The sequence below is a fragment of the Garra rufa genome, chromosome 16 (assembly GCF_049309525.1).
Source record: "Garra rufa chromosome 16, GarRuf1.0, whole genome shotgun sequence".
Taxonomy (NCBI): domain Eukaryota; kingdom Metazoa; phylum Chordata; class Actinopteri; order Cypriniformes; family Cyprinidae; genus Garra; species Garra rufa.
The window spans coordinates 26,538,691-26,610,779 of NC_133376.1; the positions used below are offsets into that span (position 1 = coordinate 26,538,691).

Here is a 72,089-nt window from a genome sequence, read left to right on the forward strand (position 1 = left end):
TCCCTTCTCCATCAATTGCTCAGTTTGGCTGGGCGACCAGCTCTTGGAAGAGTCCTGGTTGTACCAAACTTCTTCTATTTGAGAATTATGGAAGCCACTGTGCTCTTGGGAACCTTCAATGCAGCAGAAATTTTGTAGCCTTTCCCAGGTCTGTGCCTCGATACAATCCTGTCACTGAACTCTGAAGGCAGTTCCTTTAACCTCATGGCTTGGTTTTTGCTCTGATATGTCAGCTGTAAGGCCTTTAGAGGTGCGTGCCTTTTCAAATCATGTCCAATCAATTTCATATGGACTCCAATCAAGGTGTAGAAACATATCAGCAATGACCAAGAGAAATGGGAGGCACTTGAGCTAAATTTCAAGTGTTTTTGCAATACTTATGTTAATGTCATATATAAGGTTTTTCTTTTTATTAAATTTAGAGACATTTCTAAAATTCTGTTTTCACTTTGTCATTATAAGGTACATAAAAAATTATTAAACAACTTTAGTATCAGGCTGCAACATAAGAAAATTGAAAAAGGCGAAGGGGGTCTGAATACTTTCAGAATGCACTGTACATATTCTAAAGAGCAAGTCAATAGGAAAACAAAGCCAAAACCTGGACATTTCAGGCAGTTTAGAAATCCCCAGCCAGGACATGTCTGGGGGGAAAAGTGTTTATTGTCACCATAGTAGGTGTGAAAATGCATGCCCAACAGTTATAGCAAAATATGATGAAATTTTAATTCACAAAATTATGACTCATAACAAGCAAACAAAAACCCTGCTAGAGAAAGCACATAATGGTTAATGATGTACTTTACAGCCCCTGTGACAACCAGCCCTGGTCCTCCCTATAGTGTATATTTTAGGTGCTGTAACTGGTCATCATTTCAGGTTTTTTCACCATTTCATTCACTTTTTGTGGTTCAAAAACATTTTTTGTAGTCTCACAGTATGTTTTGTCTATGTCAGTATGCAGTACCCTGCCGTTTAAAAGTCTTGGATCAGATTTTTAATGTTTTTTTTTTAAAATAGTTTCTTATGGTCATCAAGGCTGCATTTATTTAAAAAACATATATAATATATAATATAGTAAAATATGATTACAATGTAAAATAATGTTTTTGTTTTTTAATACTTTGATGAATAAAAAGTAAAAAAGAACAGCATTAATTTAAAGTAGATAACCTTTTGTAACAATATACAATATCGTTCAAAAGTCTGTGGTCATTACATTTTGTATTCTTTTTATTATTATTAATACTTTTATTCAGCCAGGATGTGTAAAACTGATAGAACGTGATAGCAGAGACTTATATTGTTCTATTTTGAATAAATGCTGTTTATTTTAACTTTTTATTCATCAAAGAATCCTGAAAAAAGTATCACAGGTTCCAAAAAAATTTGTTGCCAACATAGATCTTACAATGATTTCTTAAATCTAATTTATTCCTGTGATGCAAAGCGGAGTAGCCATTATTTAAAATAAATTAAAACAGAAATGATTCTTTTTATACTGTAATAACATTTCACAATATTACTGTCTTTTCTGTATCTTTTATCAAATAGATTTAGCCTTGATGAGCATACAAGACTTCTTTAAAAAGTTTTACTGATCCCAAACTTTTGAATGGCAGTCTACAAAATCAATGGCACGAATGAGAAAATGTTGTTCAAAATAAAGATGAAGTATAGAATGTCATGGTGCAGGAAACACATGTTGCTATTTGACATGTCATGTCGACTCCCTATTATTACTCATGCAGCGTTAGAAACAAGACTAAACAGGACAGCTTGTAGTGATCAGTGTTTCACTGCTGAATGTCATAGGATCTATGACTAATCGTAAGCTTCTAAACCGAAATAACCCTTGTATAGTTTAAAAAAAGGTATTCAAATTAAAGCTGAATTTCTAGACAGCTGTGGTTCACTAGCGTCAAACCGGGTCTTTACATCAACACAGCTGCACAAAATCAGCTCAAGGAACATTCTATTTTTAAAGCAAGACGACAAGTAGCTGGGGGCCAATGACATGCTTGAAGAGAGCGAGTGTTTATTGCATCACAGCGTCTCTCAAGTGAGGAGTGGCGGGGCGGCTGAGGGATGGCGGTCATTAGAAATGTGCCTCCAGTCGGGGGCTGCGCTAAGATTACTCACACACCAGGATACTGCCGCACACACACACACACACACACACACACACACACACACACACACACACACACACACACACACAAATACTAAACAATGCTTTTGTTCTGTTACTGAACTAAGACTAGTGACATCCACTCCGATTTACGTCCTTTGTTCATCACTTTATATTTACATCAATTTTTTAAAGCAGCAGCAGTCTCGCAGCAGGAATTTATAGAAGCTAAAAGCAATACTCAGCTATTAAACTTCTCACCCTACATCCCTCAACTGCCTGAACTGATAAAATTCTTCCACTGACAAATAAAACAATAACCATAATTTTATATTTCCCAGGTCATAACCATAGAGTCAAGGTTTGGCTGATCATTATGGCCCCATTAGCCCCTGCTGGTAGATGCTATAACTACATCATCTGGCAGAAAAACAGATATTTCTCCATTGATAGCCATTCAAAAAGATCTGGATATTCTTTCTGACTAGATATATTTTTCCTAGCAACAATGAAATATATGGACATAATTAGATTGAAATACTAGCTAGCGATGTGTGAGATTTCTTATTATTTTAATTTACATTTCTTTCCCAGGGTTTGGGACTGTGTAGTGTATATGTAAGGAATAATTGACGTAGAATTCTTAGAAAATAATGCACACCCGAGGTGGTGATGCGGTCACGACGCGAAGCGGAGCATTATTTTCGTAGAATTCTACGGACCGAAGTCAATTATTCCGCTTATACTACAGTTACCACACCTCAAGACATCGATCAGATGATATATTTCAAGACATTCGTCCGGTTTTTATCTTTAAAACGCTATTGTGAGTAGGATTCATTTCTTACGCAGCTCATCTAACAGCTTCGTTGCTAGTTCCAAAACGTCATTTTAGACCTAGTAACAACGCTTGAGTCGTTGATAGCAAACTGATGCAGTTAATAATGAAGTTTAGACAGACTAACAGACAGACAGAAAGAGAGAGGGAGAGAGATACTAAGTGCATGAACTTAATATGTGTCTCTCAAAGGTGACTGGCAGCATCGTCTCTACTAACAGTTAAACTTTAAGTTCATTTTCTTCAAGACCACGCCGTTGTTACCTCGCTTGTGAGAACTGCATGTAGTTTTTAAGTTGTTAATCGTCAGAGCAGTGCTAACAACATTAGCGCGAGTGCTAACTGTATGTGTGTGTGTGTGTGTGAGAGAGTGAGAGAAACAGCGAGAGAAATAGAGTTAGTGCTCTCTGTACATAATAAAACGTAATATTGTGGGAAAAACATGGACATAATCTGTCGTTTTTATCCTGTTGTTTACTGTATTTATTAGTTTGGCCAGTGTCATTGTGGTTTTTGGTTATTTTGCTGTTTTGGGCTGTAAGGACCTTTGAAATAACTGAAATCGTGTGGCGAAGTGATATAGACATGTACTGCGGTCAAAAGCTGCCTGGAACTACGTTCGCCGTGCGTTTCCCTGAAAATAATGCACACCTCTAGAACGTTTGTCAGCCAATCAGATTCAAGCATTCAACGGCCCTGTAGTATAAATATAAATATTAATATTTATTGTATTCAAATTTTAAATTTCTAAAAGATGTGTCACAACTCGTCATCAATCGGCCATATTGCCGGCATGGAACTTAAACAATGCCACTGAACCAAATGTAACAAGCTTAATTTGCTGATTATTGCTGCTGAAAATGGTGAATTATTGTCATGTTTTGAGCTGTACTAATCGGTCGGACTGGGAAAAACATTTGGAGTACTACAGACTGCCAAAACTTATAACAAATCAAGGAGAAGAGTGCAAAAAACTGTCTGAGGAACAAAAAGGCGTTTGTGGTTGGCCAATTAAACCAGGATTTCCAGGGCAAGAATCTTTACAACATTCGTGTTTGTTCTTATCATTTCCGGTCAGGTAGGTGAAATATTAAGCAGCTTCCACACATTTTTTCCTATGATTTAGACAGCATAAATTAGGAGAACAAAGTATTCAGTAGTACATTAACTGTGCAATTCATGTTGTTGTTTACATCCGAGTATTACTAATATGTCTGCACATCCGGGTAACTGGCTAAATCTTGACGTAAGTGCAAACCCTCTATTCAAATCTTAATATATAGTTTCATCATAGCATTTTTTTAAATATAGGCTATCATTAAGTACCAACTAAGATTCAATAATTACAATACAGTATTCATAATTTACATTTGATTATTCTTTGCAACAATTAAGGTTACTAGGATTGGCAGTTTTCATATATTGAAATGACCGTGGCGTCCTACTATGTGTCGGGCAATTCTTTTACAAAACAGCATTTTTTCATATTTATATTGAGTGATTAGCATCAAAGCAGTAAATGTATTATGTGATAAACTATTTTACACGAAAGTCGCGTTCAAACATCTCCGCTGTCACATTCAAACAGGTGTCCCGTTGACCCTTAAAAGATGGCGAAGATGTTTATGTACCTGGAGCAGGACGCGGCATTTACCTTTCATTATCCATATGTTATGAACCAACATAAGCAAAGAAGCCTGATTTTAAATCATGTAGCCTATTTCGGCAGAGTCCTACTACACCAGCCTAAACTTCTAGAAAGAGGTAGGAATGTCTTTGAAGGTATTGTAGATAACCTGGCTAATACACAATGATATAGTTATATCGACTACAGGGCACCACTGGAGGGCAGTAGTGACACACCTCAGCGAAATACATTTAACAAGCAATTTGCTCTCTCTTCTTGTACATCGTGTACTGCTTTAAAGCAGAAAGCCTGCCTGTAAAACACAGACTACCTGCTCCACGTACACGAACCGGCGAGTTAAATCCTGGGAACTAAAACAAACAGCTTGGAGGTAAATTACAATGCACTTTTGATGTGCTAACAAAAGGAATTAATTCACATGCGTACCTGTGCAGTCTGCAGTCATCCTGCCTCCTTGCAGAGCTCCAGATTTACTGAATTTTCGCCCTCAGTCTCATGCAGTCACTGTTGCTGCAGGCTCACTCTCAATCTTACTGCGTCTCGGTCTCGGCAATGAAATACAAGCAGCTCTGAGCTTTCACAAATGAAAATAGGCACTGTTAGGTTGTTTTAAATCTGAAATCGTTAGACACGTCTTAGTATGGATCTGGGTCGGTTTATGTGCATATGAATCACTGCTGTGTTTTTTTTTTTTTTCTACCTTAGCCTTAACAGGTTAATATATACATGAAGTATACAACATATGTTATCTGTCATAGTTGACATGTATATAAACACACCAGCGTGTGTCTAGAAATAGAAATGAAAACACAAAGGTGCGTATGGATATGGCATATCATAAGGCGCAGTGACATTGTAAATTTTCAATGACATTAATGTTTTTATACCACTCATGCTTCTAGTCCTGTGTCATACTAAAAATGAAATGAATTATAATGTTGCTTAGAACCTTTTCCATGTCATTTATGATGTTTTTATAGTGCACTTTGTCCTTTTTCACCTTATAGATAAGAGAAACTTAGACATTCTTCCAGGCTTTGCCATACAGGTTTTGAACAACATGAGGGTGAATAAGTAGGTTTTTTATTTGTAGGATATTAAGTCGTATGAGCATACACAGTAATACATGTAATAAGAAATATGTAGCTGAAATTGTTAATATTACATACATTAAAATATTCTTACAATTACTGATATTTTCCCTACTATGCAATGGCTCTATTAACATTTGAGGTGACTTTCTGTAGTATCGCATCAAGATAAGTGCTGCTGTCTCATATGATTCCAGGTATTGTGATAAAAGAAACAGGATCCAATATAATAAGCTTTCTGTGGGGTATTTTGAGTTTGTGCTTTGATCATTTTCCTGAGGCTTCTAGTGAATTAGATCTCGGTATTGCAGACGAAAGAAGTGTTTTGAGAAAAGATACGGCTGATGAAGATCACATTTAGACAACTGACCATGGATGTGAAAGAGATAAACATCAAGGTGAGTTTTACTTGCTTCCTCCATGGAATGCTTTGTGGCTTTGCGTGGTTGTTTGTCACAAATGTGGCATCTTTTGTTTCAAGATGAAAGCCCTGTGTTTTGCTCTTTTGTTTGTTTGTTCTCAGAATAGATGCATTTTGTATGCTTTCAGTGTAATGTCTTTTAAGGTCTTCCTTATGATAATTTAAAATAATATACTGTGTCTGTCTTATTAGATTTCATAAAGCTCAGTCATGTGTCTGGTCTTATTGGAGCTCAACTGGAAAAGCATAGCAGTGCTAATAATGTCAAGGTCATTGAGTTTGTCTACCAATGAAAACAAACTGAAAAACCCGAAGGCATACACATATTAGGTCTCTTAGCACATGAATTGGTAGCAGACAATAATACTTTTACCAGTTTAATTCAGAAAGATGTTGCTAGAAAAACACAAAGGAGCATTAGATTACATAAATGCAATTTATAGAGCAGGCATTTGCTTGGATGAAAGAATTGATTGAACAGTCCTAGACCTGCAATTATGGTGCTAGCAATGTCACTACTTAAATACAGCCGTGTGATATGTGTACAGTGCAGTTCTACACCACATTAAATTCACATAACAGCTTTTAAAAGGCTAATTTTCAAAGTTCTAGAGGGACTTGCTTAAGCGTAAATACATTACAAACAATAGTTCATAAGATAAACATGCAAATGTATTTATGTTAACATGGTTCCTTATAATGCCTCTCATCCACTATAAACAAGACAAAAAAGGGCCCTGATAAAGGGTCATGTCATGCAGAACTTCACACACAAACACGCAAAATCAAATTAAATCAATATGAGTTATAATGTCTCTACCTACATGTTCCCATTGTTTCGAAAGGTCTGCATTGAATGTGTAGACTACAGTAACTGACCATTTCCATGCAACTATATCAGTATAAGCATAGGGCAAGGACAGATAAAGACACCGTTCATTGAAAATCACAAGTCGTACAGAAGCAGCCATGTTTGTAAGAATATATATACATGTAGACGTATATATTCACACATATGGGTAGTAGACATGAAATACTTCTTGCGTTGTGACATGAGAGCACGGTTTTAAAAAGTTAATTATATAATAACAGTTTTTATAACCATATTAATTGAGAGACTAATATTCCATGTGGTTTCAAAATTAATATGCTAATAAAAATGACATGCATAATAATTACAAGCAATGTTGAAAATCAGTCTGAGAAGGAGTGTTGAAGGCAAAAAGGTGAAATTGTGAAAAACAGCACCTAATGCATTTATATATAGTTTAACTTAAAATCCTTGTTATATTGTTATTAGCAGAAAGAATGGGCAAATTATATGAACTAAACCCTAGTTTAAAAATACAATTATTACCAAGTTGTCCACACTAGGTGTTTACACTTGAGGCCTGTTCACACACCAAGAACAATAACTGTATTAGCATCCACACCAGCAGACGATATCGTCTTTTTATTCTAAGTGCACATTTGTTAATTTTATGAAGCTACGAGACTACTTTTTGTGTGAAAAGAAAAAAAAAAAAGACAACTTTATTCAATTTCTTCTCTCCTGGGACAGTCCTCCACCATTACAGAGAGTGGTACTCTCTGTAATTCCGTAGCTTCATAAGAAATTACGGTTAACCACTAATGCCAGGTGGACTATTTTAACAATGTCCTTTTAACATTTCTGGACTTGAATGTGAAAGGACCCTTGCTGTCTATGCAGGGTCAGAAAGCTCTCAGATTTCATCAACTTAATTTGTGTTCCGAAGATGAACAAAGGTCTTATGGGTTTGAAACGACATGAGGGTGAGTAATTAATGACAGAATTTTTATTTTTGAGTCAACTAATCCTTTAATATGGAGAATGATTTTTTAGAACTTTATTGCTACTTTTATAGTTATTATCCTTAGTTTGACCAGGTCTTTACATATGGATTTCTACTGATGAGTAAAGCAGCTTCTTATGAATCTCATGTCAAGTTCCTTTAACTGTTTAAAATTTCCTGTTGGAATTTTTGGATTTTTTATAATACTGTCAGAGAGTGCAATATTTTGTAATGTATCACCTGAATGTATTTTACATTTCATGTACATGTCAAGTTAAAATGTTTTATATAATAATTAAAACTTTTATGGATTATGATACTGACATTCCCCCATACTAACATGGTTAGTAAAAATTAAAAATTTGGTAAACAAACAAACATTGATTATGTTATCCATCAACTACCCATATATAATATAAAAAATAATTATGACAGATGAGCTAATGTTTTGCCTTACTTTAACAGATTTCTTTTTTACACAAAGAATAAAAAAAGTTTTGAGCGTGTTATGTGACATTTCGCACAAATATAGCTGGACTACGCGTACCCCTGAGCAGCATAGCACCGTTGGTTCCCTCCAGCATCTTCAAATTCGTCCCAGCATTCTTGCTATCCACCAGTTGCAGGGCATGACAATCTGACAGATGACCCGTCCTCCCTGGTAATAGTAGGGATACGGCCAAAAGCCGCCCAGGGGCTCGTGGTATCGCCGACAGTAACGGTACCCCCGGCGACAGTACTGGCAGCAGTAGCCCTGCTCATCTAGGCTGTTGTCCAGCTCCAGCCCGATTTCTCTCTGCGAAGAGAGTGAGTCAACAGGGTCAGAAGCACAGCCAAACAATACCTGCAATCTCACCACAGGGCGCATGACTGATGGCTTGATTTTAAGCAATAAAATGGTGCAGCGCTCTGAAGGGGGAATGAAGAGTGATTATAGGGTGTAGACACGCGATGACAAAAAACCCTGTCATGCTCAGATATGTCACAAGGATCAGAGTGGCATTTAAAGTAGATGGTTTTGATATGCCAAGCCAGAGTATCAGATATGATATAATGCCCTTGACCTTTCCATTACGCTGCCGGTGGCATCGCTTGGCTTTAGCATCTCCGATTCAAGTCCCTTAACCCCGCTGCCTGTCCGCTCTCAGTCACAGCGAGTTTGACACTGCCAGCCACCGAGATAATTACACTATTTCTTTCATCCCAGCCCTCCTACTCCCGTAAAAGCACAGCACCGGCGCCTCGGTCCGAGCAGCGACCCCGGCCTCATTTCGGCTCAGAAATGAGAACCCTCCCCCGTGCACTTTCATGCCCTCCTTTGACTTTGGCATGAAGCGAATGGCACGTTCATACAGCAATTAGCCGGGTAATGATCGCCCAACAAGGATCGGTTTATTTGCTCTCGCAGGCAGGGTGTGAATTGGTGTAAGGGCTAAATGAAAGCGGAGTGAAAGGTAAATTGGGTAGAATTAATGGCCCTTGGCCCTCTCCATTGTGATCGTGTGCGCGTGCCCTCTCCAGATTACCCAGGGCTGAGTGCCATGCCTTTGATCAGCCGCTACAACGAGATGGGTTCCGAGAAGTGCCACTTAACTTTCTATCTCCCGTAACTGTTGGAGCAGATAGCACCCTCGACTCGCGCTGTTTCATTTGACTGCGTTTCGATCTCCCCAAGCTTACGACGCAGACAATATGACGTTAAAAACACTGTCATGGACCTAGTCACCTCGGCTGATCTGCATTAGATTGGCAGATGAAGCCGTATCTCTCCAGGTTGTCTGGCAACGTTTCAGACTTCCTGTTGGGAAATGACGCAAATGGACGTGAGGGGAGAAAATCGCTTTAAGTGTGTTGCCCGGATGGAAATGGCATCTAAAAACGGTCATTTGCTGTGTTTGCATTGTATAAACAGGTATATTATTATCATTATTGATCTTTTTGGGCTTGAGATGAAGCGCGGTGAATTATAATGTGCCTGAGCGTGTGAAGATGCATAATAACGTGCATTTCTCCTCTGGAGTCCCATCTCTCATTATGTTCTCCATAAACGGAGCATGTATGAGTTTTCATGAGCTCACTATGCAATGATGAATGGAGTGAAAATTGCATTCTCCTAATGATTAGACTAGTGCAACAGAAAGCAGGGTGATGCTTGTACTCTTTGATTTATTACTCTCACAAATGCACAAAGACAATTACTGATTCATAATGTTTGTCAGGTTTAGGGTCAAGAGTGTTGAGACAACAATTCATTTTGGAAACGGCACAAAGCCTGTCAGTGTAGCACTGTTTGCTTTATCAGACATTCACAGAAAAGCCCCCTGCCAGCATGAAAGGTGGATGTTAGTTGGGAAAATAAGAGATTTTTTTGTTGTCGAGTGAAATGATGTGTGATTAGGATAAAACAAACAGACTATGAATGGTATTGTTCCGCGGAGGTATATTAATCAAACTGATTATCCTGCTGCAATGAGAAAGTGAGTGTTAATAACTTCATGTTCGAGACTTTATGTGTCAGCGAGAGGAAGTGAAGTACTCTGGGACATGATGTCAGTCATGCATAAACTAGTAAGAGTAATTAAGAACAGGTGCCTATAGCTGACTGTAACATTTTGTATTAGCCTTACAAAGCCTGTCATGTTCTCTGTTATGTTTAGTGTTGCAGCCCGTAAAGCGTGATGTAGTAGCATTTAATGTAAGGAAGTACGAAAACTCCTCATTTATTATGGCGTGGCACATCATACAGTTGATTCTCAACTTGACACCCTGTGGATTTACTTCATAAACCACGATTACTGAGGGGATAAATTATCTTAAACTTCACACTATCTTAATGCTAATCAAGACACTAGAGAGACCGTGTTTCCCAAAAGAGTTTGATTGATTATAAAATACATTGAGTAAAATTCTTCATGCACCAAATTATTTTTTTTCAGAACTGTCAAAGTTAACTCATTACCGTCTCAAACGTGATTAAATACGTTTAACACGCTATTTGTTTATTTATTTAAAAGCATTTTATTTAGTTTGACATTTATACATGCTTCATTTTGTTCTGTTCTGAAAACTGATTGGGACATCTGGAGCAGATTGGAACTGATCAGAGTGCACACAAACACAAAAAAGTCTCTTGTGGAGGACCTGTCTGTATCAGTAAATGATGGAGAAAGTCCTCTTTTACAGGTTACTTACTTACGAATCCAATCCACACGTGCTGTTTACAACAAAGTAAGCTATTTGTATTCATTGTATGGTGGAATTTAATTATCGTCGAAGCTGAACATTCATCGAAACGTTAATGCGAACAACTGCGGAGGACTGCAGCGTTATGCTTGTACGATTACACTCAAGAATGAAGAAAGTTGTTTTATTGAATTATTTCCGATTTATTTGTATTTCCTGTGTGTACTGTTGTTGTCTGGGGTCAGTAAGTTTTTTTATTTATTTATTTTTACTCTATTCAGCAATGTAGCATGTTGCAATACATTGATCAGAAATAATGGTTCCCATGAAAATATCAAGCAGCACAACAGTTTTCAACACTGATAATAATTTAGAATATTGTTCTAAATAATAATTTTATAGAATAATTTTAGAATATTGTAATAATAATAATATTTTTTTTTTTTTGCAGATTGGAGTAATAATGGCTTTGCCACCACAGGAATAATTTCGTTTTTAAAGTTTAATTTTGAGTTAGTAATAAATATCAAAATATGACTGTATTTTTATGTTTTTATCAAGTATGAGATTTGCCATCTTCAAACTTTTGAACATTAGTGTAGTTATAGGATAATATGTGGGGTGCAGTGGTGTTCTGAAATGAGGAGGACAGTCCTCATATTGTTTTCATTAAATGTAAATTCAGGTCCCAGTCACATTTTCTTGGTTAAATAAACATTACTTACACTACTAGTTTAGTGCTTTTAAGCATCTTACATTTATTCCAAAACAATAACTCGAGGCAGTAACAATTTAAAATGTATATTTTATTTAAACGATTATATATTTTATTTATGAACTGATGTTGAGCTGTTTTTTATAATAATGTTATTTTGGGATCATCAGCCATCAGAGCTCTGTAAACACTGGTCACAGACGCAGAGTTTATTCCAAACTTTTTCCATTATGGATAATGAAGGCTACATGCTTCTGTGAACCTTCAATGCAGCAGATTTTTTTCTGAACTCTACCCAAGATCTGTGCCTTGACGCAATTCTGTCTCTGAGCTCTGCAGGCAGTTCTTTTGACCTCAGGGCATGGATTTTGCTCTGATGTGCATTTTGAGTTGTTAGACCTTTTATTGAGAGGTGTGTGCCTTTCCAAATCATATTCATTTAAATGAATTTGATCCAGGTTAACTCCACTTGAAATGTAGTAACATCTACAAGCAATATGAATGCTCCTGAGCTAAATTTAAACTGTTCCTGATAAGGGTATGAATACTTATGAAATGTACTTATTTCAGTTTTGTTTTTAGTACATTTGCTTGTCATAAGTCTGTCATTATGGTGTATGGAGTGTAGACTGATGTGGGGGAAAAGTTATTTAAAGCAGTTTAACATAAGGCTGCAACAAAAAACATGAAAAAATTGAATACTTTCGCAAAACAAAAAATAAATTTCAATTTTAAAATTTGTCTTTCCAACAACGCCATTAAGTTGTTCATTCTGACTGATTCGCGAATGCAGAACACGTGTGAACACGAGGTGGGATTTATCGCATCACAGCCGAACGTAACAAGACGTATCCATCATATGAGAGCATTGCCTCATCTCACATGACTTTCCCCCATTCATTCTTAATTACCCCTCAACAGAGAGAGATGTGGACTCCTTTTCTAATTTTACCTGCAGGTGTTGCTGTTGGACAGTTTTATTTTAGAAAATTGAAAAAGGTTAGTGTGACATTTTAGCTCACAATTTTGACTTTTTTCTCCTCGCAATTGCGAGTTTACATCCCACAATTGTGACTTTTTTTCTCAGAACATGAGATATAAATGTTCAATTGCGAGTTATAAAGTCAGAATTGCTAGATATAAAGTCAGAATTGCGAGATATAAACTCGCAATTCTGGTCTTTTTACTTGCAATTGCGACTTTGTATCCCACAATTCGTACGTTTTTTTTTTCTTGCAATTGCGAGTTTGTATCTCACAGTTCTGACTTTTTTTTCCTCAGAATTGTGAGACATAAACTCACATTTTCGAGTTATAAAGTCCAGTTCTGAGGTGAAAAAAAGATTGGCGTACACAGAATTGCGAGTTTATATCACACAGTTCTGACTGCATTTCTCAGAATTGCGAGTTTATATCATGCAATTGCGACTTTATTCTCAGGATTGTGAGTTTATATCACGTAATTCTGACTTTATTTCTCATAACTGCGAGTTTATATCTTGCAAGTATGGGGAAAAAGTCTTGTATCACGCAATTCTGAGAAAAAGAAAGTCAGAATTGTGAGATAACAAATTGCAATAACCTTTTTTAATTTTTTATTCAGTGGCAGAAATGGGCTTCCATAGAGCACTTATTTTGTGGCATCCACAAAAATGGCTGTATCGAATCATTACACATGAGCCTGTTATTTAATTTTATTTCCTCATAAAAGATCTGTACTGTACATGTTACCACATTAATTTACCAAGATAGTTAAAACAAAGCATTTTAGTATCCTTCATTGGGTCCTTGACTGGACAGAGCATCTTAAGTTCAGCCGGACGTGGGCAGGCAGGTTCAATCAGCAATCTGCAATCCAGAATGCTTTTCTGCTAGGACGCGGGGTCACGATGCCTACCATCAACAACTGCGGCAGGCACACGAGCCTGAGATTCAACCGGACCCAATCATCAGAGGCTTATCCTCCCAATGTAGGTCAAGGACCATGATGCAATTTCTCAGCGCAGCCAGATGATAGTTATTCAGTTTGAAAGATATCCAGAGCTGTGCTGGCACACAACGCATCAGCGTGGCAGGACTGGGGAAAGGTCAGCCTCGTATATCTCAGGCCTTCTGTCACAGGAACTTTGATGATTATTTATAAAAAGTGCACAACAGGAAGAGACCTGTAGCAAAATATGAATTCCCTCCTCCAGCTGCAGACGTCTGCCGGTGGGAGAGCTAAAGAAGGGTTTGCGTCTAGGATCCTCTGAAAGGTCTGGGATATCTGGCTTCCCAGCAGCATCTACATGACTCCAGACTCCAATTACCGGGAGCCACATCCCCTCTGACGTTCACAAAAGCCTTTGTTATCGCTCTGCCCACAAACACAGCCCGCCTGTGCTTAGCCTTGGAATTGGCTGGATTGGTGTGTATTAACCAGCTGATAGAAGGAGAGGATTTCAAAAGGGAAAGGTGGTTTCATCTGGGTCTGCTTTAATTATACGGTACGTCGCGGCCCGTGTTGCTGGATGAGGTGGGCAGGCAAGACGTTCCTGGGCCTCTGCAGATAAATGTGCCTTTTTTCCCCCACCCCAAAGTTCTTTCTTTTCTCCGTCTTCTCATCCCTGTGCTTGGAGGCTAGAAGTCGCACGCTAGTTGGGGAGGTGTATATCGTAGGTGTGCGAAGCATTAGTGCGTGCGACTTCAGGATAATTAATCACTGAACATATGCTTCACTTCATGAACGCAATAAAGGACACTCTTTGGCCGCCTGATTCTGCATGCCTTGATAATTAAAGCATGATTAATACATTTATCTATTCATTAATGAGTGACCTTGGGAGGCTGTCTTTGTACATAACTAACTACATAAGAGAGGCAAGGAAAAATCGTGCAAGGCAAACTTGCTTCCTTTGAAGGCTAAATATCCCTCTCCATTAGCTGTAAGACATTAAGGGAGTCTTAAGTGAACTGGCCTGATTTAAGCAGATATATAGAGCAATTTCAATACCCTGTGGTCCACATGGTCTGTTTTAAGTTCGGAAAGGGAACTTCGATTAATGAACGATTTATACCAAGAAAGAGAGCATGACTATGCGGCTCAACCGCAGTCTGAACTCGTCTTTCGGCTCATACTTACATAGTCGTTTACTGGTAACTGGTCCATGACGTCGCGGGCCTGACGTGGACCTCTCGCCTCCAGCTCTGGGGACTCCTCCACATCCTCTACATCATGGAACTCAGCATCTGCATCAGAGGGAAAGACAGCAACGTCAAAAACTTGCTACTAAAAAACTGATATCATGAAAGGCCTCTTTGATCTTCTTTAAGATCATAAAGCCCTCTAGTAAAATAATGCCCTCATTTGGAAAAACAGAAGTTGGTTTGTGGCAAAGATGTTGTTTAAACATGGTGCATTGTAAAAGTTAGTTAAAAAGTATAGTTAAACAGTGATAGCTTAGGACATTTCTAAAGCTTTAACCAGTGTTTTTTTTGCCTATTGAAGGCAAGTACAAGCAAACAGTGGAGAGCAAAATAAATTACAGACTTGACTCTTAGGCTATTTTGAAACCTTATTACTAGGGTTGAATTGGATTTTGAGGCGGTGAAGCCCTGTTTGTAACCTCTGAGAGGAGATGGGTGGATCCAGTGGACGGGCAGGTCTTGGCAAATCTCCCAGATCTTGGAATTCAACAGGAATGTTTTGTTGGAGATTGGCTCTTCAGCAGGGATCCATATCTGAGAGTCCACCATCTGCATATCCACTTCACCAGTCTCACTCACCTGCGAAAAGAACGTACATTTTAATGCCCACACAAAAGTTTACTGGGTCATAGATGTGGATAGATGATCTGACACCAATACTATGAAGGCTAGTTTTGGCAATCACAGCTATCTAAATTATTAGTATATTATATAATAGTAAACATTATATTTTAGTATATTAAAACACAGAAATAAGTTCCAGTAGCTTCAGTACCTGGATCAGCAGATGAAGCAATCACCCAAAAATGAAAATTCTGTCATTAATTACTCACCCTCATGTCGTTCCAAACCTGTAAGACCTACGGTCATCTTCGAAACACGAATTAAGATATTATTGATGAAATCCGAGAGCTTTCTGACCCTCCATAAACAGCAACACAGCTACCATGTTTAAGACCCAGAAAGGTAGTAAGGACATTGTTAAAATAGTCTATGTGACATCAGTGGTTCAACCTTAATTTTATGAAGCTACAATAATACTTTTTGTGCACAAAGAAAAAAAAACCTACTTTATTCAACAATTTCTTCTCTTCCGTGTCAGTCTTTGATTCACAACAAAACCATGATGCTGCTTGTAAACAAGGTGTAGCTCATCCGGGTTCTACAGGGAAGAAATTGTTGGATAAAGTTTACTTAAAGATTTTTGTTTTCTTACAAAAATAGAATACATAACCACTGATGTCACATGGACTATTTTAACAATGTCGTTACTACCTTTCTGGGCCTTGAACGTGGTAGTTGCGTTGCTGTCTATGCAGGGTCAGAAAGCTCTTGGATTTCATCAAAAATATCTTAATTTGTGTTCTGAAGACGAACAAAGGTCTTACGGCTTTTGAACGACACAAGGGTGAATAATTAATGACAGAATTTTCCTTCTGGGTGAACCCTTTAATTTTGTGTTAAATCTTCTCACAACTCTATACACTGCATTGCACCAGCGGTCAGATTTGGAAATGATCTTGCATGCTGATACTTTTATTACACATTTTTTAATGATATTTAAGGATAAAAGTTGAACAGCTGTTTTTGTTTAACAACAATTATACAACCAGCTTTAACTTTTAAATAATCTGAATCGTTAAACAATCATCACACAAACCCATTATAATAAATAACCACATTTATGCTTTAACATGAATGATGTTTCTTTGTCAGTCTCTGTTTAACTAAACCTCATGAGTGAGTGTCAGCAGTTTGAGGGGTTTGTACAGTTCCATATTTTTCAAGTCTATTTTATGCATTGATTTTTTTTCCCTTTTCTAATAATAAAACTACTAGTATAACAAAACACTTAGGATCAATGTTTGTATGTGGGGATCAAGAGGAAAGTATTAAAAGTATTGCTTTCAACCCATTTGACTTGATTGAAACTGACCCGATTCTTTCCGTACCCTCCAAACACATTTCTGTTTGTCAGTTTATTGCGCATACAGGCATGCAAAGTCTCCTTCTCACAGCTCAGGCAAGATAAAGCTGGAGTCTCTGCTTTATGCTATTGCCTTGGATCATTTCACTCTCTCTCCACAGGGAACAGAGGACTAACTGCTGACCATGGCTAAAATATTTAATTTGACCTCTCTTAAAGACCATAGCTGTACCTTCTTGTGAAACACACTTATTTCTTCCCTAGCGGTGGAAAAAAAAAAAAGCCCTTTTCTGCAGGCACTGGTGGTGTTGCATTTTAATTTGTACAGCAGTAAGAGTACAAAAATATATCTGACTTTAAGATGACTTTAAAGTCTGTCTGCTGTGTTGGTCTAAGGAAAGACTGACGTGTTATTCAATCCTCCGGGCGCATTAAAGTAGGCTGTGGTGCATCCACCCTGTCACCCATTATACAACTAATTATACAACTGATATTAGTGTACTTAATTTGTTAGTTCTGCAGTTCATGAGCTGTTAAGTAAATTATTATTGCTTAATGATAGCTATTGTATGTCAGTTTGATCTAATTGAGATCTAGAAAGCATCTTTGGGTAATGTAATCACATGAGGTATATTTGTTGTGCTTGTAGTTATGTGTAAATAGAAGTACAAACAAACTCTGCTACGTTCCCTTGTTAATTAGCGCAGAGACCAGAGAAACGGCTCACATGACAAATATTTTTACAAGGTGATTTTTTCCCAGTCTAAAGCTTAATTGCACATTAGTTAAGCTTGATGTAGAATCCTGAGGCTATTGTCTGAGCTGCTATCATTTATATTAGATTCCCCTCTTTCTCTTCCATTTGCTCTCCCTCTCAGCCTTCTTTTTTTCATCCCGCTGCTCTTGTTTTATTAGAAGTCATTTTTGGTTGCCATTTCTTGTTTGTTGGGAAGTGACACGGCGCTGACCTGTAGCGGTTCCAGTTCCGCCTGATTAAAAGCTTCACTCTTTGCGCCTTTGAGACAGATTCTTTGCTCCGGCCCCCTTTCCCTCAAATCACGCTAAACTAATGATGACTAGGAGGACAGCCTGCATGACTCAAGCGGTGGAGGATGCTGTTCGGGTCTAAAATTAAAACGAGGGCCAGCGGTGCAAGTAGACCGCTTTAATTGGCCATCTTGACTGCTCAAGCAAAGCGTGCCTTTCATACGAGTAAACAAAGGTTAGGGCACCGGTCCTGCAACATTTCATCACATTTTTGAGAAATTAGCCAAATAGGTTTAAGGGTGGGTTCTCTTGAGACATCTAAAGGTTGCGGAAGAGCCACTGAAGAGAAAAGAGCAAAGCTGAATTATGTCTTGACCAAAGGGTCAAGGTTTGGCTGGTTAGCATGGCCTAGTTACTATGACCCCTGCTGGTCAATGCTGAAATCACACCATCAAAATGCCTCTTTCTCCACTGATGGCTATTCAAAAGTAGCTTTAACCAACCCTATAAATTCTATAAATCCTATAAAAGCATTTAATTGTATCATAGTAGTTATTTTGGAGTTTTGTCAGGGCATTCTTTTTCTGGGGCTATAAAGTAATCATGGTCACATGGTACCTACACTGTAAAAAAGGTCCCGTAAAAAAAACGGTCAAGTGACTGGCAGCTATGGCTGCCAAACAAAAACCGGAAAATTAAAGTAAAATATCCTAATTGAAACAAGAAAAAATCTGTAAAACCTTTAATGAAAATTTCTGTAAAATTATTGTTTTTGCACTTTATTTCAATTAAGATATTTTACTGTAATATTACGGTTTTTGTTTGGCAGCCATAGCTGCCAGTCATGTGACCGTTTTTTTACGATTTTTTTTTTTTTTTTTTTTTTTTTTTACAGTGTACACTACCAAAAGTTTGGGGTTGGTTAGATAAAAATACAGTAAAAACAGTAATATTGTAAAATATTATTCAAATTTTAAATGACAATTTTGTATTGAATATATTTTAAAATACAGTTGAAGTCAAAAAGGTTACATACACCTTGCAGAATCTGCAAAATGTTTATTATTTTAGCAAAAATAGGTGGGATCATACAAAATTCATGTTATTTTTTATTTAGTACTGGCCAGACACATAAAAATATGTTTACATATAGTCCACAAGGGAAAAAAATTGTTGGATTTATAAAATTGACCCTGTTCAAAAGTTTACATCCTCTTGATTCTTAATATTGTGTTGTTACCTGAATGATCCACAGCTGTGTTTTTTTGTTTAGTGATAGTTGTTCATGAGTCCATTGTTGGGGGAGCTGGGGGTGAAAACTTTTTGAATTTGAAGATCAGGGTAAATTTTATTTATTTTGTCTTCTGGGAAACATCTAACTATCTTCTGTAGCTTTTGAAAGGCAGTACTAAATAAAAAAAAATATGACATTTAGGCAAAATAAGAAAAATTTACACACCATTCTGTTCAAAAGTTTAATGCTCTTAATGCATGTTTTTTTCCTTCTGGAGAATCAATGAGTGTTTGAACCTTCTGTAATATTTGCATTTGAGTTCCTCAGTTGTCCTCATTGTGAAAAGATGGATCTCAAAATCATACAGTCATTGTTGTTAAGGGCTCAAATACACAAAAATGCTGGACAACCAAAGAATTTGTGGGACCTGAAGGATTTTTCCGAGCAACAGCAGGCAGTTTAACTGTTCAGGACAAACAATGGACTAATGAACAACTATCACTAAAAAGTATTCAAAAATAATACTTGAATTTATAAAAATTACCCTGTTTAAAAGTTTTTGCTCCACAGGTGTTTTTGTTGGCTTACTGTTCTTCGGAAAAGTCCTTCAGGTCCCACAGATTCTTGTTTTTTTTTTTCACCATTTTTTTGTATTTAAACCCTTTCCAACAATGACTATGATTTTGAGATCCATCTTTTAACACACAACTGAGGGACTCATTTACAATTATTACAGAAGGTTCAAATGCTCACTGATGCTTGAGAAGGAAACATGATGCATTAAGAGCCAGGGGTGTAAACTTTTGAACAGAATGGAGATGTGTACATTTTTATTATTTTGCTTAAATATCATATTTTTTTTCATTTAGTACTGCCCTTCAGAAGCTACAGGAGATACTTACATGTTCCCCAGAAGAAAAAATAAGTTGAATTTACCCTGATCTTCAAATTCTCCAGCTCTTAATGCATTATTTTTCCTTCTGAAGCAATAGTGAGCGTTTGAACCTTCTGTAATAGTTGCATATGAGTCCCTCAGTTGTCCTCAGTGTGAAAAGATGAATCTTTAAAATCATACCGTCATTGTTGGAAAAGGTTCAAGGATTGAAGGACTTTTCTGAAGAACAGCAGGCAGTTTAACTGTTAAGGGCAAACAAGGGACTCATTAACAACTATCACTAAAAAAACAACAACAAAGAAAAAAACAGCTGTGAATCATTCAGGTAACAACACAGCTTTAAGAATCAAGTGTATGTAAACTTTTGAACAGGGACCATTTTACAAATTCAAGTATTATTTTCTCTGGTGGACAATACGTAAATGTCTTACGTGAAATATCTCATTCAGGTCAGTACTAAATTAAAAATAACATGTATTTTGTATGATCCCTCTTATTTTAGTAAATAATTTACATTTTGGTGTATGTAAACTTTTGACTTCAACTGTATATTTTATTCCTGTGTCTATAGTGACAAATCATTTTAATATGCTGATGTGGTGTTCAAGAAACATTGAAAACATTGTTAATAATTTGGCATAAATTTTGTTACTCTAATTGATTTAATGTATCCTTTTTGAATAAAAGTATACATTTCTTTAAAAAAAAAAACTATCCCCAAACTTTTGCAATAGTACTGTATGCCTAAGGTGATCATTTCTTAAAAAATAAATAAATAAATATTGACCCCAAACATTTGAACAGCACAATATGCCTAAGGTGCTTGGCTGAAAACAGTTGTGTCCAGAGTACCCATAAGCAAAATGCAGAATTCAAAGCACGTTCTTTCCAAAAGGATGCCTTTGAGATGAATAGGAAAAGGAAGATATCTTTCTTTGGGCTAGGATCTTAATGGATCCAAGAATTGTAATGCCAAATAAGATGACTCAATTGTTATGATCCCTCTTTCTAAACTATAAAAACAGCTGTGTTGTCTTCTTGAGAGATTAACACTTTAAAAAAAGTTTTCTTAATGTTAAAAACTAGACACTAGGAAATAAAATATTTACGAATCAGCCTTCTGAAAAAAAGCAGTATGATACTGTAAAATTGAACTGTAAATCTTTTCCACTAACTCCCTTAACTCCCACTAGTATTTTACACTAATGCAGATTATTCATGAGTACATGTAAACTTTTTTAAGGGAGAAAAGTATAAATGGCAATGACGAATTCAGAAAAAAGAAGGCGTGCAGAGGTAGTTACCAAATCTATCCTGAGACTCAAGGGCTGTGCGGGAAGACAGGCCGTGATTTCATCGGAGACATTTGGGCAGTTGGAGACCAGTGGGAAGTTCAGGGATTACCGCTTTCATCATTTCCCAGACTGAATAAATTGAAAATGGTAAACAAACTGGCAGCATACAATTTATGCTTGTCACCTGGTCGTGCTCGCAGGCTGCTTTATTTCCTTATCAGTGGCATGCAGTTTCTCCTCAGCCAGCATTGTTTTGTGGTGAAGCGTGTTAAGGCAGCTTGCTCTGGGACCACAGTCGCATGCCCTGCGGCTCAGCTGCACTTGGAGCTAATAATGTGGATTTTAACCTCTACTTCTTTTACATGCTCACAACCTTGGAAAGAATGGCCCGCTTCTCTCTCCCTCTATCCTCCACACGCAAGCGGTCTTTGGTTTCAATAGCATCCTGATTTATCTCAGGCCTCCATGCTGGTATGTATATAATCAAAGATTTAGAGAAAGCAGGAATGTAAATAGGCAGTTAGCAAGCCTAAATAATTCTGTCACCTTCGTGTGAAGCCCACAGCTTGCATTTTTAGCATTTTACACTCTTTAGTCTGTTTATCCAATAAATGAGAGATCATTTGTGTGAATGTTCTCCTGGTTAGCTGCGTCTTTATGGTAGGAACAGCTTGCTCCATCTTGCACCATGTGTCCCCGTCCCCCCTCGAGAACCAGGCGCATCGCTCGCTCTCTTTCCATCTACCCTCTCTTTCTAGCCCCGCTGCTTCAGCCCTGGCCAACTCTGATTGATTTCACATCTGCGAAATAAAGCTTAGCCGAAAAATCTAATTAGGTTTCACAATGAGCAAAAAAAAAGGGAGAAATGGCAGCGACATATGGCGTTTGCTTCGCAATTAGTATCTGTAAACATGGATTAGACATTAAAACGATGAGGGAGAGAACATGCAGGCTGTTTCTGCCTATAATACCTTCTGTTCCAAAAGTCAACTTGCGACAACAATAGATCACTGTGTTTTTAATACAAATCGGAGAGGCGCGACACTTTCCCCGATTTCGATATGAACTGCGACGGAAACGGACTTTAGCGCTTTCGAAACCGACTGCCATTCTCCATGACACCGATAAATTGGATGTTTGATTGATAGAATTTCGCCCATCACTCTTGCCGAGCATCACAGACAGCCATTAGAGCAGGAGAACAGAGATGAATCACTTCAGCCCTGAGTCAAGTGAAATTTACGGAGCAAACATCTTCAAATACCATTTTAATGGCTTACCTTTCCCAAGGACCCCTCTCTCTCTCCTTAAGGCTATTTGGGCTGAGGCTTCAGAGGAGATGATTAAAAATTAATATTAGTTCAGGATTGACGGCAAACACCATTTGATGTGTGCCACAAAGGGGTTATGGGATTGTGGACTTTCGGATGGATTCACGGCCACAGGAGACCCAAGTTTATACTTTTGTGGAAAATGCTGGAGGGGATGATGAGATGGTGGGGGAGAGGAGTTGGCGTGGGTTTGCTGGTTAGTTGGATTGTGGATAAATAGTGATGGTTGAAGCTAGTTTCATATTTCGCAGTCTGATGAACTGTGTTGCAAAATTCATGATGTTTTTTTGTCCAGTTTTAAGGAAGCAGATCGCTGAAAGATGTGTTCTGCGAGATTAGAATACCTCTACGTCGATGGTCTTTGAGTCCAGCTTGGGCAGCTCCTTGGTTTGAGCCCTGATGTAGCATCTCTGGTGCTTGGCAAAGCGGATGCCCGTGATGCCCTTGAAAGACATAGATGTTAATGAGATTGACTGTTCATTACACGATTTGAAAAATTCAGCATTTGACCTCAAATACTCTCACAAAAACACCCCGCAGCCTTTTCAGTGCAGCACAGATATAACGAATGTTATATAACTACAGCAACGGGAATCATTTCCCAGCCAATTCAAGATTATTGGTCTACAGCCCCAGCCAGTAGAGAGGTATACCGCCGAAGCCATGATTATATGTAGGCAAAGCCCATTGATTTGCAGCACTTATGGTCTGTGTTGCGAAGCTAATCTGTTTGGTGAAGTGAGGAGCTTTTTTCCTGAAAGCCACAGCTGATGGTCTGCCATACAGAATTTGTTGCTTTACACTTGAAAAGAGAAAAACCCATTTTAGCAGAAGCATCTGAAGAAAGTTCTTTACTGTCTGAAAGTAGTCTTCGAAGGGAAATAAAGGCTATCGCGTTACAGACTCTTCACTTGGAAGGATAAAAACAATATCCCCCTGCATTCGGGAATACATTAAGTTGCTCTCGTTTTGCTGTTGTAGCAAAAGGAAAGTGAGAGTGAGTGCAATGCCGTCTGAGCTGCAGTATTAACGGAGGAAGAATCATAAATTCAAATGTTCTACGCTCCTATAACAACTATTAGACTGCATACTAACAATTGTAATTTTCACCCAAGCTCACCGGTTAGTAAAGAAACGGTTACGAGAGTGAGAAGTGCATTGTTTGTGCCGAAAATCATTGTGACAAATTGCTCTTCAATTTCCGGTAATGGTTTGCTTTTGCACGCAAGACGGACCTATCTTCTGATGAAATGCATTTATTGCTGAGCCTGGTCAACTGGAAAATGGAGAGACTCTTCATTACAGGGATAAAAAAATAGGAAAAGAATGTCATTTAAGAAAGAGTGTTGAAGTACAGCTTTGCCATTAACCAGATTAAATGTGTGCATGCTCTGAGACAATTATTCGAATGGAAGCACCGAATGATGCAATTGGCAGAGAGGGCAGAGGAGCACTGCTCCAATCATTGGCACATTTATCGTATGTAGATGCCCACACCTGTTTCCGCCAGTTATTGGTTTGAGAGACAACAAATACTGCTTCCTAAATGCAGGTGAAGTCGAGGGCTGGTGCTAAACCGAATTACCACTGAACCGAATCGCTCTTAACAACATTACTAGATCCAAGATCAGACTTAATCTGTGTCTGGGAAACTGACCCTGGCAGTATACTGTTTCTGTATTAGGATGTTAGAAACAGGCTTTGACTTTGTTAAGAAATTCCCCCTGCATCTTTACCGACCTCTTGTATCATCAAATGGGTGGTAAGATAGCTCATCTTGTCTTCCTGTAGGACAAACTAATCATTGTTATTCTCCACACTGATGGACAGAGACGGTGATTATTGGCAAAATCATTTAAAGCCCTGCTCTCAGACACTTTCGTAACTGGTTTTTACAAGACTTCAACAATTGGAGAAAAATGTGCCATTTGTACATTAGGAAATCCTTTTGTTTCTAGCTCTTCTGCACAATGTTTCCAAACAATTAAAAAGTCACACTGAAAGTCAAAGTTATAAGAAACAAAGTTGTGCAATTGTAAGATACAGAGTTACATTAGCATAAGCAACCTTTCAAAAGGGGTCTGTAAGATACACTCTTAAAAATAAAGGCTTCAAATGAGGTGTTTTTGCAGTGATGCCATAGAAAAAACATTTTTGGTCCCCCAAAGAACCTTTCAGTCAACAGTTCTTAAAAGAACCACTATTTTCCACTATAAAGAACCTTTTCTGCATTTAAAAGTTTCCATGAATGTTCAAGGTTCTTCACTGAACCATTGATGCCAATAAAGAACCTTTATTTTTAAGAGTACTTAATTGTTTTTGAAAGAATATTTTGGTGCTCAATAGGTTTTAAAACAGCCCAGGCTCATTGGAAATGCATACCTCTACATAAATTTCTGCAACACCGTAATAACGTACCTTACTGCATGTTTTGCGGCACTTTCAAAGTGAAATGTCAAGAGAGTGGTGCTAAAACAAACATTCAATACTTGACCTTTTATACTTGGCACATTTTTATTACGTTAAAACAGGCACGTATTGCTGCGTTTTTATTACACCACTTAAGGTACGTATTGCGGCTGTTCAGAATTCAAATATCTGTGGAGTGTCGCTAAAGGTTAATGCTCTGTCGTGTTGGAAATATCCCCTACACCAAACCCAACCCTAAACCTACCCGATAGTGTTAACAAATGAAAAAGTGATATAAAAAGCATATGTTGATGCAGCCTTATTATTTTAACTTCCTTATGCGGTTTTGAGGCGTTTTGTCGAACCGCAGTTTCACGGGGTTCAACGCCGCATGAGCTACCGAGCAAACCTACTGAAATGGAAAATGCATGCATATAAAGTTGCATATGTGACAGTAACGTTCAAAATTATCAGTTTAAAATCACACAGGATGTTAAAATAGTTTTGAAGTCATAACATAACATTCTGCAATTGTAATTGTGTGAAAGTTTCTTTATTAATCAAAACTCTGTACCTGTAAATCATACTTTGTGTGAAAAGAAATAAAAGTTGCCAGAGTTTTACTGCCTTTAGTGTTCATTTCAAATGGAAACTGCAGTAATTTGTACGTTTTTTCAGTTTTGCAGAAATGTATATAGAGGCTGAGATGTATTTCCATTAAGCATATGTTGTTTTAAAAACAGCATTTATTGAAATATAGAATGTGATGGTGCAGGTCTTCACTGTTATCTTTTGATCTGTTTAATGCAACATTGTAGAATAAAAGTATTGATTAAAATAATAATAATAGTTAATAAAAAAAACTTAAAGACCCCAAACTTTTGAATGATATGCAATGATATGAGCAGTGATTCCTAGACAATAAAAAATAAATGTAATGGAAATTCACTGGTAATCTACCTTGTATTGCACTAAAATACATTACTGGAATATTTTCTTCTTGCTGAAGGACACTATGGTTTTTGGTTCATAACCGAGTCTATGCGATGTGTCTCCTTGGCTTTCTCTATAAGCTGCTGTTGTGGAATTCTCATCATATCTTTTAAGTTTGTGGAGGACACTCAGAGTACTTGTCTAAAACAATAGAGAAAGGATTTTGCTTGTGTTTCTGTTGGCATTACCACTGCATTTCCATTCATGGGCTGTAGCCTTCAGGCTCTGTGGAGATGGTTTGTAGTTTTAGTGTGTGTAATGACTTGCAACATCCCTCCTTCAGAAAAATCAATTCCAAAGTCTGCCCTGAGCCAGAAGTTGCAAGAAGTGCCGAAGAGGCCTCTGTGCTCGAACTCCCCTTTCATTTATATCAACATGTGATTTGAATGATTTTACCTATTCACTTGTTTTCTGGTTTCCCATGGCAATGCCTTGAATGAAACTAATCTCTTTTGTGGCTTTGCTCCACTGACCATAGTAATTTAGAAAGAAGATGGGGCCAGCAACAAGTGTGTCTGAATGCTGATGCGAGATGTCATCGTTGCCAGTTTGCTTTTGCTTAGCACAGTGCTTTTCAGAGATTCAGTATCATCAGTCTGAGAGAAAAAGAAAAACGCTCTGTCTGTATTTTGACAGCAGTTCCTAGGCTGAGATTTGGGTTGCAGGAATGTGAGCTGAATCTGTCACATCACAATGAAAATATTTCACATGTATGTCATAAACCCTTACATTTTTGAAGTCATGCACCTCCAGGACCTCATCAGTGCCGTTTCCCATCCTGAAGATCTCGATCCGTTGCGCTGGATAGATTTCCATCATGCTCTCTGTCTCCATTCCATCCAGTACAGCTTTATACTCATGATCATATACCTGTTCAGATACATACAACCCAACATACCAAATTAAAAACACAATGCCAATAGAATATCCAATCTGCAGCAATACCATTTCCCATATAAAACTGACTGGATTTCATTCCATGAGATACAATATCAAGTGGAATCTGAAAGCTGAATTTAAAACTACATTTACTTTTCTTTTAAAGGAATAGTTCACCCAAAAATGAAAATTCTGTCATTAATTACTCACCGTCATGTTGTTAAGACGTTCGTTCAACACTAATTAAATGAGCGTTTGAACCTTCTGTAATAGTGCATATGAGTTCTTCAGTTGTCATCAGTGTAAAAAATATCATTGTTGGAAAGGGTTCAAATACACAAAAATGCCAAAAAAAAAACAAAGAATTTGTGGGACCTGAAGGATTTTTCTGAAGAACATCGGGCAGTTTAACTGTTCAGTACAAACAAGGGACTCATGAACAACTATCACTAAACAACAACAACAACAAAAAAACAGCTGTGAATCATTCAGGTAACAAAAACAGTATTAAAAATCAAGTGTATGCAAACTTTTGAACACGGTCATTTTTTATAAATTCAACTATATGTAAATGTCTTTAATGTGAAATATCTTATTCAGGTCAGTACTAAATAAAAAATATGCATTTTGTATGATCTTTCTTATTTTGCTAAAATAATTAACATTTTGCAGATTCTGCAAGGCGTATGTAAACTTTTGACGTCAACTGTATTTCTTTTCTTAACTCAATGAAAGTCAGTGGGATCCAATAACAGTTTTCAGAATAAAGTCTTTTATGTTTCACAGAAGAAAGTAAGTCACAGAGGTTTGGAATATGACATTGTTCTATAAATGATCAACAAACTTCAAACTTTCCTGGTTCCTTATTAACACAAGAATCATATATTTTGTAAAAGCCAGTAAGTTTGCTCAGGCTAACTAGCAGCATGACTACGACCTCTATTAGTCGCCGTAAGTTCAATTCAAGTAGACTCAACAAATGTCTGATTTGTCTGATTATCTAAGGTCTCGTAAGCATTATATGGCGTTTCCCGTTGCCAGGCCTCGCAGCGCTGCTGTTTATCTCAGCGCTTTCTTAAATGCTGTTTTTGGGCATGCATGGGTGGCTCCTCTCTGTCTACAAAAAATGATTCATGCCCACTAGCCAAAAACCCTGCTATTAATATTTATGTGTGTGTTGTGTTATGATGAGAAATTACACTGCTGAGCTCACCCTCATCTGTCTCAGTGGCAATTCTGAGTAATACGTTATGCTTAGACATAAGGCAAAAGATGCACACACACAAATATAATACTACATTAAGATTAATGTCACAAATCAGCGTGTTTTCTGATTATTAAAGTGCTTTATGCAGTGTAGCATAGAGCAGTAAACACATCATTTAATATCGACTTGTTTGTCAGCTCTGTTGTGGAGAGGGTAATGTATTGAAATTAGCTTGAAAGAAACTTCTGCACGGATCTGCATTTATATTCATCCATATACAAAGAGGAAGTTATGTAAAGACGTATGTGTATGAGTGTGGCGATAGCAGAACTGATTGGACTACAGTGAGTTGTAAAGAGAACGAAATACAGAATATTCCATTACTGAGAAGTAGTGGGGAGATATAATGCTTTTATTAGTGCTTGGTTTATTCTTGCAGTTTGAGGGGGTAATTTTGTTCTGCCGATGCTTTATTGATTAAAATGACTTTCAGTCAGCCCATTCATCACACAAAGCTATCATATGACTTTAAAAGGTACTTTTGGACCTTTTTTGAAATGTTACAGCCCTAGTCCCCATTCATTTTCATTATATAGCAATGAGAACTTGAAAATATCCAGAAATTCTTCTTTTGCGTTCCACAGAAGAAAGTAATACGGGTTTGGAACGACATGAGGTTGAGTAAATGATGGCAGTTTTCATTTTGAAAGGAACTATCCCTTTAAGAACATGATGAAGAGTTAATGAACTGGGTGTCCTGTGAAGACCTTGTCAGTGTCAATCCAGCTTGAAGCTACTGCAGGCGTTCTTATTGATTAAAATCGCAGAGCTTTTTAAATCCCCATTCCCTGTTCTTTTTTTTTGTTGTTGTTGTTGTTGCTCTCCTGTATTATGACAAACCTCAAAAGACCTTTGCCTTTAGCATATTTAACCTAACTAATTTTGTCTACCCTGTGCTTTCTTGTATCCAAGTTACCTGAATAGATGACAGAAAAGGCTAGATATTACAAAGAAATAACGATAATGAAAGTAAATTAGCTTCCAGCACTATGGGAGAGTACGGGAGTTCAAGGCGAAACATGGAGAAATGTACTCATTAGTGCTCTATCATGAAAATACCTTGAGCATTGCATTGATTCGTGTGCTACAGTGTTTGCTTTTTCAAATTTCAGACACTCAATGAGCCTACAGTGATAATGCTACTTGCCTGGCAAAATAAATATTTGATTTAACCATCATCATGCCAGAGTTTACTAATGGACATTTATTAAAATATTAACAAATAAAAATTACAGATTTGAATGTGTTAATTTAAGGTGATATAATGTAATGATTTTTTTTATTTTATTTTATGATTAAGGTCCAATAACTATTCTTCATTTGTACAACAGCTGTTGAGGGGAAAAGTTAAATTAGTATGTCTTTCTATAAATGCTGAACAACTGGTGTCCATCTAGTTGAGAATCTCTGATATACAGTCAAACCAAAATTTATTCAGATACCTTTAACATTTCTCACATTATCAGAATTTATTTTACCATATAAAATGGTAATAAAATATGACAAGAACTCAGAGTTACACTGTGTCAGGACAAATCCATCTTGATAATGTCAGATACTGAACTTTGATAGAAAGGTATGTAATGGATTACAATCAACCAAAAATCCATACAACTGTTAGTATGACAATATTTACACAACTATCAAGCAATGCTTAATTTTGTTCAGTCTGTGGTGTAAAAAGGTTGCATTAGCAATTAAGGAAAAAACACATGGTAAGTTCATAATTTTTGGTCTCACATTTTACTGGTAGTCCACTGTATGAATAATTTTGGGGTATAATGTCACAGTTTACTTCATTTTGCTATCCACATTTACATAAATGAACTATAGTGTCCTGCACCCACTAGAAAATCAAAAAATCAAATTATATCTGGTGTCTGAATAATTTTTGGTTTGACTGTACATGCAATGAATATGTAACTAATGTAACTAATTAATTGGAATGCCATGTTTAAATAATTAAATAATTATTATTTTAAATGAACTGGCAGTCCTATTTAAAAAATACATTTTAACTTGTCTTGCACTTCATGTCACTTTTTCCCAGACATTTTTTTTCCCTTTGATATTGATTCGCTTAGTTGGTCTCAAAACAGCGAAAAAATAGCTGTATTACAGGACAGAGAAAATGTAATATTGTATCCCTGGGAGATTATAAGAATGTACTGGCAAGTTCAGAGTCTGCTCATGATATATTGTTAAAATCGTCCCTAGTGGCTAGGCCTTGAGCTCTCAATTCCTGCCAAACTCATTACTTTATAAAAGAGGCATTTGAGAGGCACAGTCTTTTGTTTACATTTTCGCAGGTATGTCATGTGACCACCACAGGAGCTTTCAAGACTTATGACAATCTACGCATTGAGAATTCAAGTAGATTACCAATAATCTACTTCCCGGTGATGCCACCTGGCTTCAATATTCTTCAAGTACTCATGATGGATAACATGTGGAGGAGTTTTCAGTGTTCTCCTGTTTACTTCTTTTCATCTACTGCATGTCTGATCTCTTAGGTGGCCCAGCATACGGAGGCTCTCAGGAGAGACCCACCCCGAGGAGAATTAATAACAGACAAGGAAGCCAATGAAGTCTGAGAGTGGTTTGCATCATCGTGCCCTTCTGTTCCCCTGAGGATGCACGTTAAAGGTCGTCCAGACACTGTCACAGGTGAGTGGAGGAGAGAGGCTAGTATGCTCATGACAGCGTGTCCCCTTGTTGTCCTTAAGGGCCTAGAGATATGACCGCCCGTCAGAGCGCAACAAGATGGCTGTCATTCAGAAGTGAGACGATGACTTCACTTGTGTCCTTACCCTGCTGAAAAGAGGACCTGAGCCATACCAGTGTCAGCGGCACAGCCATGTTGTGCGATAAACTCTGGTAATTGAGTTGTTTTTCAGCATGCGCCTCAAGAATATCTATATTCTTCTCAGAATTGCTATTTTATTTGTGTGCTTTATGTGTTCCTTGTTGTTTTAGATGTACAAAGCGAGTGAAAAAATCCATCAGACTGGAGGTCTGACAGATGCCACCCAACGAAATAAACACTAACTGGCTTTCAGTTGCTGCTGAAATATAGTACTTTGACGCCTGGAAATGTGAGTACAGCTGTAGATTTAGCACTGGTTTGGTTGCAATACGTGAATCACCTGCAGGGTGTGCGGTCATGTCTTCGCCTCTGCTTCTCTCCAGCAACCCTGCTCTCCACACGCTCCCTGCACTCCCGCGAATGATGATTTAACAACTACTATTCACATGGGTAGTCACATGAGCACAGCAAATTCCTCCCCGGGGTTGAGCTCCCCTCTGAAATGTTGTTATGAGAGTTTTTTTTCTCCTCCTCCTCTGACTTCCCTATCTCTGTTTTCCACATTTTTTCCCTTTATTTTGGGTGAAAAAGAAGTACATTTTTCTTAGAGATTCAAAACGAACACAGCTGCACCTGTCACAACAGCCCCCACAGCAACACTGCCACTTTTACAACTTCCCTACTTCTTTTGGTTTCTTCTGCCATTAGGAAAATTAAAGACACCCTTCATTCGATCGACAGCTTGGCTTTCATCTCATAGAAAAGACGAAGTGACACTAGTGTATGAGCTATAATGAAAGCTGGATTCTCTAAAAAATGAGACACCCTAAAGAAAAAAGAAAGAAGGAAAAAAAACTCCAGGGTATATTGCTGTAAAATGAAGATCCCCTCAGGAAATAACTTCTCCAGATCAGTTGGAGACAGCGGTGTAGATGGCATTCACATGTGCTCAATGCATGTCAAAAGCCACTGTGTGAGCTACTGTGTAGTTATTATTCTAGGAATTAAATGATATTCTCATTTCAACGTGCGCTAAAGATAACAATTCGCCTATTGATGGGCTCTTCATTACCGTCCTGATCTGGTCTGACTCCATTTTATCTGCCCTGAATGGTGAAGATAACAGCGGGTTCATTTCCATCACAGGTTCATCTCTATGAAATGCAAATGGTTTTCCTGTTCCATTTATTTCTGCCTTCAAAAGCCTCGGATATCAGGTATTAGCTGCAGACCGCTCACTATGTTTGTGTTTGGTGTGGGGACAAAGGCAAATATTTCTTTCTTTTTTTTTTTTTTTTTTTTGCTGTTCTGAGACAAAGGAATTATGGAAGCAGACACCGATGACAAGCCTTGTCAGGCTGTATGACCATTACAATTAAGATAAATGCGAAGGGAATGCTTTCAGTGCTGCCAGATGAATTTAGTACAGCATCTGGAGATGTCCGATGAAGACAAGCGGTCGCTTTCCAGGCAGTCGTCTGTTTTGAAAATGGGGGAAACGATGGTTCGCTAGCTTATATGGTGTTACGGTGACATTTATTCCTCAAGGAGTTTAGGCTTTTGCACTATCCACTTTCTGTCAGGTTATAGTTTATCGTTTTTGAAAGACCTCCAAAAGTTGGTCTACATCTGTCTAAATTGAGAGCTTTCAATATCTTTGTAGCCTAGCGGCTACGCTAACCCACAAAAGTCCCATACATTAAAATGAAAGGCCCAGCATCAAAGGCACATATGAAAATAATAGATACCTCAGATGAGATTTTAGAACACATGCCGTGTAAATACACAAGCTTGTTATTACGGGATGTTTAATTACAGCCGTTTACATAAGAAACCGAGGCCAAGAGCATCTTGTTGTGTAGGGCTCTTTTGTGCCTCTTTCAGTTCTTATTATAGCTCTGTCAACAGCAGAGTTAAAATCAACTTTTGTTTCACCCGAAAGCCACAGCTAACTATTAAAAATAGAAGTGAGCTCCCTTGCGGACATTTTGGATGCAGAACAGAAGGGGTATGAATCACTGCTTGTCTATAACTAGCTACGTTTAATGTGCACCACAAATAATAAACAATAGAGAGTGGGCTGGCACTCATCGCAGTGCAAATCACATTAGTGGACGCAGAATGATGCAATAATGCAGAGCATATTTCTTAACGCTAACTGTGTGCACTCTGATGCAGACAATACAAATGTAATTACTCACACGCCATACTTCACATCTTAGGCACTGTAAATTGTTCAATCGACTAAAAATGCCTCTTTATAGCAAGAGCCGGACTCTCGGTGGAATTTTAAATGCATAATTGCTAGCAATTATAGAGAAGGAATTTCAGTAGCTCAATTGTTCGAGAGCTGCAAGCTCATTCCTCTATATTTATACTCCAGAGGGTTCACTGAGAATTCCTTCACAGGCGAGGGTCTCTCCACGAGGGGAGCGCAATGACCCACTTTCTCCGCCCGGATCCCCTGCGAGTCGCTGTCGTTTGCCACGTATGACCACCTTGCTGTGGTTGACTCGCATCTGCAGCTGCTTTTAATTTGCTGGGGCACCCCGGTCCCTTTCTTCAGAGCCAACACATACATGACTAATCGCACAAGCCATTTTAAACAACTTGAGCTCTCACTGGCGATAAATCACTTTGATCTGAGCTACTGTGCGGGTAATAGAGCTATGTTCAGGAGGGAGGGGAACCGCGGAGCATTGGGAGCAATTGCGTTTTCTCCCTAGTCAGCACGCAATTGTAAGGCAGGCTCAGGGACTGGGACATTGTGCTTTGAATCATTGTTTGCTTTTATGATCTGTTGAAAATCAACAAGCAAGTGCCGTTTAATACCCTTCTGGTTGGGCTAACTCACCTAGCTGGCTTGAAAAGTGATATCAGAGTCATAAAACATGCAAGTTTTTGTTATATTTAGGCATGACATAGGTTGAAAGAGATCAACGTGCATATTTGAATGTGTTTTGGGACACTGTTATTCTTTGCAGGAAAAAAAAAAAATAGTTTTTTGCTCTGAAGCTTCCAACAGTTGTCCCATAGGAAATAAAGAGAGCCCTTTCAACAGGACGAAAGAACATTTTCAGGACATTGGGTGATGCAACAGTCCCAAGCTTCTGCTCTCACAGCCGTGATTGATATCTCTGTGCTGAAGGGTGGAAACAACTGATGTGGAGTTTATAAATAAAACCTCCAAGAGGTGACAAAAGACCTTTCCCAAGAATACTGGGGAGTCTCACACTTTTTTTCCCCTCCCTCCTCTTCTTTCTCTTATTCCTTTGCGAGGTTTGAGTGACTGCTATTGGAGTGAAAAATACACAATGATTCCTGTAATTGATTGTTCCTCTGAATGGCCTCGCAGTGTAAGAATGCAGGCCAATCTTCCGTCATAATAGGGTACAGGATACCGCATGAAATATTCATCAAACGCTGTTCAAAATGCTGGCACACTCTGGTACTTCTTTGTGAATGTAAAACAGATTTCACATGGAAAATGTGGAGCTAAATGCCCATCTAAGAGCTGGGTTCAGAGCCATGTAGCCACAAAGGAAGTAACCTCTCCTGCTGTGGGAGAGGACACGATGACCCCGATTGTTACTCAGACTCACTAAAAATGACTAAATTGACTGAAGACATTCAATACTCCAGTGGCTAAGTGGCATTCAGACTGCTTGTGAGAGCAAACGCTCTGTGTTTTCAAGCTTTCAGATGCACAGGATAATTTGATTAACAGCATTAGCTGCTAATGAGAAGAGAAATGTAGCTTGGCTGAAGAGAACTATTAAGGAGCTGTTTTCATTTAAAACCATTGACTAAGGTCCAGAAACTAGAGGTTTTCTGAGAGAACGACCATTTTAGTACACTAATTTGTATGAAAAGGTGCGTAGCAAATGCAAAATAACTCCGCTATGTGTAGCCCACACAGCAGCTTGACTAAATCTAACAGAAGAAGCTTGAATTTTTAGGGCTAGATAATGGAAAATTGTATTTGGACAACAATTTCCCTCCTAAAAGCATTTATTGTGTAAGCCTTGCTTTATTCATAGCAGATCTCATAGGAGCTCTTGTCTTCAAAGCAGTATATTACTTATCTGACACTCCATCCTGCAACGTGGCAAGCAGGGAGACCTGAGGCAAGCGTTGAGGCCAGAAAGAGCTTTGGAATCGCTCTGCTCTTAAAGTGTTTTTCAGGCATTACTGCTTCTGCAAAGCCCTAGTGATGGGAGTCATCATGTATCGCTCGCATAGTAACAACATTCTGGTCTCTGTGCTTTTGCCTCGGGTGAACGGAGGGGCAGCAGTTTATTTTGGTCTCTAAAGCCTAGCTCAAGACATAGATCTACATAAAAAGGATGGGAACCCAAGCTTGCCAAGTTTTCCAACTAAAGCTTTAAATGTAAATGCGGCAAAAGTTGTGATCCCAAGGATCAGCTTAGTAGTGGACAGAATAAAAATCTATAAAGACTGCAATAGAATATGTCAAGGTTTTAGTTACATGTTATTATCGTAAGCTCCTAATGTAGCCAACTGAGGAGCTTTTCTACATTTCTTGCATATTAACAGTCCCACTTTATATTAGATGGCCTTAACTAATATGCACTTACATTTAAATGAATCATATGATACAATAGTGTACATACATGCCTTTACAATGCACTTATATTTTAAATACCTGCATGTAATTACATCTTTAATTAATTTCTGTAATTACAAAAACAGCTGTTCCCAATGAATCAGGGTAATTAGGTTGCTTTAGAACAGCTTGGACTATTTGGAATGGTATTGAACTTTGGATTTTCCCATAGACTGTGACAGTTTGAAAAGGGTATGAATAATTTTGGACATGACACTTTTTGTTCAAATGTAAATAAAAGATGAGTAATATTTTTTTCCACAATGATGCCTCTTGTACATCGTCTTATTATCTTCTGGGAGAAGCCGGTGTCATTTTCGATTAAAAAAAAAAAAACTTGCTGGTTGAATAAAAGTAACTTTAAGTGAGAATTTGCCAGGGGTATGAATAATTTCGGGCTTGACTCTATGTGTGTGTGTGTGTGTATATATATATATATCTGACAGGTTTTAGTCTGTTTCTGTTCTGTTTTCCTAGTGTTTTCCCCCCTCACATGGATTTCAGTTGGTTTTTCCCCTTTGTCTCCCCCTGTAGTTCTGTGTTTAATTAGCTTTGATTTGGTTCACCTGTCTTGTTAATTTGCTACACCCCCTGCCACTCCTATTTAAGTTGTTTGTTTCCTCAGTTTCAGTGTCCGTCAATGTATTGTTACTCCTGTCTGTTTGGCTCCATGGTTTTCGTTTATTTTTACAATAAATATCAGTGTTTAGTTAACTCCGGTTCCTGCCTCATCCATCTACACTCCTCATCCTGCTAATTGTGACAGAATGACGGACCTAAGAAAATGAATCGGGCTGAGGCAGACCTGTGGAGACTGTGGCAGGGTGGTCGGAGTTTGGAGCGGTATGTGGTGGATTTTGTCGAGCTCTGCTATCAGGTGGGCTGGCCCGATGCCTCTCTCGGTGCCGTGTTTCTGATGGGACTGAATGATGAGTTGTGATTCTCCTGCCTGTAATTTCTCCTTGATCGAACTGATCAATCTCATTCTTTATTTAAATGGCTCTGATTTTGAACTCGAAGAAGTAAAGAGTGTCAGGAGGTCTCATCGTTCAGTCCCCTCTGAAACGCGTCACGTCGGGTCAGCCTGTCCTAAGCCGAAAATCCCCACATACCGTCCCAACGGATCGGATCGCCAGCCCAGTCTCCTATCCCCAGTCATCCTCCAAAGCTACGCCGACGTCCTCAGCCCGATGCGGCCGGCCCCCTCTCTGCGCTCTAGTCTGCCGGCTTCCTCTCCGCGCTCAAGCCCGCCAGCCGCTATGCCAGAGTCGGTTCAACAAGATGGCCGCCATGTTACTATCTGCCCTCAAGATGGCTGCCACGCCTGAGTCTGCAAGCAAGATGGCTACCACGCCAGAGTCTGCAAGCAAGATGGCTACCACGCCAGAGTCTGCAAGCAAGATGGCTACCACGCCAGAGTCTGCAAGCAAGATGGCTACCACGCCAGAGTCTGCAAGCAAGATAGCTACCACGCCAGAGTCTGCAAGCAAGATGGCAGCCACGCCAGAGTCTGCAAGCAAGATGGCAGCCACGCCAGAGTCTGCAAGCAAGATGGCAGCCACGCCAGAGTCTGCAAGCAAGATGGCAGCCACGCCAGAGTCTGCAAGCAAGATGGCAGCCACGCCAGAGTCTGCAAGCAAGATGGCAGCCACGCCAGAGTCTGCAAGCAAGATGGCAGCCACGCCAGAGTCTGCAAGCAAGATGGCAGCCACGCCAGAGTCTGCAAGCAAGATGGCAGCCACGCCAGAGTCTGCAAGCAAGATGGCAGCCACGCCAGAGTCTGCAAGCAAGATGGCAGCCACGCCAGAGTCTGCAAGCAAGATGGCAGCCACGCCAGAGTCTGCATGTAAGATGGCCTCCGTTCCTGAGTGACTGGTTTTGTGGTCCAGGGTCACATATACATATATTATATCTGGTGATTGAATAATTTTGGGTTTGGCTGTAGTTGTTAAGGCCACCTAATATAAAGTATGATGCATTCATAAATGTTCTTTCCTTTCGTTTGAGTGTTTTAGGAGTGATTTCTCATATACCGATTACGCTTTGCATGATGTAAATCACAGCCCTCCCCGAATAAGGTTTAAGTACATGTATCTTTAGTGTTGATGATCAAATCAAGTGTTTGTACTCTCGCTATTTCTCGATCGCTATTGGCTCGCACCTCTGTCGACAGCTAGTTTTTTTCCGGTCTAATGCAGAGCAAGTAGGTTCAGAGCTTGGAGGATTGCGTCAACAAAAAAAGTTCTCAATGCAGAGATGGCTTTGAAGTTAACAGCGGCAAAATGGTGTTAACCTTTGGTGTGTAAATGGAAACACAGCCTTCCACTTACTGAGGATTTGAATTGGATAAAGAAGCAGAGAGCTCTCTGAATGTCGCTTTATCACATAGCACATGTATTATACATGCGTGCAGCTATTTTTCACATTCCCAATGCAATCAGCTATCTTTTAATGTTTCATCATTTAGCCCCATTAAAATCAGTAAATGATGTGCCCAGTTATTAAGTGATGAGTTTCAAAGCATGTTCAAAGCTTATTGAAAATAATCTAATACTCTCAGCCAAGCTTTCTGGAGAGCTGTATTCAGTTCTAACCTTGGTGTGCCGAATACATCTGTGTTTACTGCAAATAGCGACACTGTCTGAGGGTTTTTTAAATTACTTTCTTTCAAGAGGTAAATTGACTTGATTTCGCTGTCTGCCGTCAATGCCTCTATAAGCAGAGAGCAAAATTATAGACCTAGGTAGAGCACGAGCGAATCAACACCTCGTGTTTACTCTTCTTACAGACTTTGGCTGTGTCATTAGTAGATGAATGAGCTCCACATCGCTGATGAAAATTATTTCACATTCCAACAGCTTGTGGAAAATATCTGCAAGGTCATTGGTGCTATTCAATGTACCTCATCTTTGCTGTTCCACCAATCTGATTTCCCCCCCACTGACAGCTCAGTGGTAAGGAGTGAGATAAAAGATTGACATGTTTAATTAATCAATAATGTGCTAATTAAGCTTTTTGTGCATTTTGACTTCTTTATATAGCTTATTAGGATGCAAACATGACACTGCGAGTTGTTTTTGTATATTAGTGTTTTCTGGAGCGATTTATTTAAGGTTTTGTTGAGATGCCACACCTATTGCTTGATTTTGTTTCCCCTTTGAGATCAAGTATGTTGCTCTTGTGGTCAGTTGAAAAATGACTTTGTTTTTTGATTTAGTAGTCATAGTTTTTACATTGTGATGAAAATATCTACTTAATTTAGTCTTTTTTCATATTCATTCACTTGACTAAAATAGCATCTAACATTTTTTAATTAGAAGTAGATGCTAAATTAATTCAAACATTTATAATGTTTGAAGTCAAATACTCTTATTCTTTTCAGATTGTTAAGTGCATTGTTAAAATGTTATGGTGTAATCTTTTTTTCTCATCATATTTTTATATCCTTGTCAAAAATCCTTGTGTTAAACATTGCCAGTATGGTTGTGTCTTCGTGTTTTCTTAAAACATTAAACAGAAATTTAAGTAGTTCATTGTTACAGACGCTTCTTGTTTTCGGTTTCATTTAAAAACTGTGCCAGGTTGTCTCATATACAACATGTGTTGAAGAGATAAATTATGCACTGATCAATTTCAAGGTGTTTGTTGGTTAGATTGCTGCTATGTCAAGTGAAAAGGCTAGCTATGTGATTTTTTTATTTACACACTGGTCCTATTGTCTTCTTGATGATTTTCGCAGTACCATGCAAATGTCATGCTTTCAGCAGGTCATGAAAATCCCATTATTTGCCAACGTTATGAACATTTGATGCTGTAATTTTGTTATTGATGATTTAAAAGACATGGTGCTTAACAACATGCCAGCCCCCAACTAGTATGCAGGTCAATACTTTGCATGCATTGCCTCTCTCATTGGAAATCTTTCAGCTCCCACTAGGAGATGCCAATCATCTTTGTGTTTAATATTTTATCACTAAATCAAGCAGGATCCCCCCAAAGGGCTATTAAAACTGACTGACTAGCAGAAGCACATCTGTTGGGGTATGCTGGGAAACTACCTTTGATAAGTGCCACATTGAAGCGACAAAACAACAACCGGTTCAGTCCAGTAATGTCATTCCATTGATGGGTGAGTCCATTTTTAGGCTTGCTATATAGATAAAATTCTGAAAGTGATCTCATGTCAAAATGGGAAATCCACCTCGGCTACTGTTCACATCTCAATGACTGTGAATTTAACTCCATATCTGGCTGACAGATTTAACCCTTAATCCATTTGAAATAATGAGGCACATTCCGTGGATCTGGGTGGTGTTAAGAACGGTTTCAAAAAAGTTAATCTGATGAAATCTACTCTTATGTGAGAGAGCTGTGTGGCAGGACTAGTTCTTGGCACCCTGTGTAGAATCTAAATTGTGCAAGAGAAAGAGAACTGATCTCTGTTCTGTTCTCTGATTTTTTAGGGGACGACGTCTTGATGGGAAAGCGGAAAAGCCAATGGAGGGTAAGGGAAGTGGGCAGCACCTTCGTAACCAAGTGAGGAATATTTTATGCGTATTGCTTGCACAAACCAAGAGCATCATTGTAAATCTGTATTTGTCTATCTAATGTACTATTTGAAATTTCCCCAAAATCTACTGATGGTAATATGACTTTGTTACGGAGCGCTTGGTTATCTATGTATAGATTTCAGTCCAGCTGTTGCCAAAGCAACGAATGACCGGTGACATCATGCAATCATTTTTTTCCCTCCTTCTTGTTCCTTTTCTCTAATTTGGCATGTGAAATAGATGTGAATCATAATAAATGTGTCCACAAAACCAGTCATAAGGGTCAATTTTTATGTATCATCTGAAAGCTAAATAAAAAAGCTTTTCATTGATGATTGTTAGAATAGGACAATATTTGAAAATCTGGAATCTGAGGGTGCAAAAAAATCTAAATATTGAGAAAATTGCCTTTAAACTTGTTTAAATGAAGTTCTAATCAAAAATGAAGTTTTGATATATGTAACCCTGGACCGCAAAACCAGTCTTAAGTAGCACAAATAAAAAAATGCATTGTATGGGTCAAAATTATTGATTTTTCTTTTATGCCAAAAATCATTGGGATATTAAGATCTTGTTCCACGAAGATATTTTGTTTTCTACTGTAAATATATAAAAGCTTAATTTTTAAATAGTTCTTGGCTAAGAACTTCATTTAGACAACTTTAAAGACGAATTTATCAGTATTTCGATTTTTTTGCACCCTCAGATTCCAGATTTTCAAATAATTGTATCTCTGCCAAATACTGTCCTATCCTAACAAACCATACATCAATGGAAAGCTTATTTGAAAGCTTTCAGATAATGTGAATCTCATTATGACTTGTTTTTTTGGTCCAGGGTCACATATTTATGAAATGAAATTCACAAAATGTCTTTATGGAACATGATCTTTACTTCATATACTAATGACTGTTCGGCTAAAAGAAAAATATGCACCCGTGCTACTTAAAGGAGAACTCCGGTGTGATATTGACCTAAAGTGTATTGAATCATGATACCGAGTGTGAACGTACCTTGCATATCTCATCTCGGTTTGTGTCCTGCTGTCCGAAATCTGGGGTCAGTTAGCCGATGCTCACAACAGGTTGTCAATGAGAGTCAACAGGGCATCAGGATTAGCCATTTAAAAAAATCACTGTTTTACGCCATTTACGAGGCACAAAGTAGCTCCACACTTCATTGGTAGACTTCCAAGGGCCCTGACATTTAAAACGAGACATTGAGAACTCAGAAAAAGCACCGGTAGTTTATTTACAAATAGATTTATACAGACATTTTCCACCAGGAACAGACCGGTCGCCGCCATCTTAAATGTAGTCACGATAAGTCGAGTGTCGAGCACGAAGGAAACTACAACCTGATACGTTGATAACCCGATAAATTCCTTGGTGCTCGACACTCGACTTATCGTGACTAAGTTCAGGATGGCGGCGACCGGATTTTCTTTTCCAGGTACTGTCTGTATAAATCTTCTTGTAAATAAACTACCAGTGCTTTTTCTGAGTTCTCAATGTCTCGTTTTAAATGTCAGGGCCCTTGGAAGTCTACCAATGAAGTGTGGAGCTACTTTGTGCCTCGTAAATGGCGTAAAACAGTGATTTATTTACATGGCTATTCTGATGCCCTGTTGACTCTCATTGACAACCTGTTGTGAGCATCGGCTAACTGACCCCAGATTTCGGACTGCTGGACACAAACCGAGATGAGATATGCAAGGTACGTTCACACTCGGTATCATGATTCAATACACTTTAGGTCAAAATCACACCGGAGTTCTTCTTTAAGACTGGTTTTGTGGTCCAGGGTCACAAATACGAGAAAATGCCTATTCATTTATATGCAATTAATGTGAGAAAATGAGTAACATTACCACAAGTAATTATTGAAATATTTTACTTAAATTTTGAAGGTGAATTTGATGTAACAAGATAAGTAATTTACTGAATTGTAATTCAAGTAAGGCATTATAGGAAATCAATTCTCTCTCTGACAGGCTTTTAAACCTTCAAACTGAAGGCTTTGTCAAACTAACATTGCTATTCAGGTTGAAATCCCAATTTCTTAAAAACTTAGTACTTCCTTATATTCAAATTCAAATTACATTTCTGTATCCTCAATTCTATTGTGAATGGCACACAACCATGTTTGTTGTTTAAAGTGAAGCTGTTGACACAAATAATTACATGGCTTTTTGTTCATGAATTAATAGTTATGCTAATTGGATTACAATTCAATTGAATTTGAATTGTGTATTTCTCTAAAGTCATTGTTCCTGATATAACACATCAGAAACCATCACAAAATGGCTACAGACTTATTACCTTTGCACAGGCTCTCATTTTTCTGTTCATAATACTTAACAGGAATCCTGGGGAGTGCCTGAAAACATAAAACACTTCTACAGACGTTCACAATCCACCTGAGAGCCTCTGACTGGGTAGAGGGGATGTGTCATGTTCCCCTGCCTCTGCTTTACAAGGGAACAGTTTGTTTCAGCCAGGTGGAGGTCAGAGACTATTGCATCAGCCCGGTAAAAACACGAGCTCATAAGTGAATAAATGAGTCTGATGAGTGAAATAAAAGAAGATTGCAGATCCGAAAGCACCACCCGTCTGGAGGGGCTTCCAAAGGCAGCTGCTCGGATTGGCCGGTCTGCTTCATTACTGTAATTATTTTCCCACAAGATCTGAAGACCTAAGGTTTTTCAACACGTAGAGAGAAAAGATTTGGCCTATTTTAGGAGCGCCTTCAGAAAGCAAACAGCGCCGCCATCACGCCTTCCTGGAGTCTATCCATCTTTCCTGCAAGGAGGCCGACATGACAGCCCCAAAAAGAGCTGGGTTGCTGGACACGGCCAGTAAACAAACCTGCTCGGGGGGGCCGTTCCTTGCCCAGCACCTGCCACTATTACTGGAGAGCAGGTGCAACTGTGTTCATTAAGATACACATCAGGACACAGAAGTCCTTAAGAGCCGGTTGGGGGCACATTTTGCGAGGCTGCCTTGCAAACACAACATAGCAACAAGGTGAGCGAAGTAATTTCAGCTTGAATAATGGGGGGCGTCTCGTGAGCCTGACAGACGTGTGCGGCGAAAGCAATTTCACAGCACCTCTCCGTCGCCGCTCGTGTGATCTATTCGAGGTGTTCGCCGACACCGCGGTCAATATGACAGACACCGGTGGTTCGGGCCTGATAAGGTAGCCTGAAAGAACACGGCTCGGGTGCTGCACGTGTGTCTGTCAGCCACGGTTCCTTAAGAGACAACGGGCATTCAGAAAGGTCAGAAAAATAGATGACATCAGCTTAGCACAGCAGATGTTTTGGGATAAAGTGCAGCAGTGCTACTATGCATCTCATTTTAAAGGCATTCGCTTTAAATTCGGTGATATGACAGGCGTCTAATCCCACAGGAACCAGTAGAACAATAATTAGGACATGGTAAACATGATGGCAGCATTGGACAACACTCAGTCACACAGTTAGATGCACACACGCCTATCTTAAACACATAGTGGCGTAGAGAATGATGGCTAACTCTTTATCTTCCCTGGGCTTCTGTAACAACATATGTTTGTAAGTAATTAAAAGTAGTTCCCAAGCGTTTACTATGTCATATTGAAATACAATATGGTGAGCAAATTACCTTTCCACAGCAGTTTATGCAAAGCTAGACACAGGAGACCGCTTTGCCTCTCCCTGCTGCCACATGGAGGGATTGGCAAAGACAATCTCCTGCTCTATTGATGTATTGACTTCTAATTAGTTTGTCAGGAGCTGTACCTTTTAAGAGCATGGGAATAATTGATGATGTCTTACCTAGCAAAATAAGAAAACCGAGAAACATTTCATATTTCATCAAGCCTAAATAAGGGGAGGCGGGGCTTATGAAATATGCAGTGTTGGTTTGAAATATTCATATTTAAGCTACAGAATTGTGATGCCCGGAGCTGCAATAGTTGCACATTCAGGTTTCGTTGTTGATGTCAGCACTTGAGGCATACTGTGACACACACACACACACACACACACACACACACACACACACACACACACACACACACTGCTTGCCTAATATTTCCCCCTGACTGCTGTTGAGAAGAGACCCCCTAACAGTTGGGCCTATCATTGTGTTTTAAAGCACCATTATACTACTCGTTGCTGGATATCAGCGACTACACAGGCCTTAAGTTAGCCGACCGCAGCAGTTCGAGAGTGTGAGCGCTCACTTTCGATCTCCACAGCCCAGACTTCCAGTGTCATTAAGCCCATTACATGCCCTGTGAGAATCTTCACTGCTTCTGCAGCTCAAAGTGATGACTCCTCAAGCAGGAGCGTGAAATATCTGATGCAGAAATTAGACCGGAGCTTCAGCAAACGCGTTAAAAGAATTGGCTGTTAAACGAGTTACATCCTCGGGAAGAATTTATGCGTAACGCAGTATAACGAAACATAAGGTTTGCGTGTCTGTTGACACCCAGCTATTGGCAATTACTTACAATCTGTCCATTTTGGGGTATAAACAAGAACTGCGAGACTGTAATGAATAATATCTATGTTTTGCAGTTCCGGTTATTGTAGCATCTTATTATGAAAAATGTACTATGTATTTATCTATTCATTTTGCCGTTTTCTCCAACTCACTGTGATGTTATTGTTTATGCCAAGGAAATCAAGATTGGATTCAGTCAGTTCCAAGAATACTAAACAGTGTGTGCAGATGTTTCTGTGTCTTTCATTTTCATTCCACGATTGTTATTCTAATCATTTCCTAATTAATCCACAGCCATGCACCATGCTCAATAATATCTCTTGGTCTCCACAATAGATTTGGATTTCTCTTACCTTCCCAGGGCTTGGGCTCCATATATATCTCAGACTGAAGATACAGAGGGCCAATACCAGGAATACCACACTCAGAATGATGGCGGCACACTGGTAAGCACGGTACCTGGCCTTTCTTTCCTTCTCTTTCCCCAGCTCAACCTATAAAAAACAATTACATTATTGTGCATGTGTATATACAGAATCTTCAAATCGCAGAATCTTCAAAATGTTAATTATTTTACCAAGATAAGAGGGATCATACGAAATTCATGTTATTTTTTTATTTAGTACTGACCTAAATAAGATATTTCACATAAAAGATATTTCCATATAATCCACAAGAGAAAATAGATGAATTTATAAAAATGACCCTGTTCAAAAGTTTACATACAACTGTTTCTTAATACTGTGTTGTTACCTGAATGATCCACAGCTGTGTTTTCTTGTTTAGTAATAGTTGTTCACGAATCCCTTGTTTGTGGTGAACAGTTAAACTTCCTGCTGTTCTTCAGCAAAAAAATGTCCAGGTCCCACAAATTCTTTGGTTTTTCAGCATATTTGTGTGCTTGGAGCTATTCCAACAATGACTGTATGATTTTGAGATCGATCTTGTCACACTGAGGACAACTGAGGAACTCAAATGCAACTATTACAGAAGGATCAAACGCACTCTGATGCTTTAGAAGGAAGCACAATGCATTAAGAGCCAGGGGTGTAAACTTTTAAACACAATGAAGATGTGTATGTTTCTCTTATTTTTCCTAAATATCATTTTTTTAAATTTAGTACTGCCCTTCAGAAACTACAGAAGACACTTACATGTTTCCCAGAAGACAAAATAAGTCAAATTTACACTGATCTTCAAATTCAAAAAGACGGATCTCAAAATCATACAGTCTTGTTGGAAAGGGTTCAAATACACAAAAATGCAGATTTTTCTGAAGAACAGCAGGCAGTTCAACTGTTCAGGACAAACAAATGACTCAACAACTATCACTAAACTAATAAAAAAATACAGCTGTGGATCATTCAGGAGACAACACAGTATTAAGAATCAAGTGTATGTAAACTTTCGAATGGGGTCATTTTTATAAATTCAACTATTATTTTCTCTTGTGGACTTTCATGTGAAATATCTTATTCAGGTCAGTACTAAATTAAAAATAACATGCATTTTGTATGATCCCTCTTATTTTGGTAAAATAATTAACATTCTGCAAGGTGTTCATGTAAAGGTTTCACACATTGAACATACCGTATGCACCACAATGCTCAACGAAGAAAGAAATAATCACATAGGCAATTGGAATTCTTCCGAGATCAGAACAAAAGGTCACATTTATTAAAATTGTCCCAAATTAAAAGTTCGTCTGTTCGATTAAATTCCCGGAGCTTATGGCCGCAAATTAATAAAGAGAGGCTTTTGTTCCGGCTGGGTTCCAGGAGGGAGAGTCTAAAAGCTTACTATTCACAGTGGTGTGCTCCGCTATCTCTCAGGACATGGCCAATCAGAATTATGAAATATGGAGGAACAAGCTTCAATTAGCCAACGTCTCTTGCCGAAACAGAAGCTTAAAGAACAGAAATAGCAGTGGTGACCGGGGGGCAGTGCTTATTTAGAGCTTATAGCCCAGGCCTCTATGAATGCGTATGGTTTCATGCTTTGATGGAATACTGAATAATGCACGTTATAAAAATATTAAGGTTGACATATTGGTGTGAGGTGTCATTTAAATGAAATAAATCTTTAAAAAGAAAACCAAGAAGGTCCCACTAACCTCTGGAAGTTCAGAGGCTTAACACTGTCTATATTGTACCTTATAGGTTACATATCATAAAAGTCATGAAAGTGCTGTTATCAGATCCCCAGTGCATCTACCAACCCAGAAAATGTGAAAGGACAACCCAGTAACTTTGTTTTGGTAAGCCTTTTTCTGCAAGCATGTGAAAAAACTAGCGTGTCAGATTTCGCTCCTCCGTGATGTAGACAGGGGATCTTATTTTAATATTACCGCCCCTTAATCTGGACATTTCTACCCACTACGCCACTATTCTGTTTTGTGTTCCAGTTCTAACGCCATGGTGAAAGTTCAAGAAAAGCAAGCTTACTGTTCTGTTGTTGGTGCACAGACAAGCACAGAACACTATTCAGAGTCCCAGCCTCAGAGGAGACAAGTGAGCAGTGGATTTATTGATTTATTTACTGTATATTACGCTGCTGCCACACAGATCTAATATTAAGATGCGATTTCTTTCCCAGCTGTTTACCTTCACAGACACAGACTGTTTTTGTAACTCCTGTGTGTTTTTTAAACACATAAACTTGTGTATTTGACAGTTTAAGTGCAATAAGACATGAAAAAGAACTTAGTTTAGTACTCACATGCCGTGTGACAGCCGCTTTCTGTGCACATGCTTCGAATGTTTGCACTCAGAAAAGAAGTTTAAACTAATATGTGACCCTGGACCACAAAACCAGTCTTAAGTCGCTGGGGTATATTTGTAGCAATAGCCAAAAATACATTGCATGGGTCAAAATGATTGATTTTTCTTTTATGCCAAAAATCATTAGGAAATTAAGTAAAGATCATGTTCCATGATGATTTTTTGTAAAATTCCTACTGTAAATATATCAAAATGTAATTTTTGATTTGTAAAATGCATTGTTAAGAACCTAATTTGGACAACTTTAAAGGTGATTTTCTCAGTATTTTGATTTTTTTGCACCCTCAGATTCCTGATTTTCAAATAGATGTATCTCGGTCAAATATTGTTCTATCCTAACAAACCATGCATCAATAGAAAGCTTATTTATTGAGCTTTCATATGATGTATAAATCTCAGTTTTGTAAAATTTTACCTTCTGACTGGTTTTGTGGTCCATGGTCACATATGGTTTAAAATGCATGATTTCAGTGCAATAGAAATGATAATCAAAACCAAGATGTTTTTTTTTAGAAGAGTATCCGAGATACAAGCTATAAAGGCACAGCTCTTTTCTGAAAAGGAGGTGGCAAGCAGTAGCTCATTTGCATTTAAAGAGCCATGCGCAAAAACAGCATGTTTTTGCTTTCACTCAAAATACGTATTTTTAAAATTGATATAATAAGTGATCTGTGGAGTATTTCTTCACAGACACATTCTGTGGACACCTGAGACTTGTACTTCATATTGTAAAAGGGGCATAATGGGTGTCTCAAAATGTGAGTTAAAAAAGTTTTCGTCCTTTAGGCTTTTTATAGTTCGAAGCACATTAGCATTTTTGAGTCTGCAAGTTAGCAGGCTATAATTATTAGCACTTCTGAAATGAAAAATAGTTTGTGTGTATTATTAGTATTATGTTTTAATAAAATTGGCTAGACTTTTGTAGTTTTGAGTAAAATCAAATTTGCCAAAATATCCTTAAGCACTGTATGTTCAGCTCTGTTTTCAAAGTTATGTCTCTGAGATATTTTCTACTTTGCCAAGATATTTGGCTGGACCAAAGTCAACACAGTTTTTTTCTGATTATTTTGGTGCGGTCTGTAGAATGGAAATCAGCGCCATCATTTCTTTCACTTTGTGACAGAATAAATAACAAAATGCGACTTTATGCAAAATAGTCAAAATGCGGCTTGCGAGACTATATCTGATTTATAGAGCAGCCTGCAGCTCTGAATAATTTTGTGACAAAAATTGTGACAAGGTGATAAAAAACATTCAGTCCCAAAAGCCCACCCCTAATACCGCCCTTGGTGGTGACTCCTGCGATTGTACTTTATCTCACACTTTAAGACACAGGAATCAGATCATGTCATTGAGGATATATATTTACATAGATAGATATTCTTGAAAAGTATGCACAGATATAAATGCACTGAATAAGACAGTTTGTCATGAGCGCCCTGTTAAAAACATCAAGGCATAAACCCTCTCGCTACGCCTGACTGGAAACAGGAGGACAAACAATTAGAGAAGCCTGAAATTCCTCTAAAGAAGAATTTCCCTTTGCATAAAGCAAAAATGCGAATAGAGATGGAGCTGAAATCCAGAGGTTGCATAAGCAGTGGAAACTTGACTGGAGGACAACGTTCCATCTGCTCGGAATACAAATGGCTCTGAAAATATAGCGACGGCTGCCAGCAAAACAGTATTAAACCGGTTTAAGGTTAAGAATCAGCGAGGCAATTCTGCTGTAGCGGGATTGAGTCTGAGTCTACAGTGATGAAGGGAGCCGAGGGCCCCCTGCTGATGAGAGAGAGTGACGAAGGGCGAAGAGGAGAAAGAGAGAGAGCTGGAGGGAGGGTGCGAGGAAGGAGAGATGAGAGAGAAAGGGAAAAAAGTTGAAAGAAAGGTGGAGGGAGAGAGAGAATAAGAGAAAAGGAAGAAAAACTGATGCTGTAGACAGTCGTCCTAAGACAATTTTCATCTGAACGGATAAAACGGGAAGAATCCCCCTGTAATGTCTGTTATTTCATATCATTGATGGCCATGGAGATCTTTCTTCTTAAAAGAAATTGCACACTGTTGTACAATTGCTCAAATCTATATTTATCATCACCGGCTCTATGCTAGACTGAAAGGGTATACTAATAATTCTCTGTTGTTACATTATTTTTGAAAAGAATTCCACCCACTTGATTTTCAGTGGAGCAGACACATGATTGTGTATACAATGCTGAGAAAATGATCTTGATTACTTAATTGTAAATCATGTGGAATAATTTGCACAGTAGTAAACGTCTAGCCATACAGCCGTGCAGCACGACGCTCAGCTGGAGAAAAGGCACCGAGTGCAAGAAAACTAAACACTCAAAAAGCCTTGCAGTCAGAAATAATTAACATTTTACCCCACCTGACATTCACATATCACAACCTTTGAAAAGAGCAATTTAACACAAATTAAAAAATCAATCTGAGATCTTCCACTTATCAAATCCTCTTTACCGAAAAAAAAGAAAATATAATTGAGTAATTTTATATTTATACATTGCATTGAGAATCATCCTTCCATCTAAATACTGATTTTCTTATGAAGCATTTCCTATTTAGATTTTGAAACTTTCCCCCCCGCTTCCTTCTAATTTTGTATCACATAAAAAGCTAGAATTACTCACATCTTTGCAAAGCACTTGTTGACTGTTGAAATGAGGGTTACTCTCCATAGCTGCAGCTGGAGCAAAGATAATCTTCTCTGGAAACCTTCTTCCAACCAGAAGTCCCTCTCACTGGGAACTTTCTTTCCACTGGTATTTTGGGAACCTGATCAAGGGGGTGGGTTCCTCCTTCAGATGGGATGGAATAACTTTAACTACTGTGGTTCTTTTTCGTACACGAAGCAGATGTCCTGACATTCATCTGTGAATGGAGGTTATAGATGCTCAGATTATTTCAATATTTCTTATTTCATGGTGCCCCAACATTCAATCATTTACAGCAGGAGTTCTCAACTCTGGCCCTCGAGGTCCATTTTCCTGCAGAGTTTAGCTCCAACCCTAATCAAACACACCTGAACAAGCTAATCAAGCGCTTCATCATTACAAGAAAGTTACAGGCAGGTGAGTTTGATCAAGGTTAGAGGTAAACTCTGCAGGAAAGTGGACCTCGAGGGCCAGAGTTGAGAACCTCTGATTTACAGCCTAACATTACTGTATACATACAGTTTGGGCAAAAGTTTACATACACTTTGCAGAATCTGCAAAATGTTAATTATTTTACCAAAATAAGAGGGATCATACAAAATGCAGGTTATTTTCACATAAAATACATTTACACATAGTCCACAAAAGAAAATAATAGTTGAATTCATAAAAAAAAATTACCTTGTTCAAAAGTTTACATACATTTGATTCTTAATACTGTGTTCTTATGAATGATCCACGGCTGTTTTTTGTTTAGTGATAGTTGTTCATGAGTCCCTTGTTTGTTTGAACAGTTAAACTGCCCGCTGTTCTTTAGAAAAATCCTTTAGATCCCACAAATTATTATTATTATTATTATTATTTTTTTTTTTTAGCATTTTTGTATATTTTAACCCTTTCCACAAGGTAAATTCACTTATTTTGTCTTCTGGAAAACATGTAAGTATCTTCTGTAGCTTCTGAAGGGTTGCACTAAATATGAAAAAAATATGATATTTAGGCAAAATAAGAAAAACATTTATATCTTCATCAGGCAGTTTAACTGTTCAGGACAAACAAGGGACTCGTGAACAACTATCACTAAACAAAACAAAACAGCTGTGAATCAATCAGGTAACAACACAGTATTTAGAATCAAGTGTATGTAAACTTTTGAACAGGGTCATTTTTATAAATTCAACTATTATTTTGTCTTGTGGACTATATGTAAACATCTTTTATGTTAAAATATCTTATTCAGGTCAGGACTAAATAGAAAAATAACATGCCTTCTATATAATCTCTCTTATTTTGGTAAAATAATTAACATTTTGAAGATTCTGGAAGGATTATGTAAACTTTTGACTTCAACTGTACTTGGCAATTATTAGTACGAAAACCAATCCCATCTGGAAATGTCTATGAGGGTTTCAGGTTTACAAAAACAACACTCGGCTGCTTTTCTTTGCTTCATAGCAAGCAACTTTGGACTTTGCAAGCCCACATTTTGATTTTGAAACCGTATTTAATAATTAATTCTACAAGAGTGTGCTCATCAAATGCAAGCACAAGTATCAAAAGCATTAAGTTTCTCACAATATGAGTGTTGACTAACAAAATCAGTGTGAAATATGTTTTGTCTCTGAGGTCTGCACTCTGGATAATGGATAAAAGCTGTGATATTTATAACCTATAGCTTCTGTTGTAACACTTCTCTTACAGCAAAGGCAGCTGATCTCAAGATGTGAGCTGAGATTTGAGGCGCTCTCATACCTTATATTATTTCAAGTTTGACCCAAGTAGTTTGGAGAAATTTGACCCTGACTTGAAAAATCAGACGTGATGAGTACTTAATATTTCTTTTACTTGAATATTTTACAAGGCCATCTCACAAAGATGAATGCGAAAGCTCACGTGGTCCATGACTCTGTATGGTGCTCAATCAATGAAATGATAAGAAACTAGTGTTTCAGGCTAATATTTGGTAGCCAGGTTTTTGCAACCAGCTTAACTAAATCTTTACATTCGCACTGGCATTTTCATTTCACTCAACTCATCTGTAAATCTGTTTCAACAGACGACTTGGGCTTCCATTGAGAGCCATTCCAACCCAGCAGCATTTCAAAACAGCAGAGGAAGGCTTTCTGAGCCATAAAAATAAAACATAAACAACACTTCGGAGAACTGGAATGACATTGGAAGGCCAAAGAAAACAATGTGAAACACACAGCCAGTAGAAAAGATGAAATCAAGGATGGGTGACGTACCAATTATTTCTGCCTATACAAAGAAAAAGTGTGATTAACTTATATTTCTCAATTCCAATCAGACAAATAAGGCATAACTGTGAACTTAACACTTTCTTTTCACCAAGGTTTTCACCTTGATGCACATTAATGATATTTTTCAGATTTATCAACCTTTTCATCACTATTTCCACTGTTGTTATGTGAACCGCAAGCTTGTGTTGTTAATTAATGGGAACACAGACCACGCTGTTTCTGAGAAATCATTAGTGACTTGCCATCTGCAAATGCATGTTTGTCGATGCCAGAGATTATTATGCTTCTCACGAAAGTAGCAGAGAATGCTAACTTAAGTTCCTCTGTTAATTTCATGAAAAAAGCAAAACTGTTAATTGTTAACACCATTTTCCATGTCTGATTGTAAAGGGAGCTTCATTTGCTCATGATGAAGCTTTGCTCTCCTACTCAACTCCATGTAGCACAAGAGCCTCCTCTTCTCATCTTCTTTTTTCTATTGCCAAGGCTGCTTCTGTCAAAGATTCACAAAAGACACCCACACACGCTGCCAATGGAGACCACTACGAGAGCCTGCTGTTTCTAAAGGACTTGGCTGGAGTCACCTGGTCGTGTGATGAAGGGCAAGGAAAGGGGGATGAGAAGCTCATCTCTGGCCAACAAAAGTGAACCTATTAACCGCAGAATACATTTCGCTACTGTATGCAGGAGAGGAAAATAAGCATGAATCTTATGAGCAGTGATAGAAAATGATAAACGTTCTTTTCGGTTGGCCATTTTAGCACACACAAGGTTGAATATTACAATTTTACTTCGGATAAAAGAAACGACAAAGCAAGATTAACAAGCATCTTTCACTAACCCAATAAATAAAGGCAGTCAGATGGAGACAGGGTCTTTTTTAATTGAAATAATTGCCATTAAAGTCTAATTGGCATTAAAGCACAATGATGTTATTAAGAGAGCTCTATGAATCATATCTGTCCATTATATTTCTTGAGAAGAAACGTAAGTCTAGGAGACGAGTACAGGTACAGTCTGGCCCCAAGGTCTGCTAATTGTATTAGATTTCTTAGAGCAAGCAAAGTGAGTCAATAAATATTTGAGGGATAACACTGATTCGGTCTCAGCGGAGAACCTTTGAACCGGCATGCTGGAAAACGAATAAATAGAGTCAAGGATTACAGTGTTGCAAATCTTGAAGTTAGCGCAATCGTCTCCCGCTCTTTACCTTGAGGGAAGAAAGCTGTGCGCTGTGGGATTTTTGCAATTTCTTGCATGGTGGGACAGGTGTATTTACTTTGGTAATTGTATTCCTTTTCCCAATTCATAATGTGATTAAATATTAATGCCATTCAGAGCAGCAGAAAAAGCAGATCTCAGAAATTATCTAGGCAGCCATAATGCAAAATGGTTTTCTCTTGCTTCCCAAGTCTTTGCTATTGTATGAAAGTGGATTGCAGCAATCTGGATGGCAACTCTTTTTCACCATCATGTAGCTTTGAAAAGGTGGTCTGTCACATGTAATGGAAAGAAAATAACAGCCTTGACATTTTATCTCAGAGGGCCCTCAGAGTGCAATCACAAACTATTTTACTTTAAATGTTTTACTAAATCCAATTGACATGTTTTCCCTAGCCGTGCTTTAATAAAAAGCAGATGCCATTGCAAATCAATAGAAGTGTTAATTGTATTTGTACAAACAGAAAATACAGTATAGAGGCTATGGGTCAATTGTAATGCATTCTCATAGCTAGATCAGCCCAGAAACTGAATTATTCATTAAATCATTTTAATGCAGGCATTAGAGCATTAAAATCTCTTTTTTAAGAAGAGTATTAACTTTTACTGCAATACACCCTTAATTTAATGTCACCTGAGAATGAGTAGAAGGGTAATTTGGTCGTTTTAATTAGGGATGTAGTTCAAAATAGAATAATGACTTTATTGAGTTTTATCTCACCTGCCTCTTGACTTACTACTTTATGCCCTGAAAACTTCACACTAGCTAACTATTAGGACAGCTTCTGCACCTTCATTTTAAGATTAGTAAGGTGGTTTGGACATAACACTAAAGAATTAAACATTATTTTATATCTGTAATTATTCTACATAGACATTTAAACTCAAATAGACAAAATTCAAATATAATCAGACTTCTAAGGCAAAAGTAATGAAATAGTTTTAAATGTTAGAAAAATTTTAGATGTTAGAATACTGTATATTGACATTTTGCGTATGATTTGACATATTTAACCTAAATGTGACCCTGGACCACAAAACCAGCCTTAGATAGCACAGGTTTATTTGTAGCAATAGCCCAAAAACACTGTATGGGTCAAAATGATTGATTTTTTTTTTGTGCCAAAAATGATTAGGATATTAGGTAAAGATCATGTTTCATGAAGATATTTTGTAAATTTCCTACCACAATATATATCAAAACGTAATTTTGGATTAGTAATATGCATGGCTAAGAACTTCATTACGACAACTTTAAAGGCGATTTTCTCAATATTTAAATATTTTTTGCACCCTCAGATTCCAGATTTTTAAAATAGTATCTCAGCCAAATATCGTCCTATCCTACACTGTAAAAAAAAAAAAAAAAAAAAAAAAAAAAAAATTGTTGAGCAAACAAAATAATTTGATACCCTGGTGCCTTAAAGTTTTAAGTAGACTTAATTCAAATATCTAAGTTGTCACTTAGCACAACTTAACATTTTAAGTTGGCTAACCTATTTTGAATTGACTGAACTTAAAATGATAAGGCAGCCAGGTAACAAATTATTTTAAGTTGATTCAACAAATTTTTTTTTTTTTTTTTTACAGTGTAACAAACCATACATTAATGGAAAGCTTATTTATTTAGCTTTCAGATGATGTATAAAACTTTCAACGTATTTTCTTGAAATACATTTTGTCATTTGAAGGTGTACACTACCGTTCAAAAGTTTGGGATCAGTAAGATTTTTATAAAGTTTTTAAAGAAGCCTTTTCTGCTCACCAAGGCTGCATTTATTTGATTAAAAATACAGAAAAAAAATAATATTGTGAAATATTATATTATTTAAAATAGTGGTTTTCTATTTTAATATACTTTAAAATAGAATTTATTCCTGTGATGTAAAGCTGAATTTTTAGCATCATTACTCCAGTCTTCATGGTCACGCAATACTTCAGAAATCATTCTAATATGCTGATTTATTATCAATGTTAAAAACCATTGTACTGCTTAATTTCTTTTTTTTTTTTGGAAACTGATACTTTTTTTTAGGATTCTTTGATGAATAAATTGTTAATAAGAACAGAACTTATTTAAAATAGAAATCTTTTGTAACAATATACGCTACCGTTCAAAGTTTGTGGTCAGTATTTTTTTTTTATTTCTTTCTTTGAAAGAAATTAATACTTTTATTCAGCAAGGATGTGTTAAACTAATAAAAAGTGATAGTGACAAGTGAAAAGTAAAACCTTATATTGTTAGAAACGATTTCTATTTTGAATAAAGGCTGTTCTTTTTAACTTTTTATTCATCCAAGAATCCTGAAAAAAGTATCACAAATTCCAGAAAAAATATTGAGCAGCACATCTGTTTTCAACATTGTTAATAATTCAGCATATTAGAATGATTTCTGAAGGATCGTGTGACACTGAAGACTGGAGTAATGGCTGATGAAAATTCAGCTTTGCATCACAGAAATGAATTCTATTTTAAAGTATATTAAAATAGAAAACTGTGATTTTAAATTGAAAAAATATTTCTAATTATTACAGTTTTTTCTGTATTTTTGATCAAATAAATGGAACTCTGATGAGCATGTTTTAAACAACTTTAAAAAACCTTACTGATTCCAAATTTCTGAATGGCAGTGTACATTAAATAAAAAATATAAACTTATAGTATTTTTCATGGGCATCAAACAATTTGTTTTCATAACTGATAATCACGGCATTCATTTTTATGCTAATGTAAGGACTTCTTTGAAGTCTTTGAATTAGCAATCATACTCTGCATGCTGTACCACGCTGATGAGAGTCTAAATATTAAATATGTCTTTTCTACATGACCAGTGTCCAGAGGTCACAGCGAATGTCCAAGCCCTTGTAGTTATGGCTCCTCATGCAGAGCGCTGCGGGATCCAGGAAGAAATCCAAACTCTCCCTGCCTTCACTATCAACACCCCACCCTGCCCTTAGGCCAGGCACCAGATTTTTCATGTCAGCTGGCACACACCTTCGTCTCATAAGTAGGTGTTTGACTTTCACAAGTCTCTCTCTCTATCCTGGCAAATGGACTCTTTGCCAAGGTTGCCATATCCTTGGGCTGTGTGGATGTCAGTTAAACATGCAGATTTCTCCTGCTTCACATGGTAGGAATTCCCATTGGGCTTCTATGAATGCTGCTGAATGTCTAATACAAGTTTTAACTTTTTTAGAGCAGATAATATCCTCCTAATTACTTCAATTTACATAATTACTCCTCTAGTTAAGACTCATATTAGAATCAATGTGAAAAAGCAATTTCACATGTAAATGTATCTTAAACGGTAAGAAATGCTATTGATAGTTTTGCACTGATGACGAATGAACATTTGGAGTTAACAAAACTACTGCAACACCTTCAGAGCAATAAAAGCTGTTAATATGTTTTCCTCATATAGTAATTTTTGAATATTAGCATGGCTCTTTAATTAACTGCATGATGTGTTAAATATATACCTTCTTAGGCTGCACTTAACAGTCTTAAATGGCTTAACTCTAGCTTCAGGCTTTACTTATTTGTAAGTGCGAAACGACACAACTGTTAAGGAAAGAGATTTCCTAAAGCATTCAAGTTGTATTTTGATATCCAAGAACTGCAAGGCATTATTATTAGCGTGACTAAAAATGCTGTTCACTAGGTTAAGAAAGTAAATATGAAACTGGAAAAGAGGAGCTTCTTCTGTGTCATTTTTTGAAACATGAAATAGTTCTGAGAAAAACATCTGAGGACAAGTTTTTTCTAAAATATAAAAAACTACATATTCTGATATATCTAAATGTTTATGTAAATCTGATCATACAGTTATAAATGTATATTTTTTGGCTAAATATGCAGAAATTGTTATCACAACTATATAGATGTTGTTTTATTAAGTATTTTTTATGTATAGTTCTTTTTGCTGACATTAATGGCACAGAATTACACACTTTACAGATATATCTGATTAAGCGCATGGAAATCATCAACTTATTAACTAATGATGAGTTTATTGAAACATGTAACAGGTAGAATACACTACCAGTCAAAAGTTTTTGAACAGTACGATTTTTAATGTTGTTTTAAAGAAGTCTCTTCTGCTCGCCAAGCCTGCATTTATTTGATCCAAAATACAGCAAAAACAGTACAATTTTGAAATATTTTTACTATTTAAAATAACTGCTTGAATATATTTTAAAATGTAATTTATTCCTGTGATCAAAGCTAAATTTTCAGCATCGTTACTCCAGTCTTCAGTGCTACATGATCCTTCAGAAATCATTCGAATATGATTTGCTGTTAAAGAAACATTTATGCTTATTATTAGCAATATTTAAGACACTTTGATGAATAGAAAGATCCAAAGATAATCAATTTTCTGAAATAAAAAGCTTTTGTAACATTATACACTATACCATTCAAAGGATTAGAGTCAGTATATACAGTTAAGCCGAAATTATTCATACCCCTGGTAAATTCTGACTTAAAGTTACTTTTATTCAACCAGCAAGGTTTTTTTTGACCGGAAATGACACAGGCTTCTCCCAAAAGATAATAAGACGATGTACAAGAGGCATCATTGTGGAAAAAAATATTTCTCAGCTTTTATTTACATTTGAACAAAAAGTGGCATGTCCAAAATTATTTATACCCTTTGCAAACTGTCACAGTCTATGGGAAAATCCAAAGTTCTATACCTTTCCAAATAGTCCAAGTTCTAAAGCATCCTAATTACCCTGAATCATTGGGAACAGCTGTTTCAACTCAACAGGTGAAAAACAGAAGCTCTCTGCTGTTGGTTTGTGGACAGTCATGGCTAAGACGAAGGAGCTCACTGAGGACCTGCGGCTGCGCATTGTGGCTGCTCACAAGTCAGGAAAAGGCTATAAGACCATATCTAAATGTTTTGAAGTTCCAGTGCCTACAGTGCAAAGTATTATTAAAAAATACAAGACGTTCCACACTGTGAAAAATCTCAGAAGGACGTGGTCAGAAGCCAAAAGTGACACCTGTGCTGGCCAGGAGGATAGTGAGAGAGGTAAAAAAGAATCCAAGGATCACCACCAAGGCCATCCTGATGAATCTGGGCTCTGCTGGTGGCAACATCTCAAGGCAGACAGTCAAACAGACACTGTACACCGCTGGGTTTCATGGACGCAGACCAAGGAGGACACCACTTCTCCAGATAAGGCACACAAAAGCCTGCTTGGCCTTTGCAAATGCTCATCTGGACAAAGAAGAAAACTTCCGGTCTTCTGTTTTATGGTCAGATGAAACAAAAATTTAATTGTTTGGCCACAATGATGTAGCCTTCATTTGGCGTAAAAAAGGAGAAGCCTTCAACCCTAAGAACACAATCCCCACTGTCAAACAATTGGTGGTGGGAACCTAATGTTTTGGGGGTGTTTTTTCAGCCGGTGGACCAGGGAACCTAATCACAGTAAACGGCACCATGAAAAAGGAGCAATACATCAAAATTCTCAACAACAACATCAGGCAGTCTGCAGAGAAACTTGGCCTTGGGCACCAGTGGACATTTCAGCACGACAACGACCCAAAACACACAGCAAAAGTGGTGAAGAAATGGTTAGCAGACAAAACATTAACATTTTGCAGTGGCCCAGCCAGAGTCCTGACTTAAATCCAATTGAAAATCTGTGGAGGGAGCTAAAGATCAGGGTGATGGCAAGGAGACCCTCTAACCTGAAAGAGTTGGAGCTCATCGCTAAAGATGAATGGGCAAAAATACCAGTGGAGACATGCAAAAAGCTGGTCAGCAATTATAGGAAGCGCTTGATTGCTGTAATAGCAAAAAAAAAGGCTTTTCTATTGATTATTGAAAAGGGTATGAATAATTTTGGACATGCCACTTTTTTCGAATGTAAATAAAAGATGAGTAATATTTTTTCCCACATTGATGCCTCTTGTACATCATCTTATTATCTTTTTGGAGAAGCCTTGTGTCATTTTCGGTCAAAAAACACTTGCTGGTTGAATAAAAGTAACTTTAAGTCAGAATTTACCAGGGGTATGAATAATTTCGGGCTTGACTGTACATATTCTGGGGAGAAAAGTAAGTTTTTACTAAGCATGGATGCTACAAATTGATCAAAAGTGATGATAAAGACAGTTTCAGATAACTATTTCAGATAAATGCTGTTCTTCTGAACTTTCTATTCATCAGTGAAACCTGAAAAAATTCTACTTAGCTGTTTTCAGCATAATAAAAATAATAATTAATGTTTTTTGAGCAGCAAATCAGAATATTAGAATGATTTCTGAAGTAACTGGAGTAGCGATGCTAAAAATTCAACTTTGAAATCACATTTGAAAATACTTTCAATAGTAAAATTATTTAAGTTTTACTGTTTTTACTGTACTTTGAATCAAAAAATGCAGGCTTGGTGAGCAGAAGAGACTTCTTTAAAAAACATTAAAAATCTTTGTTCAAAAACGTTTGACTAGTAGTGTATGAGGACTGATGAATTATATTATATATCATAATGTAACTTTGTTCCTTATGATTTCAAACTCTTTGTTCTGGATTTCATTTCATTTTCATATTTTCATGTTTCTACAACTTAACATTGAGAAAATAACATCATATCAACACCTTTTAAAACACAAATGGAGCCTACAAGAAACTTACTTCAAGGAAACACTTCTTTTATCAGGTTAGCTAGATTTTCAGTGGTGTATTCAAGAACATCTGTGGTGTAAATCACAGCGTGGTTGGCATCCTATCTTACTTGCGTTGTATTACAGAAGTCACAAATACACTACAGGGGGCTGAAGAATTAACACCTGCATGAAAAAACAAACATGACACAGAATCAGTTATTCACCTAACATACCAAAAGAAAATATACTCTTTTTAAAACAGAATTGTTTTGTCTCTCACAAAAGTTATGTCTTTGCATTTAGCAAACATTCATGCACCAATAGATTGCGCAGTGGTATTTATGTTTGAATACAGTTTACAACATTCCCATCATTTCCTGTTCTTTCTCTGTCTTTCTGCAGCATTGTGAATGAAAATGGAAAAGGCCATTTTTAAATAAATAGAAAAGTATTTGATGCAGACGCACAAAGCATAATAATCACAATGGGGTAATGAAAGAAAACCAAATACTATGAGTTTTCCTAAGCTATGTGTGCTCATGTGCATTTCTACTGGGGAACAAAGTAATCTGCAGTCTTTTAAATAAAACATTCCTCAGACCCGTGTAAAGAGGGCATCTTCTTTTGAAATATCAGTAAATGTCTCCAAATAACAACAGACACAAAGACTTGTGATGGAATTTCAAATTCAAATATTTTTACTTTCGACTTCAACCTGAGATCAACCCATTTTAACAGCATTTCCCTGAATTTTAACCTGTTCTTCAGTGAACAAATGGTTTGAATAATTCAATCACATGTGTACACAAAAGATAGCTGAAGTCCCTGCCCTTGATCTCAAGTCATCATCTCCATCGTTCCGAAAGCAATCACGACCTCAACATGAATGAAGGCTGCTGTTTACAGTATGAAGCTATTGAAATCTGAAGCTGTGAGCTGGGAATAAGACTGCCAGGGATATAAAGATTAAAAGCTATTAAGTATTTGCATGTGAACGTTAAAATATAAGAACAGATGTTTTAGAAGCACTTGAATATAAAGTCACGAAAAAAGAAAAGTAGAAGAATTTAGTACTGGATTTAAAACCAGGCTGAACTGCGACAAAATGCCTCAAGGTTTATGAAATTGTATAACACCAAATATGCTGTATCTATTAGCTGGTTTTGAACTTTGAAGTAGTAAACGACACTGGCATTGTATGTCAGATGGCAGATAAAGCACTATTGAGAACCATTTCGTTTCACATTTTTGCACTAAAAGACAAACAGGTTTACATTATCTTATTGCAAAAGAGGTTTGAGAGGACATTGGATGCAAAATTCACTTTTACATGGTGTTTGCATATAAATGTGTCTTAGCAATGTGAGCACAACCACCCTACAATGATAAAAATCCATTCACGCCCTTTTTTTAATCCCCAGAAAACCTAAACAGTCTCAATTATCAAGCCATTTTGATTTTCTGAGCAATATGACATCATACTGCTCAGGCTCCGCCCACGGCCTCTGATGGACTGCCTCCTATTAGCATATTTCTTACCGCAGCCAGCTGTATGTTGTTCGCCATTTTTTCCGCGTTTGAGCAGCTGTACAATGTCTCGTAAGCAATGCAGGTGTTTTGTAGATGGATGTAAACAAGAACATAAGAGTCTTTTTCTCCCAACATCAGAGACACTGAGGATGAAGTGGATTAGTTTTGTTTTTACACAAAAAACAGAAGAGGGGCGGGGTGAGCAGTAGCTCATTAGCATTTAAAGAGCAATGCACCGAAACGTGTCGCTGTGAACAGAGCTTTTTTTAAGGTAAAAAGGGTGTTTTACACTTCTATTGAGGAATTTTAACCAAAGAATGTTATATTTCATTAAGACTCTAAATCAGGGGTCTTCAACTAAAACGGCTCGAGGTCCGGTAATGAACCCTGTGCACCAGCCGAGGTCCGGACAATTATATATAAAAAACTATATGTTTTTTTTGCGAGACCATGGTATCTGCAGCATATTTTATCTTAAATTATAGACATTTAAATACTTTTTTTAAAGATCTGAACAAAATTAAATTAATAAATAAATAAATTATTAAAATGACTGTAAAAAGCATGATTTACAATTGAGATGTAGATTTGACAAAACAAAAAAGATTTCTTAAATTATAAAATTCACATTCCAGCCTTCAAGAGTCAAAAGTATCAATTCTTATATTAATTTAAACAATTATTGTCAATCAAGTATTATATTAATTAACATATATTTTATTGCCTTAATTGTTTAAATTTGTATAACACATGATCTTGTCGATCCATCCGTTAACATTTACAACTCTACGTGTTTGGTGCTTAAAACCATGGACTGATTTGTTTACATTGGTCTTTTTGACAACAGCAGACGTAAGAGCTGATTAAAAATGTCAGATCATTCTCTTCCAGCAGGAGGCGCTATCAGAATGATACACAAAATAGCGCCGCAGCTGACTTTGAAATGCGCAGCGCTCATATTTATTCAATGGATAACCTTATTAAGTTTCATCGCAATTCTTGCCTTTCAGTCCCCACATTTTAGACCACCTGAAATCATAATTAAGACTTTCTTAACCCCTAATAACACTAGTCATCAATAAAAATGAAGAGCTTTATTTCAAAAACAACCCTTAGCCTACACAAAATACGTTTCTTTTTATTTTGCACAAGAGAAATATTAGGGAAGTAAATTAATATCAGCATATGAAGTATATTCGTCTATCATTGTCTCTTAGAGAATGTGCACATCAGATGCTGAAAGCGCTGTTTTTACTTTCACTTTAACATATGCAGTTTTCACGTTGCTTGTGTGATATCCATTGGCTCACCGTCGTGGTTTAAAATATAAATATGTCTAAAAATACAGTATAAAAAGATATATTTACAATATTTTGCGACGTAACGCCAATATAATGCATTTTCCATCAACGTTTTTCACTCACTGAAAGCTACATCTGTCTGCCGATCTCTGCTCTCCTCACTGCACGGAAGATTGCACCCAAACGCTGACCCTAGTGTGCTTGATATAAATGTATTTATTAGAAATAGCGTTTGCCATTTTTTTTTTTTTTTTATTATGTCAAAAGCTTTCACGGTCCGCATGGACACATCTTGCAGTCCGGATCCGGACAGCGGTCCGCCAGTTGACGACCCCGGCTCTAAATCATACTAACCCGTGGAAAATAGTCATTTGTTGTCTCTTTTGTTAAAGGGGTCATCGGATGCCCATTTTCCACAAGTTGATATGATTCTTTAGGGTCTTAATGAGAAGTCTATAACATACTTTGGTTAAAATTTCTCAATGGTAGTGTATAAAGCACTCTTTTTACCTTGTCAAAACCAGCCCTTTTTAGAGCGAGCTATTCTGTTGCATGTTTCTTTAAATGCTAATGAGCTCAGCTCGCCCCGCCCCTCTCTGCCGTGGGATGACAAGCTGTCAAAAGATGTTTACTTTAGCCGGGTTTAGCTGTGAAACTTGCTAACTAGCACATTATTAAGAAAGGCCATTTGCAAAGATGCATAAAAAACCCTTTTATTCACTTGTGCTGTGGGTAAAGCTGCATCAGAAATGATTTGCATGAACATAGAAGCATATGTAGATTGGGATCAGCGTTTTCCTTTCAAAAATGAAAGTAACGTTAATCCTCTGTGTCTTCAATGACTACTATGTTCATTATTACATCCAACAACAGAACACCTCAATCGCTTAATCAGAGACATTCTTCTCCTGAACCTGAGTCGACACAATGGCGATCGGACTATCAGACTATTTCACCTCGGTGAGGGCGGGTCTAAGGTAAGGCGCTCCTGTCAATCAACTATCATGGGAGTGGCCGACACACTGACAAGAAGCTGAGAATGACCTGATTTTAAAAAGGGGATATTACTTTTAAAGATTAAAAAAATACCACTGGGTGGATTTTTATCATTGTAGGGTGGTTGTGTACACAAGCTGCCAACACACATTAATGTTCAAACAACATGTAAAAGTTAGTTTTGCATCTGATGACCCCTTTAATCGCACAAACAAAAATTACTTCCTTTGAGACGCTGTATAATTCTGTGTACTGATATCACAAAAATTTCGGTTGATGTTTTATTTCTAAAATATTCTGCATCATAAGGGTAACTGGCCGATCATTAAACCACAACTTTTGCCTAGCCATTTGCAATAAATTATCTTAGGTGAGATTGCGATGCTAAGATCTTCATTTTCATTTTGCTGACTGCAGCGGGTTTAGTAATTGACTCTTTTAAAGTGAGTTATCCAGAGGGCTGTACTTTGCCATTTGAGACACTCCTGACAGGACTATTGGTTAAATTAAATATTCTTATTTTCCTCAGTCATTTCTGTGCATGCAGAAATCACAAACTGTAAGTAACTGCATCAAATTCTGATATTTTCTGTCACAAACAAAACAGATCTCCTCACCATTCAATGAAAAGATGCACCAATCAACTTTGTACCTGTGCAAACAGATAAAATGAAACACAGCAGGAATAGAAAACAAATCATGTATAACAAACATAATTTGCATTGCACTGGGTGTATAATACTCTTCAAAAAGCAATATAATATATTCACCTGCACTGCATCCAACCGAATAGCTTTTGTAATAGCAAGCCTAATAATTCTTCTCTGTCTTGGCAGTAACACCAGGTTTGAGTGCATGCTCTGATTCATCATCCTTCGTCTATATAATAAATGATGGACACATTTTATAGCACTGACTTATTTACATTTATTATGTGGACGTCAGTCAGTGTGAAGTGAGAAAAGAGTGGACGTCAATTTGCCTGAATAAAATTCAATTTGTTTTCTTGTTGTTAATGCAACCAGAATAGCTTGCAAGGACATAGAACTGTTTTTTGTTTGGAAGAGTGAAGTTTAATTGACAAAGGTTACCAGCCATATTGAGGTATGGGGTCATTCTGCTTGACAGCCGCTTTGCGAATCACTGACAAAGAGTATGAGCATGTTTGGAATATTCTGGATAAATTTTACATTTTCTTTTATGATTTCTCATACCGCTTCGATAAACATAATGCGATAAGATTCCAGTTACAAGCCATTTGTTTGTCCAAGTTGAACGTGCAACTGCTGTGTGACCTGATGCAATCATAGGCAAGCAGACGGTATTTGTTGTGAAATGGCAATTTTTTACCAATGAGATTTCTTAGTGGGCATGGCTATAGTGCGATGCCGCAGAAATGTCTGCAGTTGGCTGCTAGTCATATGTACTGTAATGTCTGTAAAAAAAATTGCAAGTGATTCTATTTTGAAAAGGAATGTTTTCATGCAGGAAAAACTTTTGTATATAAACTGGAGAAACGCATAATCATGAACAAGGTGAACAATTATCATCGCATGACTGAAACTCACCCAGGATGCTGACAGTTTCCCACACGGTTTTCCATGCACCATTATCTCTCTGCATGTGGGAAGACAGATCATACAGAATAGTGAAATGAACTTCTCCTCTGTCTTGCACTCGACTGCAGCATCTTGTAGGAGATGGATCATGTGAGATCCACTGTCTGTCATTTTCAATGGTAGTCGCCACATCGCATAAACTTCTGGATACTATGAGTCGATGCTGTTCATGTCAGAAATCATGTCCTCTATTGAAAATGAATGATTTTGGTTGTTGCACAGCTGTGGAATCAGATTTGTGCTATTAAAGGAGAAGTTCACTTTAAAAATGAAAACATTCCAGGATTTTTAGGAAAACATTCCAGGATTTTTCTCCATATAGTGGACTATAATGGTGGCCAACAGGTTGAAGGTCCAAATTGCAGTTTCAATGCAGTTTCAAAGGGCTCTACACGATCCCAGTCGAGAAATAAGGGTCTTACCTAGCAAAATAATTAATCCTTTTCTAAGAAAAATACAAAAGTATATACTTTTTAACCACAAATGCTCATCTCGCACTAGTTTGACCTCACAAATTACACAATCACGCACACGTAATGTAGGTGGAAGTACCGACCCAGTGTTTACCAAGTGAACGTGCAAAGAAAGTTAAACGCCATTTACAACAATGTAAAACAACAATGATTTTAAAGTTGGAAGAAGAAAATGAGATGGAGTTTTTTGTTCAACCCTACCTTTTTGAACCAAAGTACACAGACAAAGAACTAACTACACGTGACTTTTCCAACTTGATTACCCCATGTGTGAAGATGCACATGTGTATTCTGTGGTTAAAAAGTATATTAATTTTTTTTTTTTTTTATATAAAAATCGTTTTGCTAGATAAGTCCTTATTCCTCGACTGGGATCATGTAGAGCCCTTTGAAGCTGCATTGAAACTGCAATTTGGACCTTCAACCCATTGATCCCTATTGAAGTCCACTATATGGAGAAAAAACCTTGAATGTTTTCCTCAATAAACTTAATTTCTGGGGGTGGCATGGGGGTGAGTGAATTATCAGGAAATCTTCATTTTGGAAGTGAACTTATATTTTAATATTGAACCTAACTTAAGAAATAATGAAAATCAAAAACGGAAATTAATAAAATACTTTTGAAAAAAAAAATTGCATTACTCTAGCCAACTTTGATTACCTGGTTGGAATAGGAATTTTATGGCCTGTGACATACAGTATGACATTGTAGTCTTTCATTTGTAACATCACAATCTAATCACAGCCTACAATGCAGAAAAATTGCATTTTTGTCCTCATTTAGCATTATTATAAACAAACAAATATTCTCAGAAAGCACTGAACATCATACATTATATTTAGTATTATGTACTATAATTTACTACAATAAAACCTCCCTAGACTTTCATTTTCTCTCGCATTTGATCTCCAACGCAGACAAATTCTTCTTCTAAAAGCTTTTGTAGTAGTATAAGATACATAAAGACAAAATTAAAAAAACAAAATGTCTTTATATCACTAACATGAAACAGGAAGCACTTACAAATTCTCTGTAAACAACACAACACTGACATCTTCAATTTCAGCTCAATAAGCTGTAAATCATCAACTAACCAACCAATGAAAACACACAGCTGCAAGCCCCACCCCCATGAGAGATTTGTGCCAAAATGGTCAACAAAAACTCAGGGAGCGTAACGTAAAACTGCAGAAGCGTAAAAGAAAACTAGATTAGATTAGATTTTCAGGAGTTACGTTCAATATTAATGACACAAATATCATTCCATACACATCTGTATGAACTAACTCAGATTAACATGTAAAAGATAACTTTTATTGCTTGTCACATCACAACTGGTTAGGACACGGAGAATGTAACAGCTCTGTACTAATAAAAGAATTAAACAAGACTGTATTAATAAAAGAATTGAGAAAATACATGAGATACAGTCTTGCAAATGGAAAGACTGTGCTGTTCCACACAGTCCCAAGTTATGATTTGTCATATTTTATTCCAATTCATCAAGTAGGGTAGACAATACTGGGCTGAGGTGCTGCCAAGTCCTTGAGAACTAATTTATTTGATGGCTTTGCTATTTGATTGCCCTTATGTAACTTCCTAACCTAATTTACATAACACACTACATTAGTCTTGGACACAGGCACCCTGAGTAGGTGCATAATTAGCCTTGTATCAGTCCATTCTGAGTTCTATTTCAGCTAATCACTCTCCGTATTTCATGAGAGAGGGAAAGCCATTATGTTTACATGCTTTAATAGACCACCATGGTGGTCGCTCTTGATTTGAGAAGATATCTAAAACATATGGACAAATTACTGCAGACAGTTAACGCAGATAAACACCTTTCCTTCAACATAATGGAACTACTGTACTCTATAATTGCAACATAATGAGACAAATCTACAAACTGGCAAATATAGGCCCCTTTTTCTCTCCTATATAATTATTTGCCTATTGAAAAAAATACAATAAGGTACAGTATCTATATATATGGGAATATCTACATTTGTTATTATGTCAAATTATTGTAAAAAGATCGTTTTGAAAGAACTGCATTGTGTTCTAGTAGTTAATTAAATCATTTCACTAAATCATTTTGAAAATAATAATAATAAAAAAACTGTAAATTAAAAACTCAAAGGTTATTTCAAGTAAACTTTTAGGTCAACTTGGATTCTTCTTGCAAAACAGTTTGTGAATCCCTGCCTTACAATGTTAACAAATTGAACCTCACTGTAAAGTGTTATGAATATTTAATATTCACATATTAATATTTAATGACTATTTCAAAATCGGACACATTAAGATTTGCTTTTCCAGCTTAACATGCAAGGTTATGTTTTGAACAACTGACACGCTCCTAAATGAACAGAGTAATGAGTAAATTAGTTTACAAAAGTGAAGAACTAAATAGATGACACCAGCATAGCTTGAGGATGAAAGCCTATGATGTTGTGCCTATTCAACAGTGAATATAAGCAACAGATGCCAATGGTCAGGAGAGAAGATGATTTACCCTCTCTGGCCTTAAAGTGAAGTAGAAACAGATGGAAGACTCCCTGACTCTCCATGGGCACCAAACACATTAAAACACCTCTAAGCCGCAGATGCTTTAACACTACCTGTGGCGCTGAGCTAAATGCCTCTCGTTTGAGCACTTTCTCCTTGAGTTCATTCCCCCAGTTTCCATTTCCTCCCTGGTTTGTCTCATCTAAAATTATGCACGGTTTTTGTTCTAGGATTTGCTTATGATTGTTTGAATTTTCCATTATGTCCAGGTGATGGCAATGTTTCAACTGGCTGTGACCAGTGTGTGCAACTGAACTGCTTAAGGCATTGTAAATATGAAGTCTGTTCCAAAACTGATAAAGCCAGTCCACAGCTTCTGTTTACACCAGGCTTAAGCACTGACATATGTTTTGGAAATGAACATCTGCTGAAGCAAGTGTTAATCCTATAGACAGCCTATTTGACACCCAGGAATCTCTGATATGAAGCATGTTCCCAAATTTACCCTGTGATCTGGGAAACTGGTTTTCAATAATATGCTGAACTTCTAAGCTCCGCCACGCTAAATCTATTTATCTGGTCTAAAACGTTAAGCAAGGCTTTTTAGGGGCCGTATCTTACAGATGACAAGAGGTAAATCTTTAATCATTGCACTTAGTGTCAGCAGATGCATCCCTACTTATCTATCAAATCCTGTAGATTTGGGTGCCTCAACACTGATGTAACACTCTGCCCTGATGAAAGGACCTCAAGATAACGGTATTTACATGAATGGCAGAGGAGAAGGACGGCGGCTGTGGTGCCACCATGTGGTGCATTGGTTGTCTGAAGCAGTCTTCAATGGAAGAGCTTATTGAAAACCATGTGTTCTGGCCCACTTGGGATGGCTGTCACAATTATTTAGCTCAGAACAAATTGGCTGAAGCATGCAAAATAACTGTTTTTTACTCACCCATGCTTTACAGTGAATGGGTGCCATCAGAATGGGAGTCTGGTGATAAAAATATCCACAAGTTATCTACACAACATTTTTAACTTCAAACCATTGCTTCCAGCTAAACTATCCTTTATAGTCCTTTATTCATAATACTGCTTTCTTCAGTGAAAAAAAATACTGCATTATCTGAGTCAATAGAGAAATATGTGGGATCCAGTCAAAAAACTATTACACACACTCGAGTCTCTAGCGACCCTATACACTTTTTACAAAAAATAATCAGAAAACAGATATTCTTTTATATTTTGTTATTTTTTTCTTGTTATATTGTGTATAATGAATAGATTGAAGAATACTAAGAAAGTTTATGTCAAACTTAAAAAAATGAAGGAGGGAAAGGGTAGTAAAGGACGTCCCGGGTCGCTAAAGACCCGAGGTATGCATTTAAGGGTTAAATATGAAACCTGCACATTCTACGAACAGAATTTGGGAATAAAACTAATTTCATAGGGCCCCATTTATTTCATTTGTGTCTTTGTTTTATTGTATTTGTCCTTTAGTTTTTTACTCGCATCTATGTTCTTATTATTAACAAAGATAAAATAACAAAAATGGACTATATCATAACTATAACGTCCATTGGGATCATAAATTATTCATTTAATTTAACCGTTCTATGTTTTACTATCGGTTCAGTAGTAGTATCGAGATATGTTAGTCAGGTATCGTATCAGAGTCAAAATTTTGGTATTGTGACAACACTAGTACCTATGAATCATACTTTGTGTAAAAAAGAATAAAAGTCAAGAGTTTTACTGCCTTTAGTGTTCATTTCAACTGGAAACTGCAGTGATTTGTACTATAGGTACGTTTTGCAGAAATACAGTGCCTTGCAAAATTATTCATACCCCTTCATTTTTTCACATTTTGTTATGTTGCTGCCTTATGTTAAACTACAATAAATTACTTTTTTCCCACATCAATCTACACTTCCTACTCTATAATGGCAAAGCAAAAAATAGGGTTTTAACATTTCTGCAAATTTATTAAAAATAAAAAACTGAAAAGATCCCGTTGCATAAGTATCCATACCCTTTTCTGGGACACTCGAAATTTAGCTCAGGAGCATTCATATTGCTTCTAGGTGTTACTACACTTCGAGTGGAGTTAAACTGTGGCAAATTCATTTGAATGAGTATGATTTAGAAAGGCACACACCTCTCACAAAAGGTCTAACAGCTGAAAATGCATATCAGAGCAAAAACCAAGTCCTGAGGTCAAGATAACTGCCTGTAGAGCTCAGTGACAGACTTGCGTTAAGGCAATGATCTAGAGAAGAGTTCAGAAAAAAATCTGCTGCATTGAAAGTTCACAGAAGCATGTAGCCTCCATTATCCATAATGGCAGCGATTGGAACAACTAGGACTCTAGAAAATGTCTGCCAGCCCCCATCCAAGCGGACAGAGCTTGAGAGGTGAAAAGGTGAGCCAAAGAATGGCAGATAATTGCCAAATGCAGATGTGCAAAGCTTGTCACATCATACCCAAAAGACTTGAGGCTGTAAAGGTGCTTCAACTATGTACTGAGTTAAGGGTATGAATACTTATGCAATGTACTTATTTCAGTGTTTTATTTTTAATAAATTTGTAAAATTTGCAAATCTGGTTTATGCTTTGTCATATTGATGTGGGGAAAAACTAATTTAAAGCAGTTTAACATAATGCTGCAACAAAACGTGAAAAAAATGAAGGGGTATGAATACTTTTGCAAGGCACTGTACATATATAGGCACGTGTTTCCAATGAGACTATGTGAATTCTGGCCCATGTGGGATGGTTGTCACAATTATTTGCTCAAAACAAAATGTCAGAAACATGCAAAATAACTGATTTTCACTCACCCATGATCTGCAGTGAATGGGTTCTTCACAACTCCAGTCCATCAATTAATAATAATAAAAAATCTTCAAAAGATTTTTAACTTCAAACCATTGCTTCCAGCTAAACTATGACTCGTATGAATCCATAATATTGCTTTCTTCAGTGAAACAAAATTGCCATTGTCTGAATCAATAGATAAATATGCACATATCAAGCACTGTTTACAAGCAAAAACAGTCCAACAGTTCAAATAACGCTATCAGGGGCGTGTTTACGTTGGGGGGGCCCTAAGCAAACCTCCTGGAGGCTTCACAAGACGTTAATTCATGGTCTGGAGTGCATTTGATGTTTTTATCAGCGGTTTGAACTCTCATTCTGACGGCACCCATTCACTGCAAAGCGTCCATTTGTGAGCAAATGAAGTGATGCTAAATTTCTCTAAATCTGTTTTGCTGCCTGAAATTAGCACCTTTGTTTTGCTTACAACAAAGGGACTGTATTGTAAATTTGAAACTCGAATAATTAAGGTCACGGTAAACTCACAGAATTATATAACTATTTCCTGT

At 37.4% G+C, this 72,089-nt stretch overlaps 1 protein-coding gene across 1 annotated transcript; it reads right to left on the reverse strand.

The window, feature by feature from the left end:
- Positions 1 to 6,493: 6,493 nt before the first annotated feature.
- Positions 6,494 to 50,276, reverse strand: tnmd (tenomodulin). The gene is made up of 7 exons (XM_073820689.1): positions 50,148 to 50,276; positions 45,070 to 45,210; positions 26,827 to 26,967; positions 23,040 to 23,138; positions 15,446 to 15,605; positions 14,962 to 15,068; positions 6,494 to 8,739 (listed from the first exon to the last, which is right to left on the reverse strand). Exons 1-7 carry the CDS (start codon positions 50,193 to 50,195, stop codon positions 8,530 to 8,532), a joined length of 906 nt encoding a protein of 301 aa, XP_073676790.1. The 5' UTR covers positions 50,196 to 50,276; the 3' UTR covers positions 6,494 to 8,529.
- Positions 50,277 to 72,089: the final 21,813 nt, after the last annotated feature.

Coding starts and splice junctions, on each gene's coding strand:
- tnmd (XM_073820689.1), bottom strand. CDS start 50,195: ATGGAGAGTAACCCTCATTTCAACAGTCAACAAGTGCTTTGCAAAGAT. Junction 26,968..45,069: donor GGAGCCCAAGCCCTGGGAAG/GTAAGAGAAATC, acceptor GTATCTGAACAG/GTATATGATCATGAGTATAA. Junction 23,139..26,826: donor AGGTGCATGACTTCAAAAAT/GTAAGGGTTTAT, acceptor ATGTCTTTCAAG/GGCATCACGGGCATCCGCTT.